This window comes from Lucilia cuprina, chromosome 2 (assembly GCF_022045245.1).
Source record: "Lucilia cuprina isolate Lc7/37 chromosome 2, ASM2204524v1, whole genome shotgun sequence".
NCBI classification, from domain to species: Eukaryota; Metazoa; Arthropoda; class Insecta; order Diptera; family Calliphoridae; genus Lucilia; species Lucilia cuprina.
The window spans coordinates 6,486,192-6,558,280 of record NC_060950.1 but is presented as its reverse complement, the minus strand read 5'-3'; the positions used below and the strand labels follow the sequence as shown (position 1 = coordinate 6,558,280).

Sequence of the window (72,089 nt, the reverse complement as noted above, 5' to 3'; positions counted from 1 at the left end):
ACCAGAGTAAACTATAAATCATACTCAAATCTATACTATTTATCAGACTTTGATATGGACTATACACCAGAAAATAGGCTAAAGATTAAATACCATACCATAATCTAGGGACAATAAACCAGCAGTATCTTTCATACTATAGAACAGACTAAAGTCTAGAATATAGTCTGGACTATAGGCCAGATTATATGCCATACTATAGTCTAGATTATATACCAAACTATAGTTTAGGCAAAACAACAGACTAAAGTCTAAATCATTGGCCAGGCTATATTCCAGACTAAAATCCATATTATAGTCCAAATTTTCAACCATATTATAGGCTCTAGTCTTAAATACAAACCACACAATGGTCCTGACTACAGACCAGAGTTTTCAGCGTTAAAATCTATATAGCTACTCCAAGTTAACATCTTCATTTATAACAATATATTTCTAAGAAATTCAGCCACCCGTTGAAATAACTTTTGCCGCCCCTAGTTCAATTACGTTTTTATCAATTCAAAAATTTTTGCAATTTAAATATCTTATTTGCATTTTCATGTTTAAACAATCTACCATTTAAGCAAACTTTGTCTAGCCACATTTATGTATAGAACAAACTTTAAACAATTGCACTTGATGGTCATTTGGCAGAAAGTAAACAACATTAAAATAAATTCAAAAATTTTTCTTAAATAACATTATAAAGCAAAAGATGAATGAAAAACAAACAAAAAAGGAACGCCAACAAAAAAATATGTATGTACTTGAGTATATATTTTACCAATTTAGCTAAAAAATTTTAAATTGTCTTTTATAAAATCAAAAATTTAGCACTTGAGAAAACTAAGTTGAGCAAAGGAAAATGTCACTTTTAACACAACATAAATTTAAAATTTTCATAATCATTATCCTCGTCAGCAACAGAAATAATAACACCCTGCTCATCAACTACAGAAGCATCAATGCCAAAAATTAAAAAAAAAAAAACTTACACGATGCCTGTCGTTTGTTGCCATTGTGTGATTGTGGCTTCAAACTCTGGCAACAGCAGGATGAGTAGTAATAGCTGAGTAGTTGTGTTAGTAGTAAAATAAGATACGAATCACATCACAACTAAATTTTCCAGAGCACTTCACAAGGCAAACACAATAATGCACGAAATTGATTTTCAACATGAAGCATACTTAAAGTTAAACTTAAATGTGTAACATTCGGTAAATATTGTCGTCGCTCATTGTCACTCACTCACTCGACTCGATATAAACGAAACTCAATTCGATGACTTCTTTTTGTTCATTATATTACGTCTTAAGCTTTTTTTCCCGTTTTTGGTTCATTTTCATTTTATGAAATGACAGGATATTAAAGGCAGTCAAATACCAGTTAGGAGGTATATTTTCCTACAGAGATACATACATATATAAAGTACTTAAACCGTACCATATTGTCAGTCATTGGTAGGTGTTGAGGAAAAATACACCAACAACATCATTCAACATCAGCAAGGTAAGAGTAACAACCAAGATAACAAAAGGTTATACTTAAATACACATGCTACACGTACTAAGTACATCTTTTCATTGCTTGTGCTAAATTGAAGCCAAATAATCCCGCCAACAAAAAGTGAGACATTATTTGGAAAAGCAATAACTACAACAGCAATTTACCTTACTACTTTAACAACAAAATTATAAACAAGTATATAACCACTATTAAAACCGTGAGATTTAAAAAAATTACTTTTAATGGGAGCTTTAGATAGTTATGGATCGATTTATTTTTAATTAATTTGTTCACATTTGTTTGTTGATTAAAATATTAATCTTTCTATTGATGATTTGATTTTTATGTGTTGCATACAGCACACCATATAGATAATAGCCACCCCTTTATAGTAGCGTCAGATATAATAATGTAGCTTTGTTAGTGTGACACAATATAATGACATTAATACCGACCTTAAGTTTGAAATTTTTCCTAATGATGGGCACCTAAACTGAAGTGCTGCAATACTCCTGGCTTAATGAAAATGCAGAACTTGTTTTATTCTTTCAAACTATAACGAGAACATGAATAAGATTTGTTAAGTGTCAGCTTTGAAGTGATAAGTTAAAGAGACAGAAAATGGTTTTAATACATGGCGATTTCAAAATTTATACTCATGATTAGAAATATACATATTTGCGAATATTAAAACTTTAGAAAGCAACAATCTTTTTAAAAAAACAACTCTTTTCATTGCATATATGAAAATTTCATGTATAATACGAAATATTATTAAATTAATTTTTAAAAATAAGAATTCAAATTTAACCCACACTAAAATCACTGCAAATTAATATAAAAACTAATTAAAAAGTACTATATCGAAAAACCACCAAATAAACTTTTTTACATTCATTACTGTATTTCTGTCATTTCAATGTCTTTTTCGCTTTCCATTAAACAAAAAACGCAAACTTTTCAAATAAGTAAGTTTAAATCCCAACAAAAAAAATAGAATACTGTTGCATTATTAGTTTCTCTATGAATGTATTCATTTTGAAAAATATTCAGTAATTCTCTACACCAAATAATATATTTCACACTCTTTAGTTATGCTTAAGTTAGACCCATGAACTAAATATTTTCCAGCAGAAGAGGTCAGTTGAAATACGCCAAAAATCATACTAGTACATCGAGTATTTTAATTAAAATATGCTGTATTTAATTTCTTTATAACTTGTGGTTGTTTATACAATTGTTAATATGCATGTGTTTGTAAATAATGCAAGAACAATTTTATTTTAGAATATAAACTAAAATAGTAGTAGAAATAGTACGAGATAGAAATAACAAAACATTTGCATTTTTTTAGATTATTTCACCATCATGCTCTGTTTCATTATACAAGGACAGCCATTATCATTTGCTTTTATTTCGAATAAAATGACGACTGGTGGGTTACAACATAAACCACAACAACAGCATCAGCAGAAAACATCAACATGTTTGGTACCGGAGCAATAATTATGGTAACAGGGTGCAACGAAATATGTGGAACACTCACAGAATGAAGTTAAAGAAGTAAATGGTAGTAAGTTAGTAAGTTAGTAAGTTAGTAAGTTAGTAAGTTAGTAAGTTAGTAAGTTAGTGAGTTAGTAAGTTAGTAAGTTAGTAAGTTAGTAAGTTAGTAAGTTAGTAAGTTAGTAAGTTAGTAAGTTAGTAAGTTAGTAAGTTAGTAAGTTAGTAAGTTAGTAAGTTAGTAAGTTAGTAAGTTAGTAAGTTAGTAAGTTAGTAAGTTAGTAAGTTAGTAAGTTAGTAGGTTAACAATTGTATGTAACATTTTAAGTTATGTCCTTCCATCAAATCAAATGTACAATAAATTTTTTGTTACACTGTAGAGAAATATAAGCGTCTAAAACTTGCATTTGCTTGTTCCAGAGCAGCAAGTGAAAATAAAATGGGAAAAATAGTGCTAACGTTTTTTAAAATAAAATATGGGAAAATGCAAAAACTTAATATAAACATACATATTAGGGAGCATCATCGAAAAACTTTTCATAAAATAGTTCCAAAACCAAAAACTTGATCGCGACCCAATAATTTCCACTTCATTTATAGCACAAGTGAATTTAAAACAATTATCACATTACAAACAAAATCACATACAAAATATTTCTCTGACACTCCTTGCACATTAACATTATTCAAATGGGGGAAGTCCAAAATCCATCGCCATCATGTGTACATAAAACAGAAATATTTATTATTAAAACAAAACTCCTATGACAAAGGAATACAATACACATACTACTTGTACGATTGTGCAACATACAAATAATGTGGCAAATCCTTCTGTGTTGCGCTGTTGTGAAATCCTAAGAGGACATTTATCTTATTATCTTAAACTATGTTTAGCTTTAATGAAAACTAAACTACAGCAAAAATTCCCAACATAACTAAAATAATGATAATAATGAAAATGACTACCAGTAAACAACTCCTTTCATTTCTCATGCCAAAAAAGAAAATAATGCAAAAATCTACAATAATTTTGTAGCTGCTGTACTATTTTAAAACATATAAAATTAAACAATACAGCTAAAGAAACTACATCTGAGTGCACATAAATGAAAAAATGTTTTTCAAAGGACAAAACAACACAAAAATAATAAATTTGACAAAAATTAGAATAGAAAAGCATAAAAATCACTTACAACGAAACCTAGCAAAAGAAGTTAAATAAATAACCACTGTTGGTCGGTTGTAGGAGGCTTAAACCTTAAATCCGATAAATACAATTGCAAACACAACTACTGCTTTGAACCACGACAATAGGAAATCTATCGTACATTGTACGAATGTTTCATTGTTTCGCACCACGAAATTGTTGACGAAATTATACGTTTAGTTTATTGGGTATTTGGAAATAAAAATTTAGCATTTTTAGTAAAATTATTTAGTTTTTTAGTCTATTCAGAGGAAGTTGTTATGTAATCGATGATTCACGCTCTCAAGATATACACTGTTTTCATCTCATTTAAATAACTTATCAACTGCAACTACCTATATGAAAGTAAGATAAACAATACATACAACAATGTCTGACCCCGAAAGTAAAGTAACAACTTAAAACACTATAACTTCCGTTTCTTTTTTCTTCTTTTCATGTACAAAATATGTATTTATATGTGGAGGCATTTGTATTTCGGTTAAGATCCTTTTAAGCTTCATTATTCACACCTATTTTAACACACACACACAAAACATATCAACACCAACATAAGACCACTCTTTACAATGTTGCAACCACCCAGCAGTTCGACGGGACAGTCCCGAACTGACCACTTATCCTACCACTTGTGGTGGCCCCTAGCCACCTGACTACCCAGGTGACCAACCATTTTAACATGGGCTTGTCCTACGAGGAAGTCAATCGTCACTCTACAACCTACAAAGAGACAGTCAAAAGACGGTCGAAAATAGTCTTGCTATTTAACTAGCGCTACTTTTCTTGCTATAAAACTAGGACATGGACGTGTTCTAGGATAGTGACGATTTACCTTTATTCTTGATGAATGGCACAAAACATCGAATTGGAGCCAACATGTGGTAAGATATTAATGGAAATAAAGGTTAAAAATTTCAAGTGTCTTCTCTCTAGAATACTATGGGACATCAATGTGACGAAAGATATAAATTTGAGTCAACCAGATGTTGGCACATTAGTAGAAAGTAACAATTATTTTTCCAAAAAGATAGGTAAAATAACTACTTTCGGAAGTTCAATAAAACAAAAACAATTTTTAAAAGTCTAATCTCTAGATTACTTGGAGACAGTAAAGAGACGAGTGTCTCCGCTTCCGCTTACAAAGAGGACACTAAAGTGACGACTGTCTTCATTCTCGATTACAAAAGATGGGTAAATAACTATATTCGGAAGTTCGATAAAACGAAAACTTTTTAGAGTCTAATCTCTAGATTACTTGGAGACAGTAAGGAGACGACTGTCTACGCTCCCGCTTACAAAGAGGACACTAAAGTGACGACTGTCTTCATTCTCGATTACAAAGGGTACATTCGTGATTACTTGGAGACAGTAAGGAGACGACTGTCTACGCTCCCGCTTACAAAGAGGACACTAAAGTGACGACTGTCTTCATTCTCGATTACAAAGGGTACATTCGTGACGATTGACCCAAATCATACGGTGGTTAACTATTTGTGGAAATTACTGTCTTTTTCGCATGCATTGACTCTTTGTCGAACTGCTGGGCATGGGAACACACACACACACTTATAAATACACATATCCCTGCAGTTTGAGATGTTGTCACTAACTTGCTTTAAGAAGTTGATCTTTAAGTAAAAATAGGAAAAAATACTTTGCATTGTACTGTAACTAATGAAATTTAATGAAAAATAATGATAAAACTAATGACCTTTAAGAGAAAGTATATTGGTGCTAGAATATCTACGTAAATACTATTACAAATAACAGTTCTAATATATTTGGAAAAGGCTATCTTATAGAGAATGATAAAAACCTGGAAAAACTGCTGGGATTTCTGTACAAATGTACATGTATTATATGTTGTTTTCGAATTTTTGCATTTGTAATCTTGTATATTTTTCCGGACTACAAGAGTGTTCTGTAAATACAGTTAAAATTAAACTTTTCATGTACTTTTATTTTAATTGATTAAAGTTATTGTTTGTTTTTTTTTTTATTATTGGAATTACATTTGTTTAAGTTAAGTTGTTGAAAAAATATTGGTTTTAAAGTTTTACTGCACTCCTACTGCATAAATACATTGTGGATTTTATATTTACTTTTTATTATTATTTTTTAAGTTAAAGGTGTTGCAGAAATACGCAAAAAAAACTATTGTATCAATTTTTAATTGTTGTGGGCTTTTAAGATGATTAAATTGTGGAATATAGTTGAAAAATTACATTTGTATAATTGGTATTGCAAAAGTTTTGCTGTTTAAACTGAGTGAAAAAAGCATCAACGATTGAGAATTTTAATCGGAATGCAAGATATTAAGAAAATGTTATGCAATCTTGTTGGACTTATGGCAAAAAAAATTAATTTAAGCGCAATCAAGGGACATATAAATTCCAAAAAAAAAAAAAAAATTAACTAAAAATTCTAAAATAGGCCAAACCACACTATTTTTCTGTATATTATAAAAATTACGAACATTTTAACACCTTGTATTTAAATAAAAAGCGAAAATAATATGCCTCTCTAACCCATTAAAAATAATTTTGGAAACAATTTATTTTAACCACAATCAGCTCAAAATTTACATTTTTTGAAATCCATTTCGAAAAAAATTTTCGTAATCAGATCAAAATTTTCAATCTCTGGTAAACCTATATGAGATTCTTTAAAACAAAAGTTGCTCAGAACATGATCTCGCATGTATAGCGACTTGTGCCTACACAATCTAAAAATCAATTAAAATATAATCGAATACACAAGCACTTATTGCTCCCTTTTTGCAATGACTTATTTAAGTACTTATTTGTAAGCAAGCGTAGTACGTACTTGACGTAAATTATATCACTGTGTTAGAATAATTAATTGAAAAGCTAATGAATAAGTGAACTTTAAAAGTAGTTTATGTTAGGTTATGGTTTCTTCAGAATAAGGGTGTTACTCTGAAATCGATTTGAGCACAAAAAAGTTCTTACTGGTTTTTAAAATACATTTGTCCAATTCACAATCGCTGTTTTTAGGTTGTATCGTAGTACGTTGTATTTCTTTTTGGTATTGTTTTGTTTCAAAATATTCTTTTTTGAAAAATTTTTATGACATACAATTGTGAATTGGACAATCTGTTTCGCAACTTTAGTGGAGAGGGTATATTGGGTTTGTGCTGGTGTTTGTAACGCACAATAATATTGGTCCTATACCCACCTCAAAGTATACCAATAAAGTCAAAATAATTTTCTGATTCGATTTAGCTATGTCCGTCCGTCCGGCTGTCTGTCCATGTAAACCTTGTAATCAAACTACAGGTTGCAATTTTGAATATAATTCAATCAAATTTGGTACATGATCTTCTATTGTCTCAGGGACGAAGCCTATTGAAAATTGTTAACATAAGTCCATTATTTCATCTAGCCCCCATACAACTGAACCCTTCGAATAAGGCTTTTAAGTTTATAATTATGTTTAATATTCTCTATAATTATAGTTCCTCATTTGACCTTAGCTCCTATACAAAGCCCCCTTCAAAATTTGACTCAAATGTCCACAGTTTTATTTAAATCACATCAGTCACATCCACCATTTCTTTAATTTAACAGACATTAGAACAAACAACTACATATTACTCTAACCATCTTACAGTTACATATGTAGGGTATTAATAAAACATGCAACTGCAATTACAAAACTAAATAGTACAAGTGGTTTCACTATGCAGGCCACTTTGTAATTTTGAAAAATATTCCCAGAAAAAAAAAAATAAAAAACAACATCGACTAAAAAAAAGAAATCCATACACAGAGTGCTTGTAATTTAAAGTCATTGGTTTTTGCGGTGATTGTATGTATGAAATTGTACATGTTGGCGATATTCTAAATACAATCGAACAACACTAAACAACAACATAGTCTAGCAACGGCAGCAGCAATAACATTACCAAAACGACAACGAAAATTGGCAACCAAATGTGCGAGTATGTGGTAATGGTTGTTGCTCGACGGTCGTTGCATCGATTGATGTTGTTGCTATTGGTGTTGCAGTCACAGTTTTGGTAAATGGCACATACTTTTACTCATAAATATTGTATCACTACCGTTGAGGGGAGGATATTATTCGCTTGTAATAATGTTTGTTACTTCGGACAAAGATAGTTTCTATTTAAAACTAATTGTTAAAAACAATTATTCAAGAGAGACCTTCTTCTGAAAATCTCTCAAACATTCACAACTGTAAGAATGATTAAAATAAATGAAAGTTCGGCCTTTTATCGTTTTATCCAAAATATATAATCCTGATATTATATTGGTTTTACAAACATGGCTCCAATATTTTAAATGCTTATACATTTAAAACTTTTCATCTTCGCTCATAGACACGCTGAAAATTGCTTGCAAATGTTAATTTTATTTACTACAAAAACACAGAGACAGCCAGACAGACAGCGAAAAGTCTCCCACAAAAAAGGGAACAACTAAACATGTAGATACACCGACAACCAAAAAACCCTCTTACAAACATTCTTGTGCACCCATTGATACCCGTTGACCAAATTTTGTTTACGACTGAACACACATTTTGTTTTGTAGGTTTTTATTTGTGAACACATCAATATAGCAGTCGTTGCAATAATGGTTCAGCACTAATTCTACACCCTGGACAAAAAAAAAACTTTTAATTTCACAATTCAACAGCAATATATTAAAGGCGTTATCTATATAAAACTTTTATTTACAGCAACGTAAATGGTGTTCTTGTATTTCAACTTGCAGTTTCTATCACAATACTATGTGTAACCATTTACGCGTGCTCGTTATGGGATCCATCCACAATTCTCCAAAACCCCAGGCAGCCTGTATACGCGGTTATTTCTCTATGGTCTTCATTTCCGGTAGTCATTCGAAATGTGTGTGTATTTCTGGGGTGTGGTGTATATGTTTGTTTATAGCATGGGTGTCTTAAATGTATTTTACGATTTTATAGTTAAAGGTTCAATTTACAGTTGTAAGTGTAATGAGTATGAAAAAAAGCAAGTAACAATAGAATTTTTATTAAAATTCTAGTGACAATTTACTGTATCGATTTTATTTGTGCATTTTTGCAGAAGTTTTAGAAGGTTTTTACAAAGCTTCTTTAAAGTTTAGATAAGTATTTAAAGTGACATTCATGTCTTGTTTTAAAAATTAATTATAATAATTTAAACTTATTTAATAATCTAACCGACTAAACCACAAGATTTACTATAGACTAAACATTAGACTAGGCTTAAACTAGAATCTAGCCTACACTATAACCTAGTCTGTAAACTAGACTATAGACTTCACTATTTACTACACTATATAAACTACACTATAGACTAGACTAAAGACTAGACTATAGACTAGACTATAAACTAGATTATAGACTAAAAACTAGACTATAGACTAGACTATAGACTAGACTATAGACTAGACTATAGACTAGACTATAGACTAGACTATAGACTAGACTATAGACTAGACTAGACTAGACTATAGACTAGACTATAGACTAGACTATAGACTAGACTATAGACTAGACTATAGACTAGACTATAGACTAGACTATAGACTAGACTATAGACTAGACTATAGACTAGACTATAGACTAGACTATAGACTAGACTATAGACTAGACTGTAGACTAGACTATAGACTAGACTATAGACTAGACTATAGACTAGACTATAGACTAGACTATAGACTAGACTATAGACTAGACTATAGACTAGACTATAGACTAGACTATAGACTAGACTATAGACTAGACTATAGACTAGACTATAGACTAGACTATAGACTAGACTATAGACTAGGCTATAGACTAGACTATAGACTAGACTATAGACTAGACTATAGACTAGACTATAGACTAGACTATAGACTAGACTATAGACTAGACTATAGACTAGACTATAGACTAGACTATAGACTAGACTATAGACTAGACTATAGACTAGACTATAGACTAGACTATAGACTAGACTATAGACTAGACTATAGACTAGACTATAGACTAGACTATAGACTAGACTATAGACTAGACTATAGACTAGACTATAGACTAGACTATAGACTAGACTATAGACTAGACTATAGACTAGACTATAGACTAGACTATAGACTAGACTATAGACTAGACTATAGACTAGACTATAGACTAGACTATAGACTAGACTATAGACTAGACTATAGACTAGACTATAGACTAGACTATAGACTAGACTATAGACTAGACTATAGACTAGACTATAGACTAGACTATAGACTAGACTATAGACTAGACTATAGACTAGACTATAGACTAGACTATAGACTAGACTATAGACTAGACTATAGACTAGACTATAGACTAGACTATAGACTAGACTATAGACTAGACTATAGACTAGACTATAGACTAGACTATAGACTAGACTATAGACTAGACTATAGACTAGACTATAGACTAGACTATAGACTAGACTATAGACTAGACTATAGACTAGACTATAGACTAGACTATAGACTAGACTATAGACTAGACTATAGACTAGACTATAGACTAGACTATAGACTAGACTATAGACTAGACTATAGACTAGACTATAGACTAGACTATAGACTAGACTATAGACTAGACTATAGACTAGACTATAGACTAGACTATAGACTAGACTATAGACTAGACTATAGACTAGACTATAGACTAGACTATAGACTAGACTATAGACTAGACTATAGACTAGACTATAGACTAGACTATAGACTAGACTATAGACTAGACTATAGACTAGACTATAGACTAGACTATAGACTAGACTATAGACTAGACTATAGACTAGACTATAGACTAGACTATAGACTAGACTATAGACTAGACTATATACTAGACTATAGACTAGACTATAGACTAGACTATAGACTAGACTATAGACTAGACTATAGACTAGACTATAGACTAGACTATAGACTAGACTATAGACTAGACTATGGACTAGACTATAGACTAGACTATAGACTAGACTATAGACTAGACTATAGACTAGACTATAGACTAGACTATAGACTAGACTATAGACTAGACTATAGACTAGACTATAGACTAGACTATAGACTAGACTATAGACTAGACTATAGACTAGACTATAGACTAGACTATAGACTAGACTATAGACTAGACTATAGACTAGACTATAGACTAGACTATAGACTAGACTATAGACTAGACTATAGACTAGACTATAGACTAGACTATAGACTAGACTATAGACTAGACTATAGACTAGACTATAGACTAGACTATAGACTAGACTATAGACTAGACTATAGACTAGACTATAGACTAGACTATAGACTAGACTATAGACTAGACTATAGACTAGACTATAGACTAGACTATAGACTAGACTATAGACTAGACTATAGACTAGACTAGACTATAGACTAGACTATAGACTAGACTATAAACTAGATTATAGACTAAAAACTAGACTATAGACTAGACTATAGACTAGACTATAGACTAGACTATAGACTAGACTATAGACTAGACTAGACTAGACTATAGACTAGACTATAGACTAGACTATAGACTAGACTATAGACTAGACTATAGACTAGACTATAGACTAGACTATAGACTAGACTATAGACTAGACTATAGACTAGACTATAGACTAGACTATAGACTAGACTATAGACTAGACTATAGACTAGACTATAGACTAGACTATAGACTAGACTGTAGACTAGACTACAGACTAGACTATAGACTAGACTGTAGACTAGACTATAGACTAGACTGTAGACTAGACTATAGACTAGACTATAGACTAGACTATAGACTAGACTATAGACTAGACTATAGACTAGACTATAGACTAGACTATAGACTAGACTATAGACTAGACTATAGACTAGACTATAGACTAGACTATAGACTAGACTATAGACTAGACTATAGACTAGACTATAGACTAGACTATAGACTAGACTATAGACTAGACTATAGACTAGACTTAGACTAGACTATAGACTAGACTATAGACTAGACTATAGACTAGACTATAGACTAGACTATAGACTAGACTATAGACTAGACTATAGACTAGACTATAGACTAGACTATAGACTAGACTATAGACTAGACTATAGACTAGACTATAGACTAGACTATAGACTAGACTATAGACTAGACTATAGACTAGACTATAGACTAGACTATAGACTAGACTATAGACTAGACTATAGACTAGACTATAGACTAGACTATAGACTAGACTATAGACTAGACTATAGACTAGACTATAGACTAGACTATAGACTAGACTATAGACTAGACTATAGACTAGACTATAGACTAGACTATAGACTAGACTATAGACTAGACTATAGACTAGACTATAGACTAGACTATAGACTAGACTATAGACTAGACTATAGACTAGACTATAGACTAGACTATAGACTAGACTATAGACTAGACTATAGACTAGACTATAGACTAGACTATAGACTAGACTATAGACTAGACTATAGACTAGACTATAGACTAGACTATAGACTAGACTATAGACTAGACTATAGACTAGACTATAGACTAGACTATAGACTAGACTATAGACTAGACTATAGACTAGACTATAGACTAGACTATAGACTAGACTATAGACTAGACTATAGACTAGACTATAGACTAGACTATAGACTAGACTATAGACTAGACTATAGACTAGACTATAGACTAGACTATAGACTAGACTATAGACTAGACTATAGACTAGACTATAGACTAGACTATAGACTAGACTATAGACTAGACTATAGACTAGACTATAGACTAGACTATAGACTAGACTATAGACTAGACTATAGACTAGACTATAGACTAGACTATAGACTAGACTATAGACTAGACTATAGACTAGACTATAGACTAGACTATAGACTAGACTATAGACTAGACTATAGACTAGACTATAGACTAGACTATAGACTAGACTATAGACTAGACTATAGACTAGACTATAGACTAGACTATAGACTAGACTATAGACTAGACTATAGACTAGACTATAGACTAGACTATAGACTAGACTATAGACTAGACTATAGACTAGACTATAGACTAGACTATAGACTAGACTATAGACTAGACTATAGACTAGACTATAGACTAGACTATAGACTAGACTATAGACTAGACTATAGACTAGACTATAGACTAGACTATAGACTAGACTATAGACTAGACTAGACTATAGACTAGACTATAGACTAGACTAGACTATAGACTAGACTATAGACTAGACTAGACTAGACTAGACTATAGACTAGACTATAGACTAGACTAGACTATAGACTAGACTATAGACTAGACTATAGACTAGACTGTAGACTAGACTATAGACTAGACTTTAGACTAGACTATAGACTAGACTATAGACTAGACTATAGACTAGACTATAGACTAGACTATAGACTAGACTATAGACTAGACTATAGACTAGACTTTAGACTAGACTATAGACTAGACTATATACTAGAATAGGCTATAGACTAGACTATAGACTAGATTATAGACTAGACTATAGACTAGATTATAGACTAGACTATAGACTAGACTATAGACTAGACTATAGACTAGACTATAGACTAGATTATAGACTAGACTTTAAACTAGACTATAGACTATACCATAGACTATAGACTAGATCATCGATTATGCTGGTTGACATTAATCTACACCGTTGAACATTTTAAACAACATTAATGATTTGTGTACCCTATTAAGCTAACTAATTAAAATTTTAATACTAGTAAAATATTTGCCAATCGAACCATTGCTATAAAAATAGCATTAAAATTCGTTAACAGTTATTTTTCATCCTTGTAGCCAATTAAAATCTCATTTAAGATTAAAATAAATTATCAACGAATTTTACAATGATTCACATATTGTTTTCATGTTTGACAACAGCTCACTTCATAAATACTTAAATGCCATATACACATAACGTAAAGGAGAACTGTTACTTTTTACTAACAATGTCCAGGTGAATACGCAAATAAGTATGGAAGTTTACACGTTTACGAAAGCTTCCGTTTGAGGGTGTCAGTCAGTCAGTATTGATTGAATGATGCTTTTAATACTCATTTCCGGTCATTTGTGTTTGTGTTACCAATTCAAACACTTTTTGTGGTCTCATTGAAGACTGAACATGTTCACACATACAGAAATAACTGCATAGATACTCATACACAATATACAGCAGCAATAAAGAGCTCATGTGATTATTTGTTGTAGTTTGTAATCGAGTCATATACCACACCCCACCACTTCAATTCAAATGCTGTTTTGATTCTTTTGCAATTTTCGTGTTCAATTGTTAGTGTTCTCGTGTTGTGTAAAACATTTTTTATTGGTATTGAAATTGACAACTATTCGTCACAATTTGAAGTAAAATGTGTACCGAACATATGCTTATTGTTGGAAGCAAGAAAGATAAATTTTAGGTGCTAAACAATATATTGCTTTAGTTTTTGGGTCAGAAATGTTTTTTTAATATAATTTATTTTCACACTTCTATTGTATAATTATAAAAGGTTTATTCAAAAGTTTTATCAAAATATGATATTTGTCTGCAAATAAAAAAACAATTTACAATTGTTAGAGTATTAATTAATACATAACTTACCTCATTTGCCTAAAGAAATTTATACGTTTTCTCTCAGCAGTCGGTCGAGAAAAATGATCGTCCATAAATTTTCCCGGAGCCCAAGGCAGCATTTGAAATACATTAACTGGTTTACGATTAAACAATGGATCTATATCATCCACAATTGAAGATTTCGTGGGACACACTAAAGGATAAGGTACATAAAAATCTCGACTGTAAGACGATGTTTGAAACAATTTTTCCAGATTTTCATCGTTATTTTCAGATCTAAAATTATAGAAAAGATTTTGATTTTCAACAAGAAGTTGATTAATTTTCATTATATTAAACCTACTTTTTCGAATTATAAACGTTAAAATTTACTTGCTGTTTACGTGCCAATTTTTTATTGTTGTTGCCTTGTTGTCGTCCCCTATTGAGAACTTCGTGTGTCACTGATATGGGAGTTGGTAGTGTGGGATGGGTGTAAAACCAATTTTCACTTAAATTCATTTTGATGTTTTTTAATTTGGAAAAAAATGTATCTATTTTTTAATTAAATGCTTAAATTAAATAGATTTTATGTTGTCAAAAACTTTTTATAACCCAAACTGAAATGAAAAATGTTGTAGCAGCGCCATCTGGTGGTGCTTGAAAACCTTAATTAAAAACACAAACAAATATTTAGTAAAGACTAAAACCTTTTGTGTAAGTAAAACATAAATTAGGCAGCACTTTTTTACAGCAGTAGCAAAGTCTATGGATTGGCCAATAGACTAGTCCACACTGTGGACTCCATGAATGATTTATAGACTTGGCAAAAGACTAGTCCACACTGTGGACTCCAGAAATGATTTATAGACTTGGCAATATAAATGTCAATGGACTAAAACAGCTGTGTAAATAGACTAGTCCAAATGCTTGTCAATATACTAGTCCATAGAATTGCCAATAGACTAAACCATAGACTTGTCTCTAGACTGGTCCAGCTGTTAGTGGACTAGTCCAAAGGATTGTTAATAGGCTAGTCAATAGAGTATTCCCAAGGCCTATGAATTAATAAAGAATTGTCAGTAGATTGGTCGATAGACTTGTCAATAGACTAGATCACTTTGCAATGTTTGGTAAGTAGACTAGTCCATACACCTGTTAATTGATTGGTGCACTGATTTGTCAATACACTTGTCCACAGGCTTGTCAGTAAATTAATTCGTGGACTTGTGAATAGACTATTACAAGCTGTTCAAATATTAAATTCCTTTATTAAAATATAATTTTTATTTATGAAAAATATAGTTTTATGAAAACATCCAAATCTCAACGATAACTTAAACCAATGGGTAATGTTGATTTCTATAAAGAAAAATCGGTAAAGAACTCAATACAATTAAAGAACTAAATACAACTTAACAACCTTAACTGTCTAAAAAAGTTAACTTTTCGTCGTTCAGGCGTTATATCAATCAAATGATCATCCATAAACATAAATTCTGAAGAAGTTATACGCTCCACGGCGAAATCATTCAACGGTTTGCGATTCCAAAGGTGATCTGGTATATTCTCTTCATCAAATCTTGAATTAGGTATTTGTTCATAGGGTGGATCATAGTCACGTCTATATGAAGTTGTTAATGGCAACACTGTAAGAGGCTTTATAACTTCGTTGGACATAAAATGTATGCTATTTCATTTACGTTATTATTATTTTATGGAGTTTTTATATTTCTTTGAAAAACACCCTTACCTTTGAAAATTGAATCGTTTCTTCCTTTTCTGACTTTGTCCTTTCCCTGGACCCATTTCAAGCATTTCTTGAGTAGTAGTCTCGGGAATGTTTTTGTAAGCTTCAACGTAGAACCAATTAACGGCAGAAGACGGTTTATGCATTCTTAATTACAGCTTTCTTAAATGCTATATATTTTTATAAAAATTTTATTTGTCAAAACCTTTTTTAAGACTAACAAATATTTTTAAATTGATGTACACTGTTCTCAATGATAGCAGGTTTTAAAACCTGCACACTACAATTTCGGTGGGCTTCTAGAACAGTTCTAGTTGTGTTCTAGTTCTGTTCTAGTTCTGTTCTAGTTCTGTTCTAGTTCTGTTCTAGTTCTGTTCTAGTTCTGTTCTAGTTCTGTTCTAGTTCAGTTCTAGTTCAGTTCTAGTTCAGTTCTAGTTCAGTTCTAGTTCTGTTCTAGTTCTGTTCTAGTTCTGTTCTAGTTCTGTTCTAGTTCTGTTCTAGTTCTGTTCTAGTTCTAGTTCTAGTTCTAGTTCTGTTCTAGTTCTAGATTTCTTTTGGTTGTGTTCTAGTTCTGTTCTATTTCTGTTCTACTTCTATATAGTTCTGTTCTAGTTCTAAATAGTTCTGTTCTAGTTCTCTTCCAGTTCTAGTTTAGTGGATATGAAAATTTTAATAATTCTCTAATTCCGCCATAAAAAGTACCTGTCGCTTAAGTTGCGTTTTAAATAAAACTCCAAAATGTTTACAAGATTTTTTTAATTCAATTTATTGAAAAAAGATTATTTTAACATATTTTTTGGTTTTTGTTTGGAATAAATATATATTTTTTTCTTTTTGGTTTCAAGCCTTTTAAAAGAAAATTAAATTTGAAATAAACTAAAAAAAATAATATATATTTTTATATATCCATTTCTTTTATTTAATATTTTAACTAAAATAAAATAAAAAAGAAAAAAAAAAATACTATTTATATATTAAATTTATTTTGTTACTTAATAATTTTATTTCGTGCCTAGTTTTGTGTATTAATAATTTGTTTACGAGTTTTGTTTTATATTTATATTTCAAATATATATTTATATTTCAAATATATATTTCTTGCCATGCTAAAAAATAATTGCAATTATGAAAATAGCTGAAAAAAAGAATTTAGTTGTTGGTTTTTTTGTTTTTTAATTTTTTTGCTAATTTATTTAATTAAATTATTATCAAAAATTGTTATTTATTTTATTTTTTTGTTGGAAAAAAAGTTCAGTTTTTTTGTAATTTTTTTTTAAGTTTATAATGCTATGCTATATTTTTTGTTATTTATTTATCAATTAATTTATTTATATTTTTAATTTTTGAGGACATTTTAGTTTTTTAAATATATTTTTTAATAAGTTCATTTGGTTTTGTTAAAGTTCTTTTGCATTTAATTTAGTTTTTTTTTAATTTATTTAATTATATTAAATCTTATTTGTTGCAAAAATTTGTTGACTAATGTTGTTTTTTATATTTATATATATATTTTTTTTAATTTTAAAGGAAATTTGTTCTTCAATTTGAGGGCATCTTATATAAATATTAAATTTTGTTATTTATAGCATTTAATATAGTTGATTTTATTATTAATTTGGTTTGTTTTTTATTTATAAATTTTTATAAAAAATCTTTTTTTTTTAATTTGTTTAGCATTTTAAAATGGTTTTCTTTCAAATATTTGCTTTGAAAATAACCATTGAAATTGCTTCAAACTTGTTTGATAAATTGTTAATATTTCACTGAGCCGAACATTATTACTGAATCAAAATTCATGCATAGAAGTTGCACCATAAATTGAATGTCAAATGTTGACCTAATACATGATGGTTAAAGTCCACCAATACTTTGTTATGAAACTCTTTTATCAAAAGTAAGAGTGTTATAATAGTTAATGTGTAATCGAACTCATTAAAAAGGATTTGGGTCAACTGGGAAGCAAACTATTCCGAATTTTAAGGAAAAATTCCGAAGAAAAGACTTTTTGAAGAACTATACGATGGGGCTATTTGTAGAACGGGGATCAATCCTCATAAAGTTTGTTTTATTCCTGTATAACCTATTTCTGTCGAACTTGATTGCTATTCAAGTATTTTGAACGCTGTAATAGGCGTTAATGTTACTTTCTGATCGTATACGGGGTGTAGGATCAATTATGAACCGTTGTTCATGAAATACATTCTTATCCGTTATTTAGAGTAGAAATGGTGTTTTAAAGAACATTTTCTAAAATGGACTTTATATGGATTAAATTTTGAATCGAACCTCACAAAGTTTGGTGTAGAGATTCGGTAGAGATATTTGTGCTCATAATAAACATACCTGTATCGAATTTCAGATTTATGCTCGTATTTTGAAGCCAGCAGTCAGCGTTAAAGTCATTTTCTGGGTGGAACTTCTATTTAATAAGGACCCGGAATATATATACTTTTGTGGGTCTATGATCAATATTTCGATGTGTTACAAACGAAAATCAACTATGTAGCTCCCTCCATTCTAACCCTAACGTGATTTCAAAAGACAGACGGACGGACATGGATACATAGTCATAAACTTTAAATAACAAGATATCCTTATATACAGATATAATTCCGGAGGTTTCAAAACAATATTTCCACATATAAGAATCTGAATGAATAAATTAATTAATACAAAATTTTAACAATTCTCTCTAATTTTTTTTACCAAAAAGGTTAAAATTTAAAAACTTTCAATTTGAAGGCCTGTGATATAGTTTAAACAAACAAGTTTTATTTTTTTATATATTTTTACACAAAAGATTTTCTTAAGTTAAATGTTTTCTGTTGTTCTCTTTTTTCGTATTTTACATAATATTACAAATATCTAGAAATTTAAGTTTAAGAAAATAAAAACTAAATTTAAAATTTTAAAAGCAGCAGCTATGAAACAAAATCTTAAGTTGCATATTAATAAAATAGAAATATTTTTTTTTAATATCTCTAGGCCATGTTCGATCGTTTTGAATACAGCACACGTTTGTGTTATAAACGTTAGTTGAAAGATGTTGGTTCTGAAAACGTGTTGAATTCTTACAGCGGTTGGAATTGTAAAAGACTGCTTGTCAGGATAGGATCAGATCGTTTTGAATAAAAAAAGTCATTGTTACATAACGGCTTGGTTTTGGTGTTTAAAATATTAAAATTGTTTATTAAAAGTGTTAAGCACAATTGTTTTTATTATTTGTTAAATGCTGTCAAATTATATTTCGAATTTTTAAAGACAAATTTAAGCGAGTTTTTTTTTTTAACTAAATTAAGTATAAATCTCAATCCCAAGTGTTATTAATGGCATATGTTTGAAAATTTCGTTAGAAATTTTATCTAAAAAATTATTTTTATAATAAAAAATATAATTGCCCAATTCACAATCTATGTTGTTTCGTTGTAGAGTTATATGCTACTTATAAAATAAAAAAATTACAACTTACTACGATAAAACCTTCAATATCGACGGTGAATTGTACAAATATCAAATGACAAAGTATAATTAAAGGGGTGACAGTTATATGATCAGCTGACAAATAAAGAAGACTTAAATATCCAACAAACAGGAAGACATCATTATCGTGTTCATTGGAAGTAGATAGAAACTCAAATCTTCTCAAATAAGCCATTTAAACTCGAAAAGATAAATTAGACGCTATAGCACAAAGTTAATAAGACATCGGAGTGTTTCTATAGCATCCATGTATTTGATATCACATTAAATTCAAAAAAAATATACATGTACATCTAAAGGGGTTTATCTCATACTCAGGTGGGAACTAACGACTTACTTAGCGAAGTCACACTTTCCGATAACGGCAATTTTATTCGAAATTAATAACACAACCTGACTTTCCTATACGAATGGTTTTCATACATACGTTCGGAGTTGCAATTAAAAGATCCATTAGATTTCAAATATGAGATTATGGCCAAGGGGGACATTTAACTAAGAGACGAAAATGATCTGAAGATTTACTTTAAAACCCAAAAATCGTGATATTCTTCGATCTACCTAACCTTAACTCTACATTCGCTCTTAAGCAGTAAATTTGAGCAAATTGATGACTCTAAATTAAGAGACAAGATCAGTTAGATGATCTTCATTGACAACCAGACGGATTACATAATCAGAACAATTGGCCTGTACCTCGGAATGAGTATTAGCTAATAACATTAAATCTAAAACCGCACTTTACTGCAATAGATATCAGAACAGAATAGTGAGGCAATGAGTGAACCGATTGAGTTCTTGTTAGAAAAGGCGTGGGGTTAATCTTGACACTGTGAACCCTGCGAGAAGAGAATGTATAGGTATGCCAAAATAAAGAAGTCAGATAACACAACAACTGGATTCAATAGAATATAGATCATGCTTGAGAAGCTTTCGTAAAAATAATATCCAAATATCTTGGGATCAATGTAATTCCAGATATTAGACGGATAACTGATTGGAAAATTGAAAGGAACTATGACCAGAAAACTGATTTTCTGATCTCTATATAATTTCGACATTATACATATAAAGCAGTCCGATAGTGGCTTATGTATTATTTTTCGGAATACCCAAACACTTTAAGCAGATAATCATATTAGTTCACAAAGATCTGAGGATTTAGTAACCAATGAATACTGTACCGTGGTTTAAATGGAGCAATCAAGAATTGCAAAAATCCATTAAGTTGACAAACGTCCAGAGTCTCAATCGGCAACAGCTGTATCAACCGAAAGTTTCTTTCCCCGCAAAGGAACATAAAGACACAGCCAACATGTAATATACAAAGATCAATTAAATCTTCAAAGGGAATATTCTATTGATTCTTCTTATATCTTTCTATTAGAATATTTTTTATGCTGAATTTAACAGACATCTTAAAGAACCCAAAATATGTGTTTAAATCCTCTTCGAGGTCTCCCAATATCATACATTATCTATTTTACATTTCTATTATATTTTCGCATTTAGAAGCGCAAATATCGAAAAATGTTATTTTAACAAAAAACTAATTCATAGGAATCTAAATAAATAAAATATATGAGTAGCAATGACTGGAACCGGGCATCCCTTAACGAGATGGCGAAACATTCCACAATAGGACTGTATTAGGTTCCAGGACATCAATAAATTCCTGTTAATACCATCACAGACTCTCCTGCCAAGTTAGGTTCCTCGCTTGCAAGAGAGCATACCGAACCTTTTCTTTGTGTACCACTTTCAACCTGCAAACGTTCGATACATGAAAAACTATATGAGTTTGCGCAATGCAGATGATCGACTGAAGCTACCTGCAGGCAAGCAAGGATTATGTGACCATTTTACAAAGCCACAAAGATCCCATGCCCTTTTCTACATTCCGAGAGCTAATCTACGGAACATAACGGCAGTGGTAACTGACCACTGAAGTCTAAACTTACCCAGTAACGACTTCTGCAAGAGCTGTCAGGATGAAGCGGACGAAGAGAGTGTAACTCACTTCCTCTGTCTTTACCACGACCTAGCTGATCACAGAATGGGTCTGCTAGGTAGCTATTTTCTGCATGACTTAGCGGATCTATCGGAGGTTGATATCCGGAAGATAGATTCCTATATTCGTTCGACAAACTGGTTCGGTATAGGAAACCAGAATGATTAGGTCGAAGTGACCGTTTTCTCTTTTTTCAGGTATCACAAAGGGATCAGAATGCTGGACCTAAGTGATGACATTGCGAGACGGCCTGCCTACCTAACATAATGACTGGAACCTGAGATTATGGCTTCGATTACTGCCAGAGACTCACTGCAACGGACATAATGATCACTCGGCTCTATAAAGAGGAATAGAATTTGTAAATAATAAATGACAATCGACATATTAAACAAGCGGCTCTATAAATACGATTAGAATTCATAATGAACTATTAGTTATTAGATTGTGGTTTTGATTCCTATCAGAGATTCACTGCAATCGACCGACATATAAATTACGCGGCTCTATAAATACGAATAGAATTTGTAAGTAATAAATGATCTGTATCAAATACGATGCTGGTCACCCCTTAATTAAACCTTAAAAAAATTACTTACTAATTATAATTAATGGCAACAATATAACAATACTAAAATATGTGTGTATTACAACTTAAGTCAAATTTAAGCTAAAAGCTAGGAAATATAAAAAATTTTCGAATAACAAAAAAAAAACTTATTAAAGAGATTTCATGAAATTAAGGGGATAGTTAATATAAATATTTATTTAATCGTAATAAATGAAATAAATTGTGCAATATTGTTTTTTTTTTTGTAATTTTTATCAGAGTTAAAATTAAGTGAATTTATGAGAAAAAAAAAACGAAATTAATAGCTTTAAGAGAAATTTATGTACAACAAGATTTTCTTTTAGTTAGTTAGGATTTCAAAGTTAGTAGTAAGTTTAAATTTAAGTTTTAGTTATAGTATTTAATAAATACAGGCTTAAAAATTACAATTGTTTTTAGGCTCAAGAATATGTTGAATATTCTTAAAATTTTGTTTTAATATATTTATATATATTTTTTTTATCATAATAATATTTAACTATTATTAAAATATTAAAGCTGACACACTTATCCAGTACACAATTTGTTTGCATAATTTTTCTTCATTTCAGTTATGTTTTTAATAAATTTATGCAAAAATTTTACAAAAAACTTTGACCAAATTTTATAACCGGAAAAATGGTTAAATGGTCTTTTTTTGAATTTTAAAAAAATATTTAATTTTTTAATAAAAAAATTAAATTAATTTTTTTTATAATTATATATATTTTTGGGTTTTCTATTACAATTTTTACAATTAAAGTATTTTTCATTTTAATTTTTGTTTGTTAATTTATTTAGTTTTATTTTTTTTTTTAATATATGTATTTAGCTAAAATTTAAGACACATTAGGCTTGTTAGCATTATCTTTTTTTTCAATTATTTGTTAATTAAATTTTCTGTTTTTTTTTTGTTTTCTTTATAGAAAATTAATAAAATATAAAATAACTTTTGCAGCGTTGAAATTGTTTTGTTTTTATAAAAAGGGGCGTTTCATTTTTATATTTTAACTTTAGTTATAACATTATGATTTAAGAGTTTAAATTTATAAAGTTTTCTTTTGGTTTGTTATTTATTTTTGTTTTAAGGAAACCGAAAATTTATGATTTAATGTTGTTTTTCTTTAACAACAATTTCTCCAAAATGTTTTAAATTAAAAAAAATTAATAATGCTGGATTTTGTTTTTGGCACTTAAAAAATGCTTTATGGTTTTTTAAAAGAATAATAAAAAAATTTAAATTTGTATGTTTAGTTTACTTTTAATTATATACTTTAATTATGCTTTAATGATTGTTTTCACATGGTTATATAAACAAATTTCTTTCAGTGTATTTAAATAAAAAAAATTTAAATTTGTTTATTGAGAGAGTAAAAGAGAGTAAGAAAAGTGAATGAATTTAAGACTAAAAACAATTTAAACTATTTACTTTTCACTAGTTATTTAGTGACATTTGAACACATTCACTTACAAGTAAGTACTTAAATAAGTTATTATAAATATAATGTTAAAAAGTTGTTAGATTTTAGGCTTAAAATAATCTTACAGAAAATATGAATCTCAGCCTCGTGTTTCTTAGTCCATCTAGATATTTTATTGCGCATCGTTTAACGGTTTTCACAAAGCAATATAATTTTTTTTGTAAATGTACATATATGTACTCTCATATGAAAGTCATTATTAAAGTACTTAAAAGTAATGCAGATGACATGAAAAGTAAGCTGTTATATAAGTACAAGTTATTATCAAGTTTTTGCTGGGTAACTACACGAAGTCTTAAAGTATTTCTTTTTTTAACTTTCATATCAATATAATATCATGAAATTCTAATAAAAAAATTCCCACCTTCAATAGGCAGACAGAGGACGAATGATTTCAAAATACTTTTTTTAAGGAAATATTTCAGTAACTCGTGAAGCATGGAAAGGAATTTCACACACTCAGAGCTGAGGTATTTTAACAACATCTACAGTTATTTTGGGAAAAATTTCACCCTTCTTTGGAACACTGTCACCTCAGAACAATGGTTTCAAACAACTATTTTATCTGATGTAATTGGGTAACTAAGAAATTTTTTTCTTATTCTATGATCACTCTCTTTCTCTCTCTTTCTCTCTCTCTCTCTTTTATCAAACATAATTTTTCTGCCTTGAGTTAATCTCTATTTCCATTTCAACAAAAATTATAACAATTTCCTATGAAAAACACTTCAAATTAAAAGCAAATTTGAAAATCAAAAAAAAAAAAAATCACATGAAATCTCTTTAATACAAATAGGTATTATCACTGCTCAAAATATCTTCTTCGTCCTCTTCAACAATAACCTTATTACGTATGGCATTGGTTAAATCATCGACATTCGTAAATGACGATGTAGCATAATCGAGTTTATCCGCAACGATCATATCGTCTTTATGGCGACCACGCAACATTTGATAATGTTGCTGTTGCTGCTGCTGATGGTGTTGTTGCAATGACGGACCCTGCAGTTGTAATTTCATGTGCTGTGTATTAGAGGTGGTAGTGGTGTTGCTGGTGGTATTGACAGATGAACTAATAATGGCTGAGGAAGTGACGGTGGAGGAGGAGGAATGTGTTTGATCGATATGATGAAGATGAAAGATATCCGTTTTATCTTGCATTGGCAATGGTGGTGGCATGACTGATGTATTGGATGCAACGACATCTGATACAGATGATGCAGTAGTTGGTGACATGGGATTGATATGAGACGTGAAACGTGTTGTTGAGTGTTGTTGTGATAATTTATTACGTCTATTCATATTCAAACTACTACACATACTACTACCACTACTACTGCCTGCCGGCTGATGTACTATTGGTGGCGGTTCGACAGAGGTAGATATTGAGGAGGACAATAATCGTGATGATGATTTCGTGGATTGTTGCTGTTGTTGTGATTGTTTGTTTGTCAGTGTGGCTAGATGTTGATGTTCTTGATGATGATATTGGCGATCGATATTACTAGAACTACTTGGTATTTCCTTGTGCTCTCTAACCCTTGACGTTGTGGCTGCCGCATCAGCCAACAACGTCATGCCTTTATTATCGATCTGATCCCACCCCTATATCCACGATTCCTACATGGCATTCAGCATTCTCCTACTACTCCCACCACCTCGGTGCGGACTGTATTCATCGCGATCAACCACTGGAGCGCCGCGTCTTGTTGTCGGCGCCGAAGGTGGTAAATCTCTTGGATCTATAACACGTGCCGCCGCTCCTGCCGAATAACGTCCCCCTCTTAAATCATCACGTTCATGCATGAGATCACCATCATCCATTACCAAACGGCTGCCACGTGGTATATGTCCCACTACACCAGCGCCTCCTACCGCTCCCCGATGTGGTGGATAGTCGGCAGCATAGTTACGTTCATCCAACAATTCCTCACTATTCAGATCGTAATGCATTAAATCACGATCGCGTGCATGCAAACGTTCTCTCTCACGCTCACGTTCATAACGATCTCGTTCACGTTCTCTTTCCAAACGATCACGTTCATAGCCGACACCACCACGTTCGTGATGACGATCAGAGGCTGGACGACGATTATGTGGATAGGAAGTACCTCCTGTAAATTACACAACATTTATGCAATTAATACTTTGTTTTAAAAAATTATTCGATTAAAAAAAAAAAAAACAAGAAAATAACGTAAATATTTGGGTTAATTTTATAGCATTTGTTGGTTTGTTTTATTTTAAAATTCAAGCATTCAAATAAATTTTTGAATTATTTAAAACATTTTTATATATATTTTTTGGTTTATTTATCATTAAAAAAATAACATAACAAAAGAACTAAAACAATAATAAGATAATAAAATTGAACAAATATATTTGTTATATTAACAAAACTTCTAGGTTATGAGCGCTTTAAGTATTTGTTTTAGAACTTGTAGTAACTAGTTTATATTTATTTGAACATCACTGTATTTGAGGTTTTAACATGTAGGTAGGGTAAAAACAAGTAACTTTTTAGGATTAGTAAAACTATAAAGCGTTAATATTATGAAATGAACTAAAATATAAAATGAACTTAATAATCATGAACTTATTACAAATGCTTCGATCCTATTAACAAAAGAACTGAAAAGAATTCTTTTAAGCAAAGTCGTCACTAATTTTGTGGTCTAAAATAATGTTGAACTGTTGGTGTTTTAAGGATGATATGATTAGAGCGTTTTTTTGTGTGTGTTTAGAAAATTAAAGTTTTGAAATAGTACTATTAACTTTTACCATGAAGAGTACATGATTCGATGAAAAGTACTTTATTATAGTACATTTTGGAAAATTTCCTATTCAAACTTATATCTTCTTGCCTTTTTTCATGGAAAGAGGGACTTTTATTTCATGGTCGTATAGATCATTTGAAAATTTTTAATTGATACCAAAGAAAACTATATTTAATTTCGTTATTAGAAAAAACTGTATTATGATATCTCACTAACATCGTTTTCAGTGCAATTTAAAATGTCTACATGAATTTTCTCTTCATTTAATTATATATGATGATTATATATGATTTATAAAACTCATAACACTGATAGTAGATTAAACTTGAAAACTTTAATAAATATTTATAATTTATATAAAGATAGAAAACTCTGATTAAATGTATCACACAGTTAAAGGTAAAACATTCCAATGGATTTTCGGAAAAGGATTTCAAAACAAACAAAATAAAAATCAACTCAAAAAAAACACATTAATTTTTGGGAAAATGGGATGGGATGGAAACATAAATTCAACATTATTTTACTCACTAATTAACATTTAAAATAAACGATAAACGAATATATATTATTTTTAAATTGTAATAAAACTATTGTAATTGTTGACAAAACATTTATAGTTGATGTAAACAGAAAACAAATACGTTTAAGATATTATCACAGGACGAAATAGACGATTAAGATTGAAGTAGATCTTTGAAAAACTAAAAGAAATATTTTATATGTAACGAATACATTTTGTTTTTGTGTAAATGTATTTGTGTGTTTTTGGAAAATGTCATGTTGTAACGAAATTAAAGTAAGAAAAGAAAAACGACAGATATATGTATATTTTTTTTAAACACGTACTACACATGTTCCAGGTGTAACTAGAAATAAGAAAACAAAAAAAAAAAAAACAAAACAATAAATAAAAATTTTTATAAAATAAAAATATTGAAATATAAAATACGAAATAAATGTATGAGTTAGTTCATTTGTTTCGTAAAATTTCAGACCTAAGTTGTATGCTATTAGTTAAGCTACATCCACTGACAATTTGGCAAGTTTTTATTAATGGAGTTAACCATAAACTATTCTATAGACAGGACTACACACTCGACTCGATTACACACTAAACATCAGACTGGACTACAAATTAGACAATACTTAATACTAAAACCCTGTTCTATTCTTCAGCCATATCCCAGACTATTGTATAGTCCGTAGTCAATACACATACACTACTTTATAAACTACACTATTCAACAGACGGTATACTAAACTATAGACTAGACTATAGACTAGACTATAGACTAGACTATAGACTAGACTATAGACTAGACTATAGACTAGACTATAGACTAGACTATAGACTAGACTATAGACTAGACTATAGACTAGACTATAGACTAGACTATAGACTAGACTATAGACTAGACTATAAACTAGATTATAGACTAGACCATATACTAGATTAAAGATTAGATTACAGACTAGACCATATACTAGATTAAAGATTAGTATATATACTAAACTTTTGACTAAATTATCGACTAGACTATATTCCAGTCTATAGACTAGATTATTGACTAGACTACAAACTATTCTATAGAGTAGACTAAAGACTATATTATAGACTAGACTAAAGTTATTTTTTGAATTGTTAAACTAAAGCATTTTTAAATAATTAAAGTGTAAATGGTATACATATGTTGTTTGTCTTTTTCGTTAGTAACAATTAGTAAAAAAAGCATTAAAAAGAAAAAACTGAAAAGTAACTGGGAAAAATTAACTCAAAACAAAAAATTAAAACTAAAAGGAATTCAATATCATACTCATTAAAGGTGTGAATGAAATGGGAATAGAACTCAAAGGAACGTCTTTTGAAGATGGTCTTTTTAGATAATTATGATGTATTTGGTTTAAATTATGTAGACTTAGTTAAAGCTAAATTATTAAAAAGATAGTTTCTAGGAAACGAGTTTAATAAACTATGAGAAACTAGAACGTGAAGGTACCAAATGATGTATAAGCTAAAATAAAAAAGGGAAAATTATGAAATATATATAAAAATAAATTAATAAAAATAATAATAATAAAAAGCATATGTATGTAGTTTATATAATAAATAGTATAACAGGTAACTCTTTACACATTAAATCAGACAATGTTTAAGTTGATTTAATTATTTCTTAATTTTAATATATTTTTTAAAAAGGATTTTTTTTTTTTCAAGTAACAAAAAGCATTTTTCTAGGGATTAAAATACTTGTAATATATAAATGTCATTAATTAACATAGTAGTTTATAATTAAAAACCAATTTTATATTATAAATAAATTTTTAAAGCTGTGGTAATATTTAGTATTTTGTAGTGGCTTTTTTAAGAATTGTTCTTTTATTCATTTTGTTTGAGTTTTGAAGAAAATTTACATTTAAATTAAAAAAAAATCAAACAAAACTAAAATATTTAATAGAAAGAAAAATATATTATGTTGTAGTTTGTTTACCTTGGTCCCAATCGAATTCTCTATCCCAATCTCTTTCTCGTTCTCTTTCCCATTCTCTTGCCCGCTCGCGTTCCCACTCTAAATCACGTTGACGTTCCCGGGGCGTACGACGACCCTTAGAGAATTCATTATCCCAAAATTCACGCTCATAATCGGCTTCTCGGCTACATTCTCGCTCACGCGAAATATCTCTTTCACGACTACCCTCACGTTCTATTGAACTCATTCTATAATCTCTTTGATCTTCTCCCCCATCCACTAAATGAGTGGGAGTGAGAATGCAAGCCCAGCAAGAGTAACAAGTTAGTATAGTTTCAAGTTTAAAGCATTTTAGAGAACGAGAAAGTTGCGATTCGATTGATTAATTGATTGTTTGATAGTTTAAATTTTTTTAAGATTTTTTTTTATAATATCAATAAAAACAAGTGAAAAAAGTAGAATAAACATAATTTACAAAAATTTGTTAAAAAGGTGTTTTTTGAAGTTTGTTTGAAAATAATAAGGAGAAATTATAATTGACCTTAAATTATATCATAAATAAATGAAATTTGTATGTGGTGTCGATTTTTTTTTTTTTTTTTTGTTTTGAACCTAAATAAAAGTTTTAATGAAACTTTCCTGAAAGTATTTTTATATTTTTTTCTACTTTTTCTAACTGACCTCCAAATAAATGATAATGATTTTTTTTTAGTTTCTTGTCATCAATGAATTAAATAAAATAAATCATGATGCAAGTTGGAAAAAACTTAACAAACTTACCGGGTGGTGTAGGACCCATGCGGGCTTGTTCTGTGGTAGGTGAAGCTTCCTGAGGTAATGGTCTAGGTATAGAGGCAGCCGTATTAATATCTGGATGAGTGGCTCTCCAATAGGTCTGTAAATCAAGAGAGAACAGTTTTATTGATTATTTTATATGTAAATATGAAAGTAAATTTAATATTATTTTTGATAACTTTCAGGGATTGATTTTTATTTAAAATAATTTCAATTTAAATTTTAAACTCATCAATTAAATACCTCTAAATATTCAGCAATATGTTCACAGGCATCTTCTAATTGATTTTCATCTAGGATAACATCAAACATTTCCGGTGGACATTGAGCCAATTTTTCAGCGGCTACCATTTGTACGGAAAGATTTTTTGCCTGTGATTTACCACGTGATTTGATTAAACGCTGTAAAACCTAAAAAATAGTTCAAACATTTATTCAAAAGCCCTTAAAAATAATAAATAATAATCTCAATCAATTCTTCTCACCTTACTACTACTAATTTTAAGATAAACTATTGTTGGTGCTAGTGAAGTTTTTGCTAGTTGTGACGGATGATTGATTGTATCACAATCGAGTACTACTAATTGTAACGTTCTGGCCAGTTCGAATATTCGTTCGATCTCCTCCTGTACTTTACTCAAACAATCGGAACGACTGCTTGAACGCTCCATTATTGCACGCTTCGAGGGATTATTCATGATGGAACGTTTCGCCAGCGATATATCGGCCATGACTCGTGTTATTATGATACGACCTTCGAAACGATGTTTCAGGAAGTCGAATAAAGCCTTTTGCATCATATCGGTTACTTCGTAACCTTTTAAACTTGGACCCACTAAGACGACGGGACGCATCGATGGCACAACATCATATGGGGATGCGGTCTCTTGTTTCTTAAAGAATGGCTTGCGTTTCTCCTTGTTGGGCGGTGTGGCGAGTGTTGCTTTACCACGTCCTGGTCCCATGGAATCTGATTCGTCACCTGATTAGTTAGTATCATCGAAAAAACAAGCAAGAGAAAGAAAAACGAAAGAAACGAAAAAAGGTATGGAGATTCGAATGAGCGAGATTATGGCATCTACATGAAAATGTAATTGATTTTATTTTTTTTTTTTTTTGTTGTAGTTGGTTTTGTTGTTGCTGTTTTAGTTGCAATTTAATTATTAATTTTTGTTCAATTGATTTCTAACGTGAACGGGTGTTTTTTTGGTGGATAATAAACTTTTTTTAACGAAAATCGATAAAAAATTTTTGTGGGTGTATGTTTTATAAATATGCTAAAATGTATGTACAATAACCATTTTAAATGTGTATTGATAGTTGTATAATATAGACATGTGAGGTGTCTAATGTGGGTGTAAATAAAGATTTTTTATTGATAGCATGAGAAATACTTAAGATCACGTATTTATAATGACGAATTATTCAGGATCCACAATTATATTCAAAAATAATAAAACAGCAAAAGAACTAAACTAGAACTAAAACTGATAGAGAACTAGAACTAAACTAGAACTGAACTAGAACTGAACTAGAACTGAACTAGAACTGAACTAGAACTGAACTAGAACTGAACTAGAACTGAACTAGAACTGAACTAGAACTGAACTAGAACTGAACTAGAACTGAACTACAACTGAACTACAACTGAACTAGAAATAAACTTGAACTGAATTAAAGCTGAACTAGAAATTAACTAGTCCTGAACTGGAACCGATTTAGACTATAACTGAACCAGAAAAAACTGTAAATTTCAAATTAAACTGTGAATCCTTTCAATAACTATAAAATAGTGATCGTGTTTTAAGTGAATAATTGTACAAAATTTCTTATTGATTTAGAATTGAAAAATCTCAAATAAAGCTAAAGCGAAAGTAAAATAAAGCATGATTTTCTCGAAAAGAAAATAACAACAGGCATGTGATTCGTAACATATGTATGTATGTATGTATGTATCTGAACATAATTCGAGAATGTTGAAGGGTGAACGAGAGACTTTAACGAAACAGACAATGTATTTGAAATGCAAAACGCGAAGGGTGAATTTAAAATTCAAAAAAATCTATGATTTTTCTAATAAAATATATATATTGATTTTAATAAATTATTAAAAGTGTAATTTTTTATGTTTCTGTTCTTTTTTAGCTTGCAAGACACACACTAGCCAATCTAAACCTAAATATAAGATCCAATATTTAAAATTGTTTATATTTAAATTTAGAAAAAAAGGAAACTACTTAGAAAAGAAGACAAAAGACAAACCTGTTTTTTTCTTTCGAGGTGTTGTACTATAAGGATCTTGTGGTACAATTTTGTGTTGTTGTTTGTTGTTGGTTTAATTTGTTTAAGTATATTTTCAGTTTTTTAAGAAGTTTAAGATTTTAACAGTTGTGTGCAAAATTTTAGTATGTTTTTGTTTGGTTTTAAATATTTTATGTAGATTTTGATTTGGTTTTTATACAAAGAAATTTAATTAAAGTGCAAAATGATTAGAATTTTCTTGTTTCTTATAGAAGTTTAATTTAATAAAGGATTTTGTTACGAACTCAATAAATTGACTAACGAAAAAAATTTCTACTATAAAACAAGCTATAATTTTGTTTTTAGATTTTTTCTAAATAAAGCTCAAATAATAATCATGCAAAGTAACATATTTGTTTTCTAACGAAACAAAACACAATTGTTGTTGGTATACGTTTTTATATATATATTTTTTAAGGGGGAGTTTTTTGTATTAATTTTGATGGCAGATGATTGAAAACTAAAAAAGGAAATAAAAAAATAAAAAAAAACATAAATCCTAAAATTGCCTAAATATCTGAATACGATGTTTTATCTAAAAATCTATATATTGACATTTAATAAGAAAGAAAAAATTAAAAAAAAAATCAAAACATAAAAATTTAAATTTCATAATTAAATTGGTTTTACAATAAAATTATTTATAGCTAGTCCGCACAGCTATATATCACATCAGAAATTTGTTTCCTTAAAAAAGTAGAACTGAACTAGAACTAAACAAAAACTGAACTAGAACTGAACTAGTACTGAACTAGACCTGAACTAAAACTAATCTAGAACTGAACTAGACCTGAAATAAAACTAATCTGGAACTGAACTAGAGCTGAACTAGAACTGAACTACAACTAACCTAGAACTGAGCTAGAACTGAACTAGAACTGAACTAGAACTGAACTAGAACTGAACTAGAACTGAACTAGAACTGAACTAGAACTGAACTAGAACAGAACTAGAACTGAACTAGAACTGAACTAGAACTGAACTAGAACTGAACTAGAACTGAACTAGAACTAGAACTGAACTAGAACTGAACTAGAACTGAACTAGAACTGAACTAGAACTGACTAGAACTAGAACTGAACTAGAACTGAACTAGAACTGAACTAGAACTGAACTAGCACTGAACTAGAACTGAACTAGAATTGAACAAGAACTAAAGTAGAACTAACCACGAACTGAATTAGATACTGCACTAGAACTTAGTTAGAAAAATGAACTAAAATTTAACTAGAACATATTAATTAAATTATTTTTTTAATCAATAATAAAATCTGCATTTTTCGAATCTGAAATTTACTGATTTAAATTACATTTAAAATTTTTTCTTTCCGTCAGGTCTTATAAAATCAATTAATAAAACCGCTATAAATGTTTGTTTAAAAAACTGATTTTAAAATATATTAACTATAATCATTGGATTTTCCAGATTTTCTTTGTTAAAAATTCCGAAAACTTAATCGCTTAATTACATACATAAATCTAGGTTCCTAATACTCTTTCTCAAATATAAAACATAATAAAGGATTTTTTTACAAAATATTAAAAAAAATAATTAAGAACACCTTTGTTTCTATACACACTTACAATATTTAAGGAAAATATTTTTTTGGTTTAGCAAAAAAAGAGAAATAAACTAAAAGTAAGTAAAGAAAATTTAGTTCATTTTACAATATACAATAAATATATATATACTCCAAAAAAGTACACCCCATTTAAACACGATTTTTTTTAAAGAAAGAAAATATAAATTTTAAAGTAATTATTTTCTTGGTAGATTGATTTCCTTTCCGAAAAAAACACAACATCAAATTAGATTAAAAGAAAATATTTAAAACAAAAATTAAAAAAAATAAAAAACTAAGAAATCATAAGAATAACATGAACATGTGTGTCATACCAGGTGTAGGGGGTGTGCTACCTCGTGATGGCTCCGCACCTGCTTGACCGCCGCCTAAATTCCCACTGGATGAGCCTTTTGTACCATACAGTCTTGAGGGTCGGTTTTGATTCTTTATTAAGAGAAATACAAATTTAATTAAAATTAATTTTATTTCAATAAAATATATATGTGTAACTAGCTCACCTGCACTCGTATGTGTTCTAGCTTAACGGGGCTGGGTATGAATCCCACATCACAGCCTTCTTTAACCAGTCTACCGATCCACCAGTTATGATCGTATTTCTCTTTAATGTGTAGAAATTCCCTAACATCGAAGGATACGGCATTACCCTGCACGGGTGAATCATCATCGATGGTACCATCGTAAGCAACATTTGTTCGCACAGCGAACGCAACTGGTTTACTCTGATTGTAGGTGGGAAGAATTTGTTAAAATTATAGATTTAAAATTTGTTGTTATTATCCAATACTTACTCTTGCTTTATCCAACTGGCTTAAGGCCTGACGTTCCTTATCTCGCCGAAGCGATTCCTTTTCCTCGTCTAGCGACAGATCGGATGACGGTTGTGAATAGTTGGAGTCGGCAGAACCCTTAAAAAAAGATAACAATAAAAAATATAAATATTTAAGCACTATTTACATGAAAAATTAATATATATTTTTTTACTTAAAAATATTTATATTTTTAATTTACTTAAATACATGAATAAATAATTACTTCTATTGTTTTAATTCAACAAAATTAAACTTATTATGGAAAATGTCAATGAACTTTTAGATACTAATGAAATTTTCTATGCCAACTTTAATATATGTAAATTATAAGGTCAAAGTTCATATAATTCGTGTGTTAGAAAATATGTTTTTATATATGTATATATTGTTTGTTTTTGTTACACATTCGTTTTGAAAATGTTGAACATTTGCTTTTGTTTATAGAAAATAATATAAACAATGTTACTTTTTATTAATCTAAATAGATTTATTTAAAAATACCATTGTATAAATAATGGGAGGTCAGTTGAATTGTAGATTCGGGTTAAATATGATTATTAGTTTCTACCAGTGTGTGAACTTCAGTCATAAAATTTTAATATTTCATTCAGAATCTACACTGAAAAAAATCCATGCCTAATATATACGAAAAATGTCGTACATTGTACGAATCGTTCTTTGTTTCGCACCACGAAATTCTTTCGTAATATATACGAAATTGTACGAAATATTTTAGTATAATGCAAAATATCCTTGAAAAAATTAATTTACATAAATTGAAAAAAGTGAATTTTGGATAAATATGGTAAAATTTACGAAATATTAATTTATTCAAACATTTTTGTTCATTTTAAAATAAATTTTCTAATTGTAGATCAAAATTATTCTCCGAATTTTCAATTTTTTTACGAAAATTATACTTTTTCCTAAGTCTTTTAAAAATGTTGTAGTTTTATTTAATCATAATATAATTAATATCATTATGTTTAATTTCGCTAAAATTTAAGAAAAAAATATTACGAAAGGTTTTCGTACTTTCGTAAAAATAGAAAAGGGGTTTATTACATAATATTTCGTATTATACACGAAATTTTGTAAATATTACGAAAATAGAAGTTACGAAATTTTTTGTCGTAAAGTTGAGCATGGATTATTTTCAGTGTATAAACCGTAAATAAATTGCACATCTTTTGTTAGATCTATATATCAATTGTAATATTTGTTGTTCATTTTACTAGCGATATATGAGGCTATTACTCAGCGCAACAAATCTATTTCTTTCTAATTAGATTATATGAATAATCCAATAAGATCGTGCAAAAAAATTTGAAGGATATAGAAAAACTAAGGCCAAATATCAATCGGTGATCTTTTAGTGTTAATAGATCTTTCAAGGGGCATATTCATTAACAAAGGAACAACCTTTAGAAGAATATTATATAGTAGACTCAAATAAGAAATATTAGAATATTAATCAGTTTCCGACCAGCGATTCAAAATCATGACCCCCATAATGGGTTGGCAAATAGAACTTTCAAATTGTAAAAAACAGCATTTAATAGTTTTTTTAATTCGATTGTATAAAATCTAATTCGTACTCGCTTTTAATACTTTAAACGTCTAGTCCACACCACGCGTTCTACACTTTCTCGCATTCTATGCATCTGTCTAAAAAGTAGAATCTTTGTATTTGTATGCTGAAAGTTACAAGCACAAAAGCGTAGAATGCCTTACGCGTAGAATGCTTCAAGTAGGTCTGGTGGTAAGCTAATAAATGTATTTTTAAATTAAGATGAAATAAGATTGAATTAAGTTAAGAAATTGTACAAAACAGAGTTTCAACTATAACTCGCTTAAAGATTCATTTAATGAGTTTTGCTATCGATTTGTTAAATTAATGAGTGTAATTTAATTTGTTCTTTTAAAGTACGTTTTAGGTAATAGTTGATAAAAATAAAGTTATTTTTGGTATGTGAGTTTTCTTTCTGTGTAATTAAGTTCTCCAAACTCTGACCATGTTGCTTGCTATTCAGAAATCTTTAGTCATCGTTTTTTCGCCATTAATTTACAACTACACTATTGAAATGGCCTCGGAACAGTAGCCAATAGCCGAGACTTCGTTCTTTCTCGCACTATTTTTCAACGAAATCGCAATAGTACAACGTTAGAGCTTTTTACCAATATAACATGCGCGGAGGGGGAACCGAAGCATAATAAATTTGGAGTGGAGGAGATATTGACACTAAAGATAAAGATCGTTTAGAAACATCACTATTTAATAATTTCAAACCGTTTTCGAGCAGTCAAATGTATTGAAAAGGACATAAAAGAGTTGAAGCCGACATGCCTTCAAAGTCGATTTTGGATATCGAAAATATCTCTTGTCATTCTCTATAATATACATTCCATTATTGGAAAATTTGAAAAATTAACACAACAAATTTACACAGTGTAAAATTTTAACGGTCATTTGAAAAAAAAAAATAATCACGTCTGCCTACCATCATATGAAAAATTAATCTTTCAACTTTTCGGGGATGATAGATAATCGATAAACGAAAACAAAATTTGATAATGTAATAAAATCGATTACTTGGTTTTCTATTAAATGAATTAAAAAACTAGCTCTGAGTAAAAAAGGTTCTTGGCTATAAACTGCAATAAGTATACTTCTGATAACAATAACTTCAGAAGTTATTAAATCTAAAACAAGATCTAAACATATTTTCCACATGTTTGCCCCTATTAGTATAAAATCAATGAAATATTTCAACACTCAATAAAATATTTCTCATCGAAAACATTATTTTCGTCTAATTCCAAAGGCATTAAAAATCGAAATTCTTTATTATAAACAATAATTATTTTCAAATTAATTTAACATCTGGCAAATTGCCAATTTTAACTAAAAGTTTATATTTTTGTTGTTTTTCTTCCATTTTAAAGAATTCTAAGTAATAAGTTTAAGGTATTTAGTATTTTGATTTCTACTACTCTTATTATTATAAAGAAAACGCATTAACAACAATTATTAAACAAAAATATTTTTGTATTAAACAATTAAATAAAATTGAATTAAAAAAGGTAAAATGAGAAATGTTGAATTTATTTTATACAAAGTACATCAATATTAAAGATAAGCACATACGAACACACAAACATGTGTAGACTTGACAAAATGTAAGCAGGCAGTCTAAAAAGTTGTATTAATGTTTATTTACAAAATCAAATTGTTTACTTTAACAAATACCACTAATTGAAGTGAAACTACCCCTTTTTGGTCTCCGAAGCAATAAGTTCAAGAAAATTGACTTAGGTCTTTATATAAAATACTGGTATTTAAAATTTGCACTAGACAATTTTTTTACAAAATTTACTAAAAAAGCACTTTCAGTTCTGTTATCTTGCATTATAGTTTAAGCGATATAAAATGTTATTCAAGTCATAATTCATCCTATTTGCTATGTACATAGCTCGTTACATATACAGACACATTAACTATAAAGTAATATATAAAATATTACATACATATTAAATGACCCCTTTATTTTTGCTTTTAATCCCTATACATTTAAATATACATACATATATATTAATTTATATATCACATACAGACATATCCTTCGTAAATATGTATAGATGGATATTTGAATGAACCAATCCTTTATTTTATTTCAGCCTTATAACAGTTTTTTTTCTGTTCTTCTTTAATTTCTAGTATATTTTACTAACAAACTCAGTGTTAAAGCGCATCCACTTGAATGAATTCATTATTATTTATACATTTTTGTTTTATGTTTTCTTTTTTTTCACTTTTAACAATATGAGAATTATGGTGCAACTGTGGTTTGTATGATAGCACCTACGAAGTTTGCCCTCAATGTTTTAAATATTTGAAGGGATGCTATGTATTACTTCCACTCTAATTGTGTTTATATAGATTAAGATGAACTAGTACTAGAAGGACAGAAACTCAAACTAAAAAATTAAAACTTTCGGGAATAACAACTGAACTAGAACTGAACTAGAACTGAACTAGAACTGAACTAGAACTGAACTAGAACTGAACTAGAACTGAACTAGAACTGAACTAGAACTGAACTAGAACTGAACTAGAACTGAACTAGAACTGAACTAGAACTGAACTAGAACTGAACTAGAACTGAACTAGAACTTAACTGGAACTAAACTAGAACTGAACTAGAACTAAACTAGATCATATTGTAAACAAGTATGAATTTATAGTCAGACATTGCCGACCATATGATAGCCTACACCAGTCAGTATGTTAAAATTGTGGATTTCTTTAAATAAAGCATTTAATTTGTTTTATTGTGGAATATTTTTACTTATTGTTGACAAAAAAAGAGATTTTCTGCAAGAGGGCTCATATGGACCTATCCTTATAAATTTTGGTAGATGAATTAACGTCTACTTTAAAGTCATTTATATAGATTTTAATCATTTCATTAGTAATTGTATGTTAATTTTGACCTACAAGTCATTATCTGAAGGGGAGTTTGCATGGGGGCTAGTGTCAAATGAGGCCCGATCACTATAAAAATAGTATTGTCAATTATTGTTCTATAAAACTAATCTTTGTTGATTTTTGTTAACATTATAATACATTTAACGTAATTATGAGCCTAAAGGGCCGATTCCAACCATTTTCAATGGCGTTCGTGCTTGAACCAAAAAAAGAGTAAGTGCAAAATTTCATCAAATTGTCTTGAAAATTGCGACCTGTAGCGTGCGCATAAGGTTTACATGGACACACAGACAGACGGACATAGCTAAATCAACTCAGAAAGTGATTCTCAGGCGATTGGTATCCTTTAAGGTGGGTCTAGGACCAATATTTTTGGGTGTTACAAACTTCATCACAAACGCATAATACCCTCCCCACTATAGTGGTGTAGGGTATAAAAAACAACTTTTTCATAATTGGAACTTTATTTGTTTATTTAAAGTTAACATGTTTGATTTGCCAACCAACCAACTACTTATAAATATATACTTTATAAAACTAAATTAACCTTTTAGAACTAAATTTCAAAAACAATTTATAATTCTGCTATATTTTTCTTCTTATCTGTTAATAAATAATATTGAATGCACATGTTGTATTGTAAAAGGTTTTACTTGTTTGTATTTGAACATAAATGTATGTAGGTATGTATATAAACAAATGTCTCTATTTGTGAGGATGAGTATGTAAATATCTTTAGAAATATGTCATTTACATACCAGTGCATACACAAATACATACTTATACACATACATACGTACATCATTGTTTTCTATTATTAAACTCTTTACTTTTAGATAAATTGTTGATTGTAATTTAATAATAAAAGGAATTATTAAATATTTATAATCCTGTTAAAAAAACAATAGATTTTATACATCAGAATAACTCGACAAGTACATTCATATGTCTGTTTATTATTGTTTTAACAAATAAAATAAAAACCTGTTGATTGTTTTGTTTTAAAGTTGTTAAAAATAGTCCTATAGTCCTTGATCCAGCCGATTATGAATACAAATGTTTTGACATCAAATAATTTAAGATGTATTTGAAATTGAAAGAACCTTCTCTTTCTGGTCAACTACAAACTATCTGATAATGAAATAGGTATGAATACCTTTGATTGAAGTCTCTTTTGCATTAAAGTGATATTATAATGTGTATGCGTTAATAAGTTTCTATTTGATTTAATAAGATAATATTAATTTAAGAATATTAAAGACTTAGTAAATCGCATAATGGTATTGATTTTTGTTTGGTTTGTACTTGATTTCAGAGCATTTTAAACACATTTTAAATATTACAAAAATTTTTTTTTTAAATGTTAAGTATGAAGTTTGTTTTTTATAGGTTATTTTACTGAACATAAAATCGAATCATGTTTGTCCAATTCACAAACTGAGTTGTATGGTTGTATCGTAATATGTCGTATTTTTTTACAATTCACTTATTTTGGTTTTAAAAAACTTTATTTGAAAACTTTTTAAGACATACGACGCTACAACGATACGACATCGGTTGAAAATTAGACAATTAAAATTAATTTTTAAAAATAAATAAAAACAAGTAAGAATCTATAGTCGGACCAGGCCGATCATATGATCCCTGACCAGTGATTAGTAATTAAAAAATTTAGATTATTTTTAATAATAATGCCTTTAAATTGTTTTTGCTTCAATTCCTGCTTGTGTTTATTGAATTTAAATCATTTTTGAAGGGGACTTTGTATGGGGACTATGGGGGTTTAAAGTCCGATCATTTCGAAAATCAACATTCAGACTTGCACAAAATTCAGTTGTGCTAATTTTGTTAGAAAAAAAATTATGGACTCAAAAAGTATGGGGGCTAGGTGAAATAATGAACCGATTTTAACCGTTTTTAGTACTGTGATCAAAAGAAACGTTTGTATCAAGTTTTATCAAATTATCTTGAAAATTGCAACCTGTAGTTTGATTACAACATTTACATGGACAGACAGAAAGACAAACAGACGGACAGACAAACGGACGGACGGAGCTAAACCGATTCAGAATATGATTCTGAGCCAATTGGTATACTTTAAGGTATGCATAGGACCAATATTATGGTACGTTACAAACATCAGCATTAAACCAATATACCCTCCCCACTAAAATGGTGATCAAACATATTTTTAGGACTTTTTGAGTTTTTCGATGTAAGAGAATCATTTAAACTTTAACCTCCATATTCAAAAGTGCCTAATAAAGTTATTGTGGGTTTATTGTAGAAAATTTTTATAAAACTAAAATAATTTGTAGAACATATTTTATACGCCTTTGGAGCATATTGTTGGTTAAACTTTCAAAATTAAATAGAAATAGAATAATAATTTGGGGAGAAAAGTTTTCTTATATTTTCATAAAAATAATTTCCTTTCTTTAAATTTAACCAACCTGTGTAAATAATTTATTATATCCACTTTGATATGATGAATAACCGAGGCCAAATCGAGATTCTCGATGGCCACCGGATACCGAGGGAACATCTGAAGATGATGCACGTTGCACCATGGGCCGATCAGCCCGATAATCTTCTTCGAATGAAGATATTTTGATGGTATTAACGCAAACAGTTTTAAAAGAAATTTAATAACAAACACTGGGTGGTTGTGTTGATTGGCGGTGAGTGGTGGTTAGTGGTGGTAGAGATTGCGGCAATTATTACGATGTTTAGTTTATTTTTTAACTTTATTTTTTTTTAATTTCTATTTTCTTTATTTATTTCTTCTTCGTTTATGGGAACAATTGGCGACAATAAAGCGCCAATTGCTTAAAAAAAGTTTTTAGGCAATTTTCTTTTTAAGATATTTTAGTTTTGTATTTGTTAGTTCCTTTTTGTTGTTGTTGTATATATGTTAACTTTAGTAGAATAGTAAGAGAATGAGTGAGTACATAAGTATGTGTGTGTGTCAGTTTAAGTGTTCACGTTTAAAATTTAGGTAAGTATGACACTAAATTACTCGAGGGGACAATATTCTTAGAGCAGGAGGGAGGTAGAAATTGTGAAAAAAGAGAACTAAAAACAAAGAAAAAGAAAACACACATACACACAGGATTCTAATTTAATATACACGCACAAATAACAGTAAATAAAACACACGCACATACACTGCAAAAAAAATCGTTATGACAGTTATTTGTTTTTTTTTAGAGTTTCTTTACACAAAACAGTAGTTAGCCGTTTTTTATCGTTGATTTAAAAGAAAACTTTGTAAAACCGTTTGTAAATTTTTATTATTTTTTGTTTTTTTTTATAGAATTTATTTCATATCTAAACATAGAATTAAATGTCCTATTTGCTTGAATTATAAATAGTTTTATGAGAGATTTATTTGATTTTGTTCTAGTTTCTTTGTCAACAGCAATAGCAGGACATTATAAAAGTAGTTTCTGTACTTATTTATAACTATTTTAGATGAACTCTATCTTATTAGCTGTTTTTTTTTTCTTTATTTTTAAAACGGAACACTTGAACTAAAAATGTCAACGAAATTCATTTGCATTTCTTTCTACGACTTTGTTAATTTAAGCATTTTTTTACACTTCACTTGCAAAAGGGGTTTGTATTTGAGACCAAGGAAAAGACACAAATTAAAGAAAAGTAACAGAGTTTATATTAAAACATGTTCTAATGGCTGTTTTACACACGACCAACTTAACCTCAAAATAGGAAAACATAAAAACACCAAAAAGTAAGACAAGGAATAAAAATACGGAAGAATAAAGCACAAAAGAGGACACAAAGACTAAAGAAAAAGGCACAAAAACCCCAAAAATAAAATGGGAAAATAAACCAAAAACTAAATAAATTTAATATTTTCAAAATTTCTTAAAAGTTTTTTTTTACTAAAACAAAATTATAAACTAATTAATTAATAAATAGCTGCCACAAAAAACTTTAGTTTAAATTTATTTCTTTTTTTATATACATATATATTTTTGTTTAAACCCCTTCCATTATTTGGCATCCTAGTATTAGGCCTGTACAAGGTTGCCATTAACAAATTTTTTCACATATTTTATTTTTTTCTTCTTTATATTTGCAAAATATGTTCCTTGGTCTCAAATTCTTTTCACAAAATGTTTTTCTTTATTCGGTTTTAATTTTTTCAAAATTATTTTACTTTTCATTACTTCACAAAACCTTTGTACTAATTCACTTATTCTTTTTTTATTAATTTTTATATTATTATACAAAAATTATTTTAATTTCTTTTTCTAAATTTAATACAAAATTTATACACTTTTTTCCATTCGATTTCAACTTTTCTTACTTGTCTCTGCACTCTAACTAATGTAAAAAAAAAACTTTTCATTCTTTTCTGTATTTGGAAAATGTATTAAAATATGTTGTTTTCTTCGCTCTTTCTCTCCGTTGTTCCGTTTATCATCTCATCATCATCTCTCAATGTGCCTCCCACCCTCTGTGTGTAATTTCTATGTGCCACCCTTTTTTCACAAAACAAAGTTTGACAGGTTCATACAAATTTCTTTGTAGAGTTTAATGGGAATGTTTGTGTATGTCAGTCCATCTGTGTGACTGACTAACTGAGTGTGTATGCATGTGTGTGTGTGTCATGTTTTTCCAGTGCGTAAAAACAGATGTTGGTTTAAATGGTGCTGGAGTTGCCAGCTGTTTCTTAAATACATTTTTAACTTGATTATAAACATTAAATTTTTTTAAAAAAAATTATATATTTGTATTAATTCACTTTAAATCGACTTAAAGAAACGATCGTCAGCCATCCAGGCAAGCGTTAAGACCTGGTTCACACTGGGAGACTTTTGTTGAGAAACTTTTGATTTTGTGTGTGAGAGAAAGAGATGGTTGATATTTCTTTCTCTCACACACAAAAATAAAAATTTTCCCAAAAAAGTTTCTTAGTATGAACCAGGTCTAACAGCAACATGTCCAATCTCCGTGACATAGTGATATTTATACTCTGTTGACTATAATCTTATCGGGTCTTTTTGACAAACATGTGGATTCCACTCCATAAGAATTGCTTTAAATAACAATAATTTAGATTATTCAAATATGTGAATTATTTTCGGTATGAGTTCGAATTTCTTATGAAAACCAATCTTTCAGTATCAGTTAAATTTCAGCACTTTATTTAGTTCTTCTGGACGTAATTCCTATTATTTTAGGAATAGCATCACTTTCAATATACTTGGTAGGGTTCTATAAATCGACTTTCGAATAATCAAACAATCGACTTTTTGTCAAAAAAAAGTCGATTGTTCGATTTTTTGGAAAGTCGATAACTCGACTATCGTCTATGAGAAAAGTCGACTTTGTAAATAAAAGTCGAAAAAGTTAAGAACTCAAAATAGTCGAAAAACTCGTAAAAAGTCGAATAAAGTCTGAAAAAGTCGAAAAATGTCAAAAATAGTCGAAAATTTAAAAGAAAGGGGAAAAAGGTCCAAAACTCTAAAATAGTCGGAAAAACTTGAAAAAAGTAAAAAAAGTCGAAAGAAGTCAAAAATAGTCAAAAAGTCGAAAAAAATCTAATAGTCGGATAAAGTCGAAAAATGTCAGAAAAAGTCGAAAAGTGGACTTTTTATAAAATACTAAAAGTCGAAAAGTTTAAAAGTTAACTATTAACTAAATGAAAAAAGTCGAAATATCAACTATGCATAAAATGAAGAAGTCGAAAAGCCCATTTTTAACTAAGTCAAAAACCGAAAAGTCGACTTTTTTTTCAACTATAGAACCATAATACTTAGATCTAACTTCAGACATGCTCATTTTACGGATATTTCTCGCCTTTCGCTCATCAGGGTCACCCCATATGATTTTCGTAATTCTGCCCACCGTTTCATTATTCCAAGAGGTCTTATGGGATTCTTCCACCCACAGTTTTAATTCAATTTTAATTTAACTACCTCGTCAGTTTAAATACGTTGAGCTCAGTTTCCCTTAAAGGTGTTACAGTCCTAGTTTTATTCTAATCCAATTTACACATTGCGTTATTGCTCGGAATTTTTTCTAGAAGCTTGTGTTATGATTAAGGATACGGTTGTATATTACTGTTTCTGGGACTTCAATTCGTATAGTAATGGATTTCTACTGGTATTTGTTCTAATCATCCGCTAAACAAAAACATTCTATCTGGGATCAGCGTTTTAAAGTTTCCGACATATTCTGTGTCTGGTGTACGATCAAGCACGTCCTATGATTGTGCATTACCTTCCAATTTTTTCATCAAACAGTAGTGAAGTTCTTATAACCGCTTTTCGCCTAAAGTTATGAGCCGTTCGGCTGTGAGCACCTTAAGAGCCTCGATAGAAGTAGCACTCATGTTCTTTAGTAATCCATAAGCTAGAATTGGTCTAATTACACTTTCCTAATCCTATTACGACAAATCGGTTTGATAATACGACTAAGGCTTTTATAAAGCCAATTTGTTATAGTAGGACTCTCTCCATTTCATGCCTACATATCGCTCAGCACCGATGTGTCTTCTTGATTCCATCCTCTGAGTGGTGTCTTTATTTTAATTTCCGGTCAAGGAATACCTAAGTAGTTAACATTGTCGGACATCCCGGTATTTTCTTGACTAGGAAGCAGAGTTCTGTTTACGAAAAAACTTCTGTCTTTATTGTAAAAAAACTGAATTCCGTCTGCGCCGGGTTACCTCTCGGTCGAGTCCAGCACAAAACCGTATTCAGAGCTTTATCATCACTTTTACACAACGGTATTTACTGAAATTTTACTGATACTGTAAAATGCCCATATATGGAACCATAGATGGGCATTGTAAAATATTATTACCCTGCAAATGTAAAACACTGCCAGGGCAACAACCTTTGTACAGCAAGGCTTAGCTAATTTGTTTGATGGCCTCCACCAAAATCCAACGATTTTTCTATGGTACTCCACATTCTACCAAAGAAAAAGTTAGGTTATTTGTCCAACTGTCCACTCATCAGACAATAGACAAGTAAATGTCTAATCAATACAATAGTCCAAAGACCAGTCAAAAGAATAATACTTAGTCTAGTCCAGAGCTTAGTCAATGTACTTAATAGGCTAGGCCATGGACTAGTTAATATACTAATTCATAGGCAAATTGGTCAAAAGCTAATAGACTAGTCAATAGGCTAGTTACAGTATTATTGCAAATGCTTGTCAATATATAAGTTCATACACTATGTAGGCAATAGTTTATACAATAACGAGTAGACAGACTAGTCCAAAGCTAATAAGAATGATATTTTAATTACACTTTTATTTCTAAAAATTGCACATTTTGGTAAAAAAAAATAAACAATTAAAATTATAATTTGTCAATGCCTTAAAATACCTGGCCACCCCAATATATTCGTCATCGTTTTCACTAATATAAAGAGCACAAAGAGAGAGTGGAATAAACAATATTGTGTCAATGGAGAAAAAAGTTTTTTGTTATCATTCCAATCTACACTCGCGCCTTCAAAAAATGTAAACAAATGTTAAGGAATGTTAATGTTTTTCTATCTATCATTCTAGTATTTTGCTAAAAATTTAATTATATTTACTTAAACAAAAAATTTTTTTTAAGAAAATCATGAATGAATTTCACAAGCAATTAATTTCTATGTAAATTAGCAAAAAAATAAATAGAAAAACACTTTGGTCTATTTTTACTATAACAATCTGTGAACCAAAAAAAATCCCATTCATAGAAGAAAAGCATGTCTACAAATGAAACGAAGGAAGGAATAACAAAAAAAAAAACTACTATTAATTATTTAGGGCGCAAGCGCCGGAAATTATTGTTTAATTTCTTTTGAACTTGTCAAATTTGTTACAGTTTTGTTTCATTTCAATTGTTGTATACTCTTTATTTGGATTTTTATTATCAATTCCTCTGCAATTAATCGTTTTTCTTTTGCTGTCAGGAAAGTGAATTAAAAGAAACATTTTCACTAGCTGTCAAACGTATAAAAACAGAGTTGTTTTTAGGCGCAATTACTCTCTTGTTCTTTTGTTTTATTCCTTTTGTCGTAGCTGTCATATTTCTTCTGTTTTTCTTTTTTTCTTTGCGTTTTTTTTTTGTTTATCGTATTTTTCCACAATTTATACGAACAATTCGTAATGAACTTGAATATTTCTTAATTTGTATTTTACTCATTTAATATTTTGTTTTTAGTGTTTTCTTTAAGCATTTAGTCTACTTATTATTTTGTATTTATTTTCTTTAAAAAAAAATAAATAAATTCTTTAATTATTATGGCCATGTGTTTTCATGATTTTCCTATTTGCTGACTAATAAGCAGTGACTGTATACATAGGTGTGAGGAATCCTAAGATCAATATTACTTTTAACGCAAAATCTTATGATTTATTAACTACATATAAAAAATTTCGTTATGATACTTTTCGTATTTATTTTGATTTCTTAGATTTGTTTTCTTTAGAAAATTTTCAACAATAATAGGTTTAAAATAGGTTTATTTAACAATTTTATGCTTCCGCTATAACTTTGAGACTTTTTAAAAAATCTAAAGTTGTTCATATATATTTAGACTTAATTTGTTCGTTCGTCATCGATAAACACCTTTGATTTTAAAAAAATGTATAAAAAGGGTACCTAACAATTTTGAATAATGTTTTCAATATATAGACAAATTTTGCTGCCCCATTGCTTAACTTCCGAGATGCAAAGGCATTATTTCCGTTTACAAACACGCAGATGGGATGGCATCTGTTGAGTCGGCAACAGCACGAAAAGACGTAACCGGTAGACCAGCACATTTTTCATTCATCCGACACACACACATAGAGAACAAAATAATTCACATTCATTCTAGGCATACGAGTTGGCATTCTGTAGCATTTAAAACCAACTTATTTATATCGCTAAGTCCCACAGTCTCTCCCCTGTGGGTTGTCTGTTTTCATCGGCAACATCCGCAATTAAATACTCTTCCTGCAAAATTGGGCAGCTGCCCATCCATAGTAACAGATTATGCGGTTCTTTGGTTCGCGCCAGTTTTAAATCAATCTAAGGAATCAATCAATATAGTCCCGGCAGACTAAAGTTACTCTGTTCCCTAGGATTCCAATAACACCATAATGGCTAAATATACAAATGTCCATAAATCCCTTCCAACTGGATCTATCAGTTAGCAAACTTTTTGAGGTAGACTAAATTTTTTGAACCGTTACAGATGTCAGATTGATGATTAAAAGTGGACTGACATAGAAACTACTGTTTATTTTCTACTGTTTATTTTCCATAGAAGGGGAGTGCTAATTTATCAAATATTAAAATTGATTACTTTAACTCGAATAACCACTGTGCCAAAACTTCCTTTTTGGAAATATAAATAATAATTTCCACTTTTTTGTATTTTCGTATGTTTAGCACAAATTAAATATTTCAAGTGTTTAATTGTTTGTTTATTGATATCAGCAACAACAAAAATATAAAAAAAAAACATTTTATTAGTTTCTTTTTGTTGTTACTTTTCGCAGCAGTTTTTGCAGAGTAATATTATTTCGTTATTGTTGTTGTATTACTATTTGGAATTCCTCCCTCTCACTTCAAAATTTTTTCAATATTCTACAATTTTTGTAGTATTTTTTTTTTCATTTTTTATCGGTGTACGAATATATTTATGTGCGTGTGTATGTTTCCATTTAAGGTTTGTATGTCTGACTGTTTGTTTATAGAGAATACTAGTGTGCGAGTGGCACGCTTTTCACATTAAGTTGCATATTTTTTTGTTTATAGTTTCAATATGTTTTTCTTGTATTTATTGTTTTTTTTTGTCCACGTTGTTGCGTTTTTATATCTTTATGTACTCATTCAGCTAAATATACATAATTGTTTGTATGTTCTATATATTACGTTTATTTGTTCAAAAAATATATGATTTTTGTTAAATCAGCAAAATAAGTAATATTAAGTGTTTACAGTAAAGAGCAATTAAAACGTACACATAAGGATGCAAAGTTTTACCAATTTCCAATGAAAGTAATTGTTGCAAAAAACAAACTACCTTTATGCGTATACGTAATAATTTTTTTTTAATAGTTTTGTTGCGTATTCGCATATTAAATTTGTATAAGCCAGGGGTGAAAAATTTAGATCTTCAAAGATTAGACTGGACTATAAACTAGACTAGTCTAAACTAGACAAGACTATAGACTAAACAATAGACTAGACTATAGACTAGAATATTGACTAGACTATTGACTAGACTATAGACTAGACTATAGACTAGACTATAGACTAGACTATAGACTAGACTATAGACTAGACTATAGACTACAATATAGACTACAATATAGACTGGACTATAGACTAGACTATAGACTAGACTATAGATTAGACTATAGACTAGACTATAGACTAGACTATAGACTAGACTATAGATTAGACTATAGACTAGACTATAGACTAGACTATAGACTAGACTATAGACTAGACTATAGACTAGACTATAAACTAGACTATAGACTAGACTATAAACTAGACTATAGACTAGACTATAGAATAGACTATAGGCTATTAAGCAAGTGAATCTAAGGTGATGACTATATTTTGAAAAGGTTTTCGCAAACTTCAGCACAAATTATTACCCTCAATCACTTGTAGGATTCGATTAAGTTTAATAAAAATAAATTTATAAGTTTAAAAGTTATGCCAATGAGAACATTCGTAATTAAGTTTTTCTGCATTCAATTGAGACCAAACTAATGTACCTACATATAAAGAGAAAATCACAATGCAATTAGCGCATTATCCTTCTAAATCTATACTAACAATATGATTTAAATCAGATGTTTTTGATTTAAGAACGAAAAATAATCAAAAATTTAAGTTAAACACTTTGTCATATAAAGCAAGCAATCCATCAAATTAAACAAATAAAATTTAAAACAAAAATATAATTTTGTTTATCATTAATATTAGAAACAGAGTTAATATTTTTTGTATTCAAAAAAAAAAAAAAAAAAAAAAAAAACAACGAAAACATTTTGTTTATTAAAATTCATCATTTGAAGACGATAAATACTAACGAATAGAAAAAAATGTGTTTCAAATTTTGCTCTAATAAACTTGAGACAGCCACAAGTGAGTGTATGATAAAAAGGCCATCGAAAAAAATAGAAAAAAAACTAAAACAAATTTAAAAGATACAAAACAAAAAAAAATGAAAATAAAAGAATTTCAAACTAAAAGAACAAACATGTTGTATTTTAAGTGGTTAAAAATATCTTTTCCTATGGACCTGACAATTCTCTAGTGGTGGCAATGTAAATATTTAAGTGGCAAGTAAGGGGATCGAAACAACAATGCTATATAAAATTATTTACTGAATAAAGGCTAAAAATGTTTTAGATTACAAATCCTTAAGTTATTACTTACTATTTAACAATAAATATGTGTGATAATTTACTTAAAGTAATTTGAATTCTTACCCGACGATTTTTATTTTTAAAAGGTTTATAGGATTTGCCTTTGTGTTTGGCACCACCGCCCAAATGAAGTTTCTTCATGTTAACAAAATTTTTTATTTAAATTTTGCAAAACTTTAAAAAATTTTTTAATTTTTCTTTTGTTATCTTTGAAAAATACTTAATTATGCAATTATGAAGTTTATTTATGAATTTTAGTTAAACTATTTTAAAGAAATTTATTAATTTTTTGTTTGAGTTGTATAAACTTTATAATTTTTTTTATAAATTTAATTGTATACTTAAATAGCTTATTCATACAAAATATATCACATAGAACACATTTTCATTAATTTATATTTAAATAAATTTAAGTTTTTTTTCACAAAACCCCCCTTTTTCTTAAAAACGCGCACATCCGAAATCCATAAGATAAAAAATTCAACTGATTTGCTATTTTCAGTCAAAACGATGCGACAGAGACAAAAATTTTGTTTTTTTTTTTTTTTTTTTGTATTTTCAAATTTCAATTCGCAACAAGATCAACGAGACCTCAGCAACAACAACTAAAACAAAAGTTTTCGTGAAAAAAATGTTTTTTTCAATTTTTTTTTTTGTGTTTATTTTATTTATTTTCAAATACGTAAGTATTCAAATCGTAAAATATTTTGTTGTTATTTTTTGAAATATATTTTACATTTGAGTTGTTTTTTTTTTTTTTTTTGTTCTGGCGTTTTGTTATTTGATGACGTTGCTGGCTATTGGGGGATTTTCTAAGAAAATTTGTTGAAGTATTAAGAATTTGTTTTCAAAGTGTTTTGACTCTATTTAACAGGTTTAATGTGTGTTTTAAGAAATTTAACAGAAATGTTTTAGTTTATTCGCTCATAATTTCATTAAAAGAAAAATAAATAAAAATATATTTTAATAGATTTTCATATGTTTTTCAAATATTCTAAAACACTCTTTGTTAAAAAATTAAAAAAATAAATATTTTACAAAATTTAACTAAATTTATTCACTACTTTTATTTGCAAACGTTGTAGACATATTTTACAAATTGCTTACTAACTAATAATTAAAATAAAAAAGTAGTTAACACAAAAACTGATGACCTGTCCTACACTAACACCACAAAGTCAATAAACAAAAAAACATATAAAAACTAAACTGACCAACCAACTCATCATCAGTTTATTTTCAATTGACTTGTAATACAAACTATTCAACAAACCCCTTAATCAATCATCATGAAATTCTTTGCTACAATTTTGGCTGTTATCGCAACATTGGCTGTTGTTTCTGCTGGTGGTTATGGTGGTGGTAGTCCTGCTGCTTCTATTCCTGCTCCTCCCTGCCCCAAAAACTACTTGTTCAGCTGTCAACCTAATTTGGCTCCAGCTCCTTGTGCTCCTCCAGCTGCTGGTTATGGCTCATCGGGTGCTTATTCGGAAAATGTTCCCACTATTGTTAATGCTCCTTATGGTTATCAAGGTTTACCACAGAATTTATTACAAGTTCCCAACTATTATGGCAATCATTAAGTGTTTGTGACTCACTAACTGGATATAGACAATTTTAGTTTAAGTTTAAGAATTTTCTTTTTGTTATTTGGTCATTGATTTCAATAAAAATTTTATAATATTCAATATACAACTTTGTAAATTTTTTATTTTTCAAAAAAAAATTTTTTAAACAAAATTTAGGATATTGTTCAAAGCATTCGATAGATGAAATAGTTCCAAAGTTTCTATGAAAAATTGTTTGTAAGAAAAAATGTGTTTTGTAGGAAGTTGTAATTTTTCAAAGATAATGATAAAATTGTCTTTATGAAAACTCATTTTTTAAAGAAAAAAGTGAATGTTAAGAACGACAATTGTAATTTTTCAAAGATAAAATTATGTTTATGAAAACGCACTTTTTGAAGAAAAAATGTCTTTAAAGAACGCTAATTTTTGTAACACAAAACGTGTCTTTTATGCAGAAACATTTTTTCAGCGTCTTTTTGAAGATAAATTTTAAAAAGAATTTTCATGACTTTAAAGTGCCTTCTAGAAAGACGCTTTTTGTAAAGATAAATTGTCTTCATGGATAATACGTATTCCTAACGGAAATCTTTCTACTGTTAAGACAATTTTTCCAAAAAAAAATAAGACAATTTTTTCTACCCTAAAAATTTTTTGAAAATACACAAAAAGAGTCTTTTATGATGAAGAAATAAGGAAAACTAATTTTCTTTACAAAAACGTTTCTTTTATAAAGAAACATTTTTTCAACGTAAAAGTGTCCTTTTAAAGAAAAATTTTGTTGACATCAAAGTGTTTGCTAAGAAGACGCCCTGTTTATAGATAAAGTGTCTTCTAAGAAGATACGTATTTCTAACGGATAAGTTTCTAATATGAACGTAAAAGTGTCTTTTATGAAACAAATTTTTTTATGATAAAAGTGTCTTTTAGGAAAACAAATTTTCTTTACAAAAACGTTTCCTTTATGAAGAAGCATTTTTTCAACGTAAAAGTGTCCTTTTAAAGACAGATTTTCTTGTCTTCTAAGAAGACGTGCTTTTGATAGATATAGTGTCTTCTTAGAAGATACGTATTCCTAACGAATAAGTTTCTAATATGATGACAATTTTTACAAAGAATAAAGTGTCTTCTTCCGACCCTATAAAGTATATATATATTCTGGATCCCTATAGCGGAGTCGATTAAGCCATGTCCGTCTGTCTGTCCGTCTGTCTGTCCGTCTGTCTGTTGAAATCAGTTTTTAGAGGTCCCCAGATATCGGCGAGATCCGAATCTTCAATAATTTGGTTAGACATGCTTTCGAGAAGATCGCTATTTAAAATCAGCAAAATCGGTCTATAAATAACGGATATATGAGGAAAAATCTGAAAATTTCTGTTGTCTGTTGTTTTAGATGCCTTGTGAATTTTGTTTTTTTTTTTTTCGTTTAGCGTTGTTGTTGTTCATTTTGTTTTTCTTTTGATGTAATAATAATGTAGACGGGAAAAAATTAAAATTTATAAAACTAATATGTTTAAAATACACTATGGTGAAGGGTATATAAGATTCTGCACAGCCGAATATAGCACTCTTACTCGTTCTAACATAAAAGTGTTTTCTATGATGACGCATTTTTAATGAAAAAGATAAAAGTGTCTTCTATGAAGTCGAATTTTTCTATAGAAAAATTTTTTTCTAGGAAGACTCATTTTCCTAATAAAGATGTGTATTATAAAAATACAATTTTTTTCACGTTAAAGTGTATTTATGAAGAAGAATTTTCCTAAAGAAAAAGTGTCTTGTTAGAGATCAATTTTTCTAAAGAAAAAGTGTCTTGTTAAAGACCAATTTTTCTAAAGAAAAAGTCTCTTTTAGAAGACACATAAAAAAGCTTCTTTAATGAAAATAATTCTTATTAGCGTTAATTTTTTTCAGATTTTCTAACGAAAAAGGGTCTTCTATTATGACGATTTTAAAACTTAAAAGTGTCTTTTATGGAGACAAAAATTTGCCTTTAATGAAAACGAATTTTTCTTACAGAAAAGTGTTTTCTATGAAGTTTCATTTTTCTAACAAAAAAGTTTACTATATAAACACACTTTTTGGAACGAAAAAGTATATTTTATTGCAGTTATGAAACAAACTGTGTTTTACTTTTCTTATTAAAGCATAAAAGTTGAAATGAAGCCTTGCCTCCGATATATTAAAGCAATTTATTTTTGAAAAACAAATTTTTTGAAAGAGTCCTTTATATTGGGGATATATGGACCGATTTTTAGAAAATTAGGTAGATGGATGTATAGTGACATAAAAAGTGTTTTGATGAATTTTATGTCAACATTACATATAAGGTATTTTCTGAAAGAGGTTATCAGGATCTTCAAGACTTATAGAAAACTTAGTTGTTCCGCTTTTTGTCGAGATGCAAGTATATTAAACATAATTATAGACAAAATATCCCTATTCTAGGCATTCAGTTGTGTGATTGCCAGGTAAAACAATGGGCTGATGTTAACCAATTAATAAGGCTTCCTTCAAAAAATGATTGTAAGCCGATTGTTTAATCATGGATAGAACCAAAAGTATTGTACGGTACAAACATTATCAGAAATCCAATACATATCCTCTCTACTAAACTGGCAACTATATAAATTAGATAAATTAATAACAAATTTAAGATAATTTAAATTTATATATTTTTTTTATAATTTTATTCACATCAATCACATTTTGTAAGAAAACAAATAAATTCTTAAAACCTAAACAAATCATACATTCAATAATCAATCAATTGTTATTATATTGCTAATTGTTTATTTAATTGCCACCCATAAATTGTCCATAATAGTTGGGATATTGATTTAGCTGTTGTGGCAAACCCTGATAACCGTAAGGAGCAGTAATAATAGTTGGTATATTCTCTGAGTAAGCACCAGCCGAACCAGCTGCTGGAGGAGCACAGGGAGCGGGTGCCAAATTAGGTTGACAACTGAACAAGTAGTTTTTGGGGCAAGGAGGAGCGGGGATAGAAGCAGCAGGACTACCGCCGCCATAACCTCCAGCGGCTACTACGGCCAATGAAGCAGCTACAATAAAAACAGTGGCGATGGTATTCATGTTGATTTTTTACTTTTTGGTGATTTGAGAGTGTAATACAAAACGAATTGAAATGAACTGATAATATTGTGCAATTGTTTAGAAGTTTATATATGATTTTTCATATTTGCGCAATTTTAATATGTTTGCGTAGGAAAGTTATTCAGTTTTTATTATTTTTTTTCTTTAGTTGATAAATTTTGTGGATTTAAGCAGTTTTTAGTTTAGAAAATTCATTTTGTTGGCTGCTAAGTAATACTGCTTTTTTGAAGAAAATAAGTCATTAACTTTTTTGCTGCTCGAAAATGTTGATCATCATTTTTACAAACTTAAATTAGGTTATTTGCCTTTAAAGTATTGTTTAATTAGCATTTGATAAATATGTTTGTTAAATGTAATAAAATTTATATACTTATATAATTTATATATTTTAATACATTTAGGCTAGGCAACGAAAAACCCACATATTGAATATTTAGTTTAAGAAAATTTATTAAAATTTAAAAAAATAAATAGAAAGAAATGACACACTTAAAATATTTTGTGAAATAAATTTTGTAATAAACCTGTAAAATGGTTTGGCTTATGACAGGACAACACACACATCTTACAGACGTTTGTGTATGATGAATACACTAGGCAAAATATTCGAAAGTTTAATAACCATCAGATTAGAATTTGAGATAAGGAGACAAGGTTAAGGCACAGTTGGAACTATAAAGGAAGTAGTTTACATTGCCCTAGCTCCCAAGAAAGAAAAAAAATTTTGTACTGTCATTACACTTGATGTTAAAGATACATTGTATTGAGCTCATGCAAAACAAAAGACAGAGTCCTAATGTTCAAAACAGATGATTATATGAAGGTAGGTCTTAGGACCACTTTTATGCAATATGATGTACGATTAAATCTCGAGCTTCCAGAAGGTGGGCATATTATAGGATATGACGATGATGTAGCACTTGTTATTTCTCATACTTTGCCACAAGCTCTGAAAATAATAGCTAATGATAGCCTCAGTCGCTGCGATAGCTGGTTAAATGAGCGACGGAAAAAAACAGAGTCAATCTTTATTCCATTGATTATATACTAGACTATAGATAGACTATATACTATAGACTATCGACTAGACTAAAGACTAGACTATAGATTAGACTGTAGACAAGACATTGAACTAGACTAGACTATGGAATATACTACTAGACTATACTACTAGACTATGGACCAGACTATGGACTATACTACTAGACTATACTACTAGACTATGGACTAGACTATAGACAAGAAAATAGTCTATAGACTAGACTATATACTAGACTATAGACTAGACTATAGACTAGACTATAGACTAGACTATAGACTAGACTATAGACTAGACTATAGACTAGTCTATAGACTAGACTATAGACTAGACTATAGACTAGACTATAGACTAGACTATAGACTAGACTATAGACTAGACTATAGACTAGACTATAGACTAGACTATAGACTAGACTATAGACTAGACTATAGACTAGACTATAGACTAGACTATAGACTAGACTATAGACTAGACTATAGACTAGACTATAGACTAGACTATAGACTAGACTATAGACTAGACTATAGACTAGACTATAGACTAGACTATAGACTAGACTATGGACAAGACTATAGACTATACTATAGACTAGACTATAGACAAGACTATAGACTAGACTATAGACTAGACTATAGACAAGACTATAGACTAGACTATAGACTAGATTATAGACTAGACTTTAGACTAGACTATAGACTAGACTATAGACTAGACTATAGACTAGACTATAGACTAGACTATAGACTAGACTATAGACTAGACTATAGACTAGACTATAGACTAGACTATAGACTAGACTACAGACTAGACTATAGACTAGACTATAGACTAGACTATAGACTAGACTATAGACTAGACTATAGACTAGACTATAGACTAGACTGTAGACTAGACTATAGACTAGACTATAGACTAGACTATAGACTAGACTATAGACTAGACTATAGACTAGACTATAGACTAGACTATAGACTAGACTATAGACTAGACTATAGACTAGACTATAGACTAGACTATAGACTAGACTATAGTCTAGTCTATAGTCTAGTCTATAGTCTAGTCTATAGTCTAGTCTATAGACTAGTCTATAGTATAGTATAGTCTGGACTATTTAAAAATATATAGTCTGGACTATTTAAAAATAGGGACTTCCAGCTTAAGATTGGGGACATAAGTCAAAATTATCCTGGCAACACTGCATATTATGAAAGTTCTATTGATAACAGAAGACCGTACATTAGTTTCTGTTAAAGAATTTAACATTGGTTTTAGGCAGAAGAAAATCTTTTCTATGAAATCACTTCCCCTGACGACTCTTTCTATAAACACATTTACTGAAGGTTTAAGTATTTGCTAAGACTTTTCTGCTACTCACCACTAGAGGGCAGAATGCTGTTTATTATTAGTAGAGGCGCCAACAAAAGAAACGCTTTTATTTTATTGTAATAAATTCGATTCGAATTAAATATAATTGTAACTATAATCTTTGAAAATACAAATCTTGTGATAGATTCTTACAGTAAACTTTCTATTACTTTATTACAGTATTGCCAAAATTGTAATGAAATTGCCTTTTATAAATTATTTTTATTAAGTCATAGCAAGGACGCGTTTACGCTTTTAACAAACTAAAGAAAGAGGTTGTTCCCTTAGAAAGCTTATTAAATTTTTTGTTTGTTTGATTAATTAATTAAAAAAAACACTTTACAAAGGTCACAATCAAAAGTTAAAAACGAAATAACCAACCTAATAATAGAAAAAAAGACATAAAAAAATTTATCAAAAAGGAATGAAAAGAAAACTAAAACCAAATTTATGACAAATGACTAAAATGCAAATAAAATTTTTTTTGATATATTTTGATACACACTCAAAAACCCATTTGTCGGTCATAACTCAATTTGCTTAATTTACTTGACCATTAAAACTCAAAAAATAAAATAAAAAATACCAAAAATGACATACACACAAAATAAAAGACAATTTGCAACCAAAAATAAATACACTCGTAATAATAAAATGGAAATGTTTAAAATACTGAATGAATGACCCAACGAACGACCAACTTTGAAAGAGGGAATTGATACTAAAAACTGTTACAGTAACATAACAAGACCACCCTTTTTGCTAGACATTAAATTTATTTCCAAGTATAAGAAACAGGAAGCAAATTATTTATAAATAATCAAATTATATTTTAAAAGAAATTCTATAAAATTTTATGAGTTTCGATGGTTGGCATAAAAATGGAGTAAAATAAACATGCAAATCCTTTTGCTTATTGAGGGGAATTTTATTTTGAATTTAAATGCAATCAGTTTGAAATTATACTTTTCATACACATCAAACTGTTTTTTAAGTAATTTTAACTGTTGTTAATAATAGTCGAAGGCATGAAAATAAATCAAATGTACTTACTTATATAGGTACACACGTTCATCATGTACATATGTTTGGTAAAATAATTCATGTACATTAGGGTGTTTTCAGAATTTTTTAATTGCTAATATTCCTAGGGAAAACTGTAATATCATGGATTTTAACACACTATTTCTCATAACTCAGATACTTTTATCCAGCAAAAATAAGAACAACATTTGTCATCACTTCAAAAGAAGCACTACTTCACTTCAAAATAACTTCAGAAGTAGTGAATTTGTAATCAAATAAAAAGGACGGTGTTAAAATCATTTCTTATTCAGGTCTCTTCAGTACTTCCATAGATTAAATTATACGTCTGTTTTGTACAAAAATATTGGTCCAAAACCAACCTTAAAGTATACCGATCGATTCAGAATCATTTTTTGAGTCGATTAAGACATGTCCGTCCGGCTGGCTGGCTGTCCATGTAAACCTTGTGTGCACGGTACATGTCGCAATTTTAAAGATAATTTAATGAAATTTGGACCAAGCATGGGGACGAAGACTATTGAAAATGGTTAAAATCGGTCCATTATTTCACCTAACCCCCATACAACCGTGCCATCCGATTTGGACTTTTTATGACATAATTACGTCAAATATTCTATTATCTCTCTAAAAATTGCCGCAAATTAGTTTTATATAAGTATAAATGACACTGCAGATTTTCGTAATGATCGGCTCTTATTTTACCTTAGCCCCCATACAAACCCCCCTTCAAAAAATGTCTTGAACTTCTAAAATTTGTATCGCAATGAAACTCAACAAAACTAACTGTTATTTAAAAATATATCCGAGGATCGGCCCATATTTGGCCTATGAATAAAAAATTTCAAAAATATCATTGTGTAGGGCATTATATGGTCGGCCATGTCCAACTATACTTTCCAACTTTATTTTTCATTTTGTTTGTTCGGAGTTTTGAAAATTTCCGATCTTAAAAAAGTAATATTTAAATTTTCAATAAAATTTACCCACAAACATAAAAGAAAGCATATAAAGCTCAGACTAAGTGAAAATCTATAGAACTTTTATAGATTTTTGGTACTTTTTCGTCCATCAAAAGGTACTTTTTTAATTTTCTATAATATTATACCTAGAAACTTTAAAGATTGCATGTAGAGCCTGTAACAAATGAGACTTTATAAATTTATGATTACACAAGATTGTTATAAAGGGGATGTTCCTTTAATTTTATTCCAAATTCACTGCATCAGAAGTCATTCTCATGAAGTAATTTTTTTAATTGAAAGTGAAATAATATTAACATAAATAAATAAATAAATTACACACATTTATCAATCAACTCCCAAATAAAATGAGTTTAATTGAAAAAATTTCAATACAAAAGATCTTAAATTTTAAACAAAATTGGATTCTTTTCGCTTCTTTGGAAGTCAATAAACATTACTTTCACAGAAGGTAAACAAATTTAGTTAGTGCTACCTTTGAAGTGATGATAAATGTTATACTTTCGGAAGTACTTCGTTTTATTTTTGTTGGGTAGAGACTTGAGTGAACAAAAGTCAAAAAAGTAAATAATATTGAATATAGAAACATAATCATTTTTCAATTCTAGTTGAAAGACTAAAGCATACGCTAGTACTTTAGTTTCTTAAGTTAAGTCTATTTTCTATAATCAAAAAGACACCCCTTAATAATAAATTTTTAGTTAACCATTTGATTCTAGACTTTAAAACGAAACTAAAATCAAAAAATTTCCCAAAATATATTTAAAAATTCTAATGCAATAGAATAACCGTTCAACATACAAAGTTCTGTTTGGACATAGATTGTATATAAGTAAATCAAATCAAAATATAATTATATAGCACATGCGATGGTGTGCCTTAATTTAATAATGGGTTTCACATCAAAACCAAAAAATAATACAAACAACAAAAAAAATTTCAAATATTGTATCTACATTCTACTTTAGAAAATTACCCTTTTTTTGGCCAGTTGCTCAGAATGATGTTATTATTGTTGTTGTTGCTATTTTCTTTGAATTTAACTAAAAATGTAGATCAATATAAATGTACATGTGTTGTATATTTTATATGTTATTTTAATATATTTTGATTTTTTTTGTGGGTTGAATATTATTATATAACGGTACATTTTATATTTCTCAGACATGACCTGAAGTTATAAAATCAGAGTTTCATATGAAAGCAACATCATCATACACATAAATGTAGTTAAAGTCATCATCGTTATATAGTTGCAACACTAGCAATCAATCGGTAGTTTATTGCGATGCATGTTTTTTGTTGTTGTTGTTGATACATATAATTTATAATGAAATTGAAGTGTAATTAGTTTTTTAAGTAGAGGATTCAGCTTTTTTTGAGTAAAATTTATTTAATTTTTTAAAATTGACATTTATTAATTTAAAGAAATTGAATTACATTTTAACATTATCCTTTATAACTTAAATTTCTGAATTGACCCATTACGCAAAATATTTTTAGATAATGATTACTTCAGAAAAATGTAATCTCGTATGTAAGTTTTTCTGGATGGATGGAAGGACGGACATGGAACTAATAAACTCAATACTCCCCATTATGTTTCATAATTAGATCTAAACTCAAACCAATATAAATTTTTCAATAACATTCACAGATTTATTCTCACTTAAAAAACAAAAAAAAAAAAAAAAAAAAACAAAATCATTTACGTTTAATCCTGTGTGAGTTTATGACAGGAAATTGTTCTCTTTATGTTTCCTCATTTGTAATGAGCTTCAATGATTTCCCCTTCGCCTGCTTTATACAGTTGCACTACAATCAAACGCTCGCGCACACAAATACATTAATTCGCAAAAGGATGTCTGTCAGTTAGATGCTGTAAAAGCACAATCGACCAATTAAACTATACAATCGTGACCTGCAAAAAAAAGTACGTAACGTATTTGCAATTTCTTTTGCAGTTTTAGGTGTTTGGGGAAATGTTAAGTACAGACTAATCGTAAATGTTTGGCATATAATACATATAAAATGTATAAATTTATGAATACGAATTACAGTGTAAGAAATAAGTTTGAGATTTATCACAAAATTTCTAGATTTAAGGAAGTTTAAGAAAAATTATTTTAAATCAAATCTTCTTAATAGGGTTCTAGAGTTGAAACGAAAATTCGACTTCTCGACTTTTTGCATTTAGTTAAAAGTAGACTTTTCGACTTTTTAACTTTTTGCATTTTATACAAAGTCGATTTTTCAACTTTTTTCAGTTAGTTAGACTTTTAGACTTTTCGTCTTTAAGTATTTTGTAAATAGTCGACTTTACGACTTTTTCCGACTATTTTCGACTGTTTGACTATTTTTGTCTTTTTTCGACTATTTTAGACTTTTCGACATTTTTCGACTTTTTCAAACTTTTAAACTATTTTTGAATTTTTCCGACTTTTTGACTATTACTGACTTTTTTCGACATTTTCCTTTCCGGCTATTTTCGACTTTTTCCTACTTTTTCCTACTTTTTTCGACATTTTGACTGTTTTCGACTTTTTCCGACTTTTCAACTTTTATTTCCAAAGTCGGCTTTTCGACTTTTTTCACAGACGATAGTCGAGTTATCGACTTTTTTGGAACAAAATAGTCGACTTCGACTTTTTCGACAAAAAGTCGATTGTCCGATTATTCGAAAGTCGATTTATAGAACCCTACTTCTTAACAACCATAAGAGTTAATGTATATTAGACTTTTTCCGACTATTTTAGACTTTTACCGACTTTTAACCTTTTTTTTAGTTTTTCCGACTTTTCGAATATTATTGACTTTTTTCCAGATTTTCCAACTTTTTTCGACTTTCCGGCTATTTTCGACTTTTTCCTACTTTTTCGACATTTTGACTTTTTTCGACTTTTATTTCCAAAGTCGGCTTCGACTTTTTTGGAACAAAATAGTCGACTTCGACTTTTTCGACAAAAAGTCCGATTATTCGAAAGTCGATTTATAGAACCCTACTTCTTAACAACCATAAGAGTTAATGAATATTAGAAATTTATTTCACACTACATTATTTTGAAATCAAGTACGAATCGAGCTCAAAACAAACACATTTTGGAATTAATTCGAAATCTTATATTTTCAAATCAATCTTATTTTAAACTCAAATAAAGTTCTCAAAATAAGTACATTGTATTTTGAATAAAATATTAACAAAATTATAAAATTTTGGCATCAAAAATTAAATAATACGTTTACGTCACGTATCAAGACCATGTTGAAAAATTTAAGATGTTTGCCCTAAATTAGTTTTCTGTATTGTATTTGTATGGGGGATATGCGAAAACGTAGACCGATATTACCAATTTTCAATACAATAAAGCTTACCCAATAGAAAATCTCAACTGTCTATATCTTTCCGTTCGTGCTTTCAACAGACAGACGGACAAGCAGACAGACGGGCTAGATCGTCTTAGAATTTAATAAGGACTCAGAATTTTGTGGGTCGATGACAAATATTTCGATATTTTACAAAGGGAATGACAAAATCAATATCAATATCATCTTTTTTGATGGTGGTAGGTTTATATATCAACTTATGGGAAATTAAGTCTAGTTTTAAATTTTTCTGGGATTAAAAAATTCAGAAGATAAATTCAAATTCAAAAATAACTAAATAAAAAAATTTCTATTTATGAATATTTTTTATTCAAATTATACAGAAAATCGGAAAACAAAATTATACCCTAATGAGACCCTGTTGAGACCGTTATCATTCAAAATATAAACACAAAAACTTCAGCACTACTCCTTGCACATTTCATTAAAACCAGACAAACAGTTTTTTGTTCTATACCACTGTACAATTTAGTATACTACAGTGGAATAACGGACACAAAAACAAGACTCCATGTCGGCAATGTTTTTTAAGTAAAACAAAACTGTTTTTTAACTTATCATTTGTAATGACTTATTCATACACTTATTTGTAAGCAAGCATGGTAAGTACTTGACTCCAGTGTAAACAATTTCTTAAAATAGTTTGTTAATAAGTCAAAGTATAAATAGTGGAATGCTGTTTTATTAATTCTTTAACTCATTACTTTTAAATTTAAGTTTTTCCAAACAGGATCTTATATGTATGTCCTTTAAGTCATTTACAGATAAACCTTATACAAAATTTCAATTTGAATGCATCTTAAGTTGTTAAATACTTTGTACTGAAATCATTTTTTTACAAATTTTCAAAACTTTTTATAACATTTTAATTAATTTGAACTTGAATTGGTTGCTTACATTTAATAAACTATTAGTTATCCTCTATAACTCGTGCCCGTACAAAGTCAGCTGTCGGTGTCTGGCTGATAAAGTACATATATATATATATATATATATATATATATATATATATATATATATATATATATATATATATATATAATATATATATATTATATATATATATATATATATATTATATATATATAATATATATATATATATATATTTTGTTAAACAGTAATTCTTATAAACAAAACAATATTAAAGGAACGAAAAAGCAAAAAAAAAATAAACATCCTGTTTAGCCTTAAGTTTAGCATGTGCCAAAACAATGGTCTTAAAAACAAGATGAATTCACAGTATATTACTCATACTGATGTATTTAACATTATTATCCTTATTGTGCCTGTTAGCGGTAAAATTTTCGGTGATTTTTTTCTACTAAAAGAAACAGGTGGTTTATTAGAGTTGTGTTTTTTTTTTTTTTTTGCTGTGAATTTTTTGTTCTAAGATTTCAAAGAAAGCTACAAACAAGAAAATTTTAGTATAAAATTGTTTAAGAAAAAAAATTTGTTACACTTTAGATGTCACTTTTACTTTGTCTTGCATTGAAATAATCATGCCATATGATCATTAAAATATTTGCTTTGTTTTTACTTTAGATTAAACTAAGTAAGCTTAGTATTTTTCTTCAAAATGTTTTAGGTTTTTTGGTATTTATATCTTCTTTAAATTATGCTTAGGTTTTATTATTATTTAGCTTTAAGTTTAATAAAAGATCCATAAATACACCACCACCTGCCTGGCATGTCGCGACCATGAAAGATCGCCAGACAAAATTTTAACAACCCTCAATGAGTGTATAACACACGCCCTTGTTATGCTGCCGATCATACCGTAATGCTTCAACACAAAGTTGCAACTTTCAAAGCATTTGAAAAATAATATGCCACAACACATTGGGTTTGAACAGAAACTACACTTTAGGGCTTTAATTAAAACAAAATTTGGCTATCATTATTTCGGTGAATATTTTTTAATATTTTGTGTATATACTGTAATATGTAGTCTTTAGTAGTACTCCAGACTATAGTGAAAAGTCCTGACGTTAGTCTATAGTCCAGACTATAGTCTATAGTTTAGCCTATGATCTATAGTCCAGCCTGTAGTCCAGACTATAGCCTATAGTCCAGACATTAGCCTATAGTCCAGACTATAGTCTATTGTCCAGACTATAGCCTATAGTTAAGACTATAGCCCTTAGTTCAGACTATAGCCTATAGTCCAGACTATAGCCTATAGTCCAGACTATAACCTGTAGGTCAGACTATAGTCTATAGTTCAGACTCTAGCCTATTTTCTAGACAGTAGTTTGTAGTGCAGACTGCAGTCTATAGTCCAAACTATAGTCCAGATTATAGTTTATAGCCTATAGTTCAGACTATAGTCGATAGTCACTACTTTAGTATATAGACTATAGTTTTTAGTCTATAGTTTAGAATATAGTTTATAGTCCAGACTATATTCGTTATTTCAGACTACAGTCTTTAGTCAAAACTAGTCTGTAGTCCAGACTATAGCCTATAGTTCTGACTATATTCTATAAGATAGACTATAGCACATAGTCCAGGCTATAGTCTATAGTTCAGACTATAGTCCAGACTATAGCCTACACTCCAGACTACAGTTTATCGCACAGGCTATAGTATATATTCCAGACTATAGTCAACAGTCTAGACTACAGTCTTTAGTCCAGACAATAGTCGTTAGTCCAGACTATAGTCTATATTCCAGGTTATAGTCTACAGTCTAGGCTATAGTCTATAGTTCAGATAGTATATAGTCCAGGCTGTAATCTGTAGTCCAGATTATAGTCTATAGTCTAGATTATAATCTATAGTCCAGACTATAGTCTATGGTTTATTATTCTGTTAAATAACGTCCCATAGTGCACTATTGTTATATCAGAGAAAAAAGTACTTAAAAACAAACTCATCACAGGAAAAAACACAAGCACTTTGGTTCATAGCTTAAAAACAAAATTGTTTTCACAGTATTCAGCTCAATTTAGCTTAAGGTTAAAACAAACGAAAATAAAAAAAAAACCCACTCGCATATACAACATCCTTCAAGGATTCATTTATTGCACACGATACAGAAACAGAATAAATTAAATAACAAATGTCTAATATTGTTTTCTTCTTCTTTATTTTATATAGTAGACAATAAAAATTGCCAAAAATTTTAAAGCCTAAAAAAGTTCAAAATGATATTTTAAGTTTTTATTATACATATATGTATGTTAGTATGTAATTTGAACTATTATCTAAGTGTATATATGTATATAGCTAAGAATATTTGATTTAAATTGTATTTGAGTTTTAAGTCAGTTTTGAGCATAAAAACAATTAATTTAGAATTTTCGTTTGAATTAAAGCCAAAAACATTTGCAACCAATTAATTTATAATAAAATATAAATTGAATAAAATATTATAAAATAGTTTAAAAGTAGATACCTGTTGGTTCTGCAAAGTTTCTCTGAGTGTATATTATTGTTTTAATCGTTTAGTTATTATTAATTATTTTTATCGGTAATTAATTATTTTTTGTTTTAATGATTTTTTTTTATTTTTTCATTTACAGTCCTAAAATATCACCTTCTTTTGTTATGTAAATTATTTGTGTGTATTTGTTTATACATTTAATACTTTTTTTTCTTTCTCACATTCATTCAATCATTCATATTTATTTATATTTAATTTAATCTAAAAGTTGTCCTCATTTTATTGATCTGCAAATAAACAAAATAATAATAACAATAATAATAAAATTATATATTAAAAATAACAAAAAGTTTTATTTCATTTTTAAAGTGAAATTATTGAAATAAAATATAAACAAATAAATGAACTAAATTAACTATAATATGTTTGTATTTGTTTTAAACATGCTATTTATTAAGACTTTTATATTTGGGTTTTCTATTATAAAGGTTGTTGTCTAAGCTAATATTATAATAGATAGTAGATATAGAAATAGCAAAACAAAGTAATGAAAATATTACGAAATAAGTTTAATGTATTGTAATATAAAAAGTAAACAAATTAAGCCATTTGTTAAACTAATTTTTAACATAATTAGTCTACTAAATATGTTTGAATGTAATAAATTGATTCTTGCAAATTTGGCATCGCATTATAAGATGGTTAGACGTATGCGTTGGGTAATGGTATTTATGTTATTAAATATAAAAGCACTTATTCATAACAATTTATCAAATATTAATAAGACAATTTTTCGTAAAAAAATATATTTATAAACCTTTGATAAATTCTTATGAATAAGGCAGTAGATGTAAAAAGAAGATATTTGAATATTTATTATACAGTAACAAGTTATACATATAATGTTATAAACCAAATGAGAATTATTTCAGTTAATATTATTGTCGCTTAAAACAACTCACAAACAAAAAACAAGTACGAAAGTATAGTCGGGAGTGACCATATGATACCCTACACCAGCTATATAAAAAATATGGACCAAACCCGATAAAGTTTTATGAATATATTTATAAAATATTTACTTGTGCTGAATTTCATTGCTATAATTTTGGACATTCAAGTAATTTTCTGAAGGGGACTTTGTATTGGAGCTAGGGTCAAGGCAAGGCTTGTATAAAACATAGTTGTGCCGTTGTTTTATGATATATAGCTATATTTAACATATTTATGAGCTCAGAAGTCCTTTTCGGGGGGTTCAGTTGTATGGGGGCTAAGTGAAATAATAGACCGATTTTATTCAATTATATTGAAAATTGCGTACTTTGCGCACATGGTTTACATTGAGATTCAGACAGACGGACGGACGGACATAGCTATATCGACTCAGAAAACGATTCTAAGCCGATTGGTATACTTTGTTACAAACATCAGCACAAACCCAATATACCCTCCCCACTAAAGTGGTGTAGGGTATAATAATATATGTGAGGTGTATGAATAAAGTAGTTTTGTTGTTGTACCAACAGACATTGAACAAAATAACATATAATAGTTACTTGTAAGTTTATGTGATTGTTAGTAACATAATATGTATGTTTTCATCGTTACCATTATTAAAAAAATATAATTATTTTTTATGACTCACTGAAAAAGTAATTATTTTTCAATAAATCATACTCAAATTTATAATTGCCATGAACATGATTACAGTAACAACAGTTTTGTTTAAATAGAATTAAAATAACAATTATTTGTTTCTGATAGCAATATATTGTTATAGTGAACATAGTTTAGTTATAGTAACCATGTCGAACTATGTTTTTTCTTTGTGTGTAGCCGCAGGCCCGGCTAGGCCATTAACCAAATTTAGGATATTATGACACTTTTAAGAATTATCATAATGTCCATTGACCCTATGAAACTTTTTGGTGTGTCATAACGTCCATGGACACTAGACAGTTTTTGGACAGTTATAACGCCCATGGACATTATGTCACTAGATATAAAGACACACCATCAAACTAAGTGTTTTCGCATTTTGTAAAGAAAATAGAACATATAACAATATTAAAATCTCAAAGCCCCTAGTAAAGGGGCCGGTTGTATGGGGGCGAGGTAAAATAATTAACTGATGACTGAAAAATTGAATCTGATTCTATTGGTGGGATCAAAAATATTATAATATTTTCTAGAACTAGTCTGTTGAATAGTTTATTAAATAGTGAATGGATTAGTTCGTTAACTATTCTGTTGTCTAGTCTATGGACTAGTGTATTAAGCAGGTTGTCCAATATATTGCCTAGTCTTTTAAGCTTTGTACTTATAACATATTCAATAAATTAGTACAATAATAAGTTGCTTATAAACAAGTTTATTATATATTTTTGAATAGTAAGTATTAGTATATTAGCTTGACTATGGATGAGCCTTTTGACTAGTTTGTGGACTAGAAGAAGTTGATTACCTTGTCTATATACTTTTTAATCTACGAGTTGGTCTATTGTAAATCTTTTATCCAGTCTGAGGATTAGATTACAGATATATGCATGTTCTAGCCTATTGACTAATTAATGATCCAGTCAATGGATTGAACGATTAACTAGTCTATGAACTAGTCTCATTCTATTGACTGGTTTCTTAAGTAGTATATGAGCTATTGTTTAAGTTTTGGACCAGTCTATATGTATTAGTTTATCGACTACTCTATTGATTAGTTTATGGACTAGTTAGTTAACTAACCTATGGTCTATTAGCCACTTGTTTAGTCTTTTGAATATCCTATTTTCTAGGTTATGAAATAGTCTATTGACTAGTTTATAGACAGATCCGATATTTTACTCTTTCGACTATGCTGTTTGTGAACTGAACTGCTGTTTGTGACTATGTTTGTGAATTACGTTAGTCACTAGTACGACTAGTGATAATTCTATGCATTATTGACTAGTTTATGGACTAACCCAATGAATATACTATGGCTTAGTTTATTTACTTAAGGTCTTTGTAAATATATATTAATTTTTCCCATTTTTTAATGGGTAATCAAATCAGTCTAAAAATTTTCATATTATTGAAATCAATAACCGCACATTATAGCGCCAGCTTGTCATTAGTTTTTATGCAAAATCCCGCGATTTTTTAAAATTTTATGTGTTCTTAAATCATTTGATGCTGATGGATACAATTAAACCGAAACTCCAAACAATTTCTCACGAAACATGTTAGTAATTATTTATCATAAAACTTCAATACTTAAGCTAAATATCAGAAAAGTGAATTATACAAAATTTTAGAATCATTCATTTATACCTCATTAATTAGTTTAACTTCGAAATATGTTTGTTATTTTTTGCGTTTATTATATTTCAAAAGTTTATACGCTAAAATTTTACTGTCTTCATCTTTTCATTAAAATTTTAAATTGTATGTGCTGAGCTGTTTGCTGTCTTCAGTTTGGGTGTTTTTTTTTTTACTTTATGTCGAAATGGTTTGGTAAATTTCGCGTAATGTTCCTTTAATAATAATAAAAATTGCAAGTCCGTTAAAACTGAATATGATGAGAATGTTATTTGTGGTGTATGTGTCCATGTTGCTGTCAATGTGTTTGTGGTTTGTTTATGATATTTGTTGTTGTTATATTGTTGCTGTGGGTTGCTGCTAGTGTGGTTAGTTGTGTGTGTGTTTTTTTTCAAAACAATTTTCAAAGTCAAGGTTAAGTTTAAAACGTATCGTTTGTTTATTTTTTGTAAATTTGTATACAATATTTTTTCTCCTTTTTTTCTTGTGGTCTTGTTGTTGTTTCGTATTTATATTTTTAGTTTTATTGCAGCAACAAAACAAAAACAACAGCAGCAACATGTCTGTTTGTTTGTGTATAGTAGTAGTTGTAGTAGTACGTATTTGTTTATGTACGTAGAATCGCTTTAAGCATAGGAAGTACGGAATGGTGTTTGAATTTTAAAATAAGAAACATATTTTTGCAAACAACCAAATAATAGCAACAACAACAATATCAGCAGCAGCAATAACAATACTTTGCACGCAGGCAATTGAATATTAGTACACTGAAACAAAATCAATGGCGATTCTTATTAGAAACATATAAATATTCCTTTAGAAATATGTAAATATTCCTTAAAAGTGGACGAAATTTACATATGTATGTGTTTTAAGTTTTAGTTCAAACTCTTAACTTTCTTGCATGTACACAGAGGGAGAAAAAATATACACCTGTTACCAACATTAAACTAATGTATAATTTTTCAATAACATCCGTTGTACATATATTGACAACGCAACGTTATCAACATTAGAACAATTTATTGTCGAAATCTAAATTTAATAAACATTCATTGTCAAAATTTTAACAAACATAGCAAACAAATACACCTCACAAAAAATAATCGATTACAAATATTGATTTACATCATGAATGTTAAGTGAGGACACCAATGTCGCTAATGTCGATTATTTCTCTCAGTGTTTATAAACAAATTTTTGAATTTATCTCATGCTTTTTAAAATAACGATAGCCCAAAAACAAAAATATTTATTTAAAAGTACAAGTACTCAAACCTTTAAGTTCTTTGCAAAGTGCAAATGCTGGAATAAATGCGAGAAAAAAAACAACGACTAAATACAAATGGACGTCACATGTTGCAAGTCTGGACGAGGACATGAAAAACATACATACGTGTTTATAATTCAAGACAAGTGAATAGGGAAACTTTTAGAAAAGTGAAATTTATTTGTACGTTATGTCAGGAAGTTTGCTCCGAATCTGCGTTTAATCGGCCTACTATAACGTGTATCATAGGTCAGGAAGTTTGCTCCGAATATCCGTTTAATCGGCCTACTATAACGTGTATCATAGGTATTTGGACCGAGGGTGCTTAAGTCTTAAAACAAAGTCCCTATAACTGATTTTCGTTTAATTTGGAAGCTTCATATAAGACATCATCAGAGAGTGATAAATGAGTTTTTGGATTGGTTTTGAATGCCTTTATTTACTTTTGAATGGATTATACATTTGTACATAACAGTGTCCCGAGGAACTGCCTTTTTTAGAATCTTAGCTAAGTAGGAGCACATCTGAATCGATGCGAATCAATGTACTGAACACGAAAAAAACTGACCTCATTTCCCTACCAGTGATTGATTCTCAGTACAACTCTCTTAGTTTGTTACCACATGTAGGGTAACAAACTAAGAGAGTTCTTTGCTGTCACACCTTTAATCACTTTTTTACTTTTGAATGGATTATATGTACATAACAGTGTCCCGAGGAACTGCCTTTTTTAGAATCTTAGCAAAGTAGGAGCACATCTGAATCGATTTGAATTCATGTACTGAACACGAGAAACCTGACCTCAGTTCCCTACCAGCGATTGATTCTCAGTACAATAGACAACATGTGG

The 72,089-nt window shown here is 29.2% G+C and overlaps 5 protein-coding genes across 16 annotated transcripts; 1 reads left to right on the top strand and 4 right to left on the bottom strand.

Moving 5' to 3' along the window:
* Positions 1-14,612: 14,612 nt before the first annotated feature.
* On the bottom strand, positions 14,613-15,383 carry LOC111681697. Its single transcript, XM_046956739.1, has 3 exons — positions 15,199-15,383; positions 14,883-15,131; positions 14,613-14,826 (listed from the first exon to the last, which is right to left on the bottom strand). The coding sequence occupies exons 1-3, from the start codon at positions 15,354-15,356 to the stop codon at positions 14,793-14,795; spliced, it is 441 nt and encodes a 146-aa protein (XP_046812695.1). The 5' UTR covers positions 15,357-15,383; the 3' UTR covers positions 14,613-14,792.
* Positions 15,384-16,106: 723 nt separating this feature from the next.
* LOC111681696 lies at positions 16,107-16,812 on the bottom strand. The gene is made up of 3 exons (XM_023443582.2): positions 16,588-16,812; positions 16,258-16,524; positions 16,107-16,196 (listed from the first exon to the last, which is right to left on the bottom strand). Exons 1-3 carry the CDS (start codon positions 16,728-16,730, stop codon positions 16,172-16,174), a joined length of 435 nt encoding a protein of 144 aa, XP_023299350.2. The 5' UTR covers positions 16,731-16,812; the 3' UTR covers positions 16,107-16,171.
* Positions 16,813-25,765: 8,953 nt separating this feature from the next.
* Positions 25,766-51,054, bottom strand: LOC111681673 (voltage-dependent L-type calcium channel subunit beta-2). Of its 12 annotated transcripts, none has more exons than XM_023443557.2 (11): positions 43,557-43,825; positions 41,827-42,291; positions 34,864-34,980; positions 34,573-34,794; positions 34,387-34,498; positions 32,451-32,486; positions 30,674-31,158; positions 30,432-30,599; positions 30,174-30,288; positions 29,415-29,672; positions 25,766-26,259 (listed from the first exon to the last, which is right to left on the bottom strand). In XM_023443557.2, the coding sequence occupies exons 2-11, from the start codon at positions 41,941-41,943 to the stop codon at positions 25,766-25,768; spliced, it is 2,124 nt and encodes a 707-aa protein (XP_023299325.2). In that variant the 5' UTR covers positions 41,944-42,291; positions 43,557-43,825. The 12 variants fall into 12 exon arrangements, with proteins under 12 accessions (XP_023299325.2, XP_046806915.1, XP_046806911.1 ...); XM_046950959.1 differs by having other exon boundaries at positions 34,408-34,498; XM_046950955.1 differs by having other exon boundaries at positions 43,567-43,825.
* Positions 51,055-52,077: 1,023 nt separating this feature from the next.
* Positions 52,078-52,371, top strand: LOC111681693 (vitelline membrane protein Vm26Aa-like). Its single transcript, XM_023443580.2, has one exon. It carries the CDS (start codon positions 52,078-52,080, stop codon positions 52,369-52,371), a length of 294 nt encoding a protein of 97 aa, XP_023299348.2.
* Positions 52,372-54,880: 2,509 nt separating this feature from the next.
* On the bottom strand, positions 54,881-55,521 carry LOC111681672 (vitelline membrane protein Vm32E-like). The gene has a single exon (XM_023443556.2). It carries the CDS (start codon positions 55,447-55,449, stop codon positions 55,150-55,152), a length of 300 nt encoding a protein of 99 aa, XP_023299324.1. The 5' UTR covers positions 55,450-55,521; the 3' UTR covers positions 54,881-55,149.
* Positions 55,522-72,089: the final 16,568 nt, after the last annotated feature.

Excerpts from the sequence above, each read along its gene's own strand:
- LOC111681696 (XM_023443582.2), bottom strand. The coding sequence starts at position 16,730 with ATGCATAAACCGTCTTCTGCCGTTAATTGGTTCTACGTTGAAGCTTAC. Across the intron at positions 16,525-16,587 it reads AAACGATTCAATTTTCAAAG|CATACATTTTATGTCCAACG; the intron begins GTAAGGGTGTTT and ends TAAATGAAATAG. Across the intron at positions 16,197-16,257 it reads AACTTTTTTAGACAGTTAAG|AAATCAACATTACCCATTGG; the intron begins GTTGTTAAGTTG and ends TTTTCTTTATAG.
- LOC111681672 (XM_023443556.2), bottom strand. The coding sequence starts at position 55,449 with ATGAATACCATCGCCACTGTTTTTATTGTAGCTGCTTCATTGGCCGTA.
- LOC111681697 (XM_046956739.1), bottom strand. The coding sequence starts at position 15,356 with ATGAATTTAAGTGAAAATTGGTTTTACACCCATCCCACACTACCAACT. Across the intron at positions 15,132-15,198 it reads AACGTTTATAATTCGAAAAA|ATCTGAAAATAACGATGAAA; the intron begins GTAGGTTTAATA and ends CTATAATTTTAG. Across the intron at positions 14,827-14,882 it reads AATTTCTTTAGGCAAATGAG|ACAAATATCATATTTTGATA; the intron begins GTAAGTTATGTA and ends TTTTATTTGCAG.
- LOC111681693 (XM_023443580.2), top strand. The coding sequence starts at position 52,078 with ATGAAATTCTTTGCTACAATTTTGGCTGTTATCGCAACATTGGCTGTT.
- LOC111681673 (XM_023443557.2), bottom strand. The coding sequence starts at position 41,943 with ATGGTGCAACGTGCATCATCTTCAGATGTTCCCTCGGTATCCGGTGGC. Across the intron at positions 32,487-34,386 it reads TAGCACACCCCCTACACCTG|ATCCTTATAGTACAACACCT; the intron begins GTATGACACACA and ends TTGTACCACAAG. Across the intron at positions 30,600-30,673 it reads TTAAAATTAGTAGTAGTAAG|GTTTTACAGCGTTTAATCAA; the intron begins GTGAGAAGAATT and ends ACTATTTTTTAG.